The 71500-nt window shown below is 41.3% G+C and overlaps 2 pseudogenes; one reads left to right on the forward strand and one right to left on the reverse strand.

Annotated features, from left to right (window-relative positions):
- Positions 1–8597: 8597 nt before the first annotated feature.
- LOC137838730 (probable pectate lyase 16) lies at positions 8598–9542 on the forward strand (annotated as a pseudogene).
- Positions 9543–31934: 22392 nt separating this feature from the next.
- On the reverse strand, positions 31935–60270 carry LOC137838731 (putative pectate lyase 2; annotated as a pseudogene).
- Positions 60271–71500: the final 11230 nt, after the last annotated feature.

The raw sequence follows: 71500 nt of genomic DNA on the forward strand, positions 1-71500 counted from the left end.
GTTTAAATTTAAATGAAACAACGAATGCATATATATATATGATTGTATGTTAGATAAAATCCTAGTTGTAAACAGAAAAGAAACAAATTCTTTTTCACCGATGAAATTTGTGTTTCCTAGCTTAGTTTTCAAATTCTGTTCGGTGCAGTAGTTATACCTTTCAATTCTGTTCGGTTTTCATTTGTTGTTCTTCAATTCTTGTTGCTTGATTCCATTTGACAATATATGGACTTCCATATGAGCTTTGGTTCGGTGCAAAGTCTTGGTGAGTTCTTGAATTAGAACATTGATCCAATTCTAAGTAAAGTGCCAATTCATGACCAACTCAAGTTGCTCCTAAGAATGTCAAAGAATCATGTATTCTTGTTATTGCATTCACATCAAACAATTACAAAAAGTTGAAGTGAAGCAAGATAGGTCCTCCAATTCCATCAATGGAGGCCACCATTCTCATAGACCTTCCTCTAGAGGTTCTTCCAATGCTCTTGGCCATGAAGGAGAACATAGAAGAAGGAGACATCACCATCATTCTCATGGACATAGACATCACCATCATCTTCATAGAGATAGACATTACCATGAAGATGGATATCACCAAGAAGCCAAGTCTCAAATTTCTTTTGTAAAAGTACTTAGCTTTAATGGAGATAGTGATCCTAATGTGTACTTAGATTGGGAGGCTAAATGTGAACAAATTTTTAAAGCCTATGAGGTCCATGAAGACCAAAAGGTGAAAATAGCCTCTTTAGAATTCATAGATTATGCCATGAAATGGTGGCATAGCATTGTAATGGACATTATATATAACAAGAGACCTCCCGTGGTCTCTTGGAACAATTTGAAAGAATGTATGCGCCTTAGATTTGTGCCACCACACTTTAGGAAATACCTATTGTTGAAGCTCCAAAGGTTTCAACAAGGCACGCTAAGTGTGGATGTTTATTTCAAGGAATTAGAAACGCTTTTACTTAAAGTAGAAATGCATGAAAGTGAGAAAGCTATGATAGTTAGGTTTGTGAGTGGTCTAAGAAGGGATATTCAAGATGTTGTTGAACTTTAAGAGTATTCATCTTTGGGATCTTTGGTTCACCTTGGAATGAAGGTTGAATCCTAACTTGCAAAGAAAAAGGCTTTCAAAAAGTCTCCCAATAATGATGGCTACTATAACAACTCTTGGAAAAATAAAAAAGCTTTTTCAAAATTTCCTTATAAAGATTCTTCTTCCAAACCTAAGGATTCTAAGCCTTCTACTTCTAATTCTAAATCACCAACCAAATCGTCTAGTAAGAAATGTTTTAAGTGTTTGGGATATGGTCACATAGCTTTTAATTGCCCTTCTAAAAGAAATATGTTTATACATGATGGGGTAGTGGTTAGTGAGCATGATTCTGAAACCTCTAGACATTCTTCACCTTCTAGATCCCCAAGTGTGATTGAGAGCGAAAGTCCTTGTGAAGGTGACTTATTGATGATAAGGCGACTATTGGGAACAATTCCAAAACCTTTGGATACTACCCAAAGAGAAAATATTTTCCACACCCGCTGTCTTATCACCAACAAGTTATGTTCCTTGATTATTGATGGGGGTAGTTGCACTAATGTGGCTAGTACAAGAGTTGTGGAGAAGTTAGCCTTACCCACTATCTCTCATACCAAGTCCTATAAATTACAATGGCTTAGTACCAAAGGTGAAATCATGGTTAGCAAACAAGTCCTCATTAACTTTGCAATAGGAAAGTATAAGGATGAGGTTTTTATGTGATGTTGTGCCAAGGGAAGCAACTCATGTTGTTTTAGGAAGGCCTTGGCAATATGATAGACATGTTTTACATGATGGCCTATCCAATACAATGTCTTTTTCCTTCCAAGGGTGCAAGGTTACTTTAAAACCCCTCTCTCCCCAAGAGGTTCATGAGGACCAAATAAAAATGAAAACTAAAAGAGAAAATGAGAAAGCAAAGGAAAGAAATGATAAACCGAGTCAAAATACTTTATTAACTAAATCACTAATGTTGACTTGTGCTATGCCTCAAGTTGAACCTCCAAGGTATTCTTCTTCTTTGTCTTTTTCATTACCCAAAGTTCCTACTTATACACCATATTGGATAAAGAATGTTAAGGATGATTTTTTCATACCTTCTATTTTTCCAAAAAATATCATTCCTAAACAATCTTTTCCAACATGGTCTGTCTATAGGACCTTTTTTTCTTAATTCCCTACATTTAAAAATTCTAAGTCATGTTTTCCTTTCTTTTATTCAACTGTTCATTTTGATAGTAAACTGACTTTGTTATATGCAGGGATTCAAAATTCGTGGACGAATTCTCTCCAAATCGGGGAGAATGATGGAGATCAAATAGAAGAGGATTTCACTAATGGAGGAAGAGGCCATCCACCCAAGCATTTAAATTCTTCCTTCTAGTCTTCTAAAAAATAAAGAAGAAATTAAATAAAGAGATGACCAAACCTAAAAGAAGACTATAAGCATTCAAGAATGGGCTCCAATTAATTTCTCTCTTTGTAATTTCTTTTGTATAAATTTGTAAATAATATAAAATAGCTTTAGGATGGAAGACACTTCCATTGTATAGAATCTTAGGCGCAAGTTTAGGAAGGAAGGGACTAGAAGAGTGCCTTTTCACACTCCTTCTCCCTTTAGGCGCTAGCTTGTCTTAGAAGGCATTAGAAGGTGACATTTTAAACTACTTCTCTTTTGTACATTTGTAACCAGCCCTCTCTATTATAAAAGGGGTGCTTAGGTCTTTGAAATAATAGAATTGATTTTGAGAGTAAGAAACCTCTACCAAATTGGTGACTGAGTGAGAGAGGCTTATGTCTTCTTCTCTTCTAGTCTTATCTTGAGGGATTCCTTGGGCTCTCAAGTGGCGACATCTGTTAGAAAGGATGGCTTTAAACTAGAGGGGGGGTGAATAGTTTAAAGATGGTTTTCACAAACTTTTAAGCTAAGAATGAAATTCCTTTGAGAAACAATTGATAAGGAAATCAGTTTGCCAAAAAATACAAAGCAAAAACAACAACACCATAGGTGACATGCCCTTCTTGCTTAAAGGAGATACTCAGGAACTTTGATTTGTCCCCTGTCATGTGTTTCGAGCATCCACTGTCTACCACATTTGCTTGCTCTCCTCCAAGATTTCCTACAAAAAAGATTTTCAAGTACAAAGATTTGGTCCCCTTATGAATGTGGGTCCATTTGGTTTACATTCATCAATTGAACCTTTATTGCACTTAGGAATCCACTTCATAAATCCCCTAGGGACAACATATTTTCTGATTTTACAGAACCTCACAGAATGGCCTCTTTTCATGCAGTAGAAGCATGTAACAATCGGTTGTTTCGATTGTCCAATCGGTTGTTTTTCTGGCATTTTCGAAAAAGACTTTGAAAATCTATCTTGCTTGTTCTGTGGGTTAAAACCCAATCCAGCTTTTCCAAAAACACAGTTTTGAGATGCCAAGACATTCTCAAAGTTGGATTGACCTTTAGAAAGCTTATCCACAGTTTTAACAAGATAGTGGACCTTCTTTTCAAGATTTTCGCAATTTTCACAAACTAGAGTATTACACTTGCAAGAGGAGTTTTTGTAAATGATTTCAAGGTTTTCAAGATCTGTTTTTGAATTTTCTAATTCCTCTTTCAGTGATCTTACTCTGTTTTCAAGCCAGCTATTCTTTTCTTTTAACCGATTGTTCAAGAGGGCCAATCGGTTGACTTCTTCATGTGTTTCTTGAAAGGCTTGAAGCAATTGACTATAATTTTCAGAACTTGAGGAGTTAGATGAACTTACACTACTTGAGTCATCTTCCTTTCTGGCCATAAAGCAGAGGTTGAGGCTTTTCTTGTTTTGCCTTCTTTTCCTTCTTGCTTGACTTTTTGACCTTGCCTCCTTTGGTTCATTGTTTCCATGAGCAACCTTGAGTGTGTCCCACATCTCTTTAGCAGTTTTGCATTTTGATATCCTAAAAAACTCATTAGTATCTATTGCAGAAGCTAATATGTTTTCAGCAGTACAATCAAGCTTGGCCAATTTGCATTCTTCATTGGTCCATTGGAACCAAGGTTTTGCAATCAAGGAACCATTCTTTTTAAACTTTGGAATGTAAGGACAATTCTTGATTGAATCCCAAATTCCTTGATCAATAGATTCCATAAAGATTTTCATTCTGGCCTCCCAATACTTGTAATTGAATCCACAGAATAAAGGAGGTTTGTAGATTGAAGCACCTTCCTCAAAAGACAGTTTTCCAGCCATAGAAAAAGATTTTCGGATCAAACTTGAATAACTTTCAAGAACCAAGCTCTTGATGCCAATTGTTAGAAATGATGGCTTTAAACTAGAGGGGGGTGAATAGTTTAAAGATGGTTTTCACAAACTTTTAAGCTAAGAATGAAATTCCTTTGAGAAACTATTGATAAGGAAATCAGTTTGCCAAAAAATACAAAGCAAAAACAACAGCACCAGAAAAACAATCGGTTGTTTCGCAGAAACAATCGGTTGTTTATACCAGTTTGCAAATATCAAAACAGAATTTAAAAAGATTAAGGATAAAGAGAATGCACACAGATGTTTATATTGGTTCACTCTAAACCTAGAGCTACATCCAGTCTTCTCAGGAACCACTGAGGAAATCAACTAGGCAATCAAACCTAGATCACTTACAACACAACCAAGAAAGTAACCTTGAACCCTTCAAGAAACACACTTCTCTTGGCCAACACACCACACTAAGATTGCTGATCTTGATCCCCTCAAGAACACACAGCCAATCTCAGCAAACACACAGAAAAAGTTCTTACACAGATACAAGGATTACACTTGTTACAGAAGCAAATCTGAAATCAATACAAGAGAAATCCTATCTCACACTCTTTGATCAATCTCAATCTCTAAGCAATCTCAACTCTTTGAAAATCTCAAAACTTGTATTAATTGAAAAACTCAAATCTGTTTTTCTGTATATATTCAAAGATGTTGTTTGTTATCAAATCTTAACAAACTATTTAATTGGATTTAAAGATTGGTCAAAGCATTTAAAGACTGAAGCGTATGTAGTTAATTCATTAAAAGCTCAGTCAAAGATAAAACAGTTTTTCTGTTATGGTACCAAAATAAACAATCGGTTGTTTCTTCGAATCAATCGGTTTTTTTGGTTCTCAAGGTTCAAACATGTGAAAAACAGTTTTCAATCTTTTCTAAAAACATCTAAGTATAAACAATCGGTTGTTTCGACAAAACAACAGGTTTTTTTTCACTTAGTTTAAAAAAACATTTTTCTTTCAAAAAGATTGAGAGTGCTTATGCTTTGGATTCAATCAAGAGTGGATTACAACACTCAAACTACCCCAGATCCTAACTACAACAGCACAGCAACAGCAAGCACAGCAAAACCTTCAACATCCTTCAAAGGGGTTTGGATTTTTCAAAGCTTGAACACCACATGGTTCAACAACATCAACACTTATCTTGAAGCCAACCATCCTTCAAGTGGCGTGCACAATTCCAATGGCTCAAACCACATAAGTTTCCTTGTCCTTTTCATCTTCTCATTCCTTTTCCATTCCAAAACAATCTTTAAAACATGTCTTTGTTGTTTCTTGTTATTCCAATCGGTAGAACTTGTTTGTCTTTTGATTTTATTCGGTAGTTTCATTTGGTTTGCTTTTCTTGTGGTTATAATTGAGTTTCTTGTAGTTTTAATTGGTGCAATTGTGTTCTTCTTTGTTTTAATTGGTTCATATGTCCAAATATGGGTTTCTATGAGAGTTTGACTTGGTTCTTATGATTTGGTGAGTTCTTGAATGTTTAAGAACATTGATCCAATTCTTAAAAAGTGCCTAATCATATTCCAACTCTTATTGAATCCATAACATGTTCATATCATATCCCTATCATGTTCTTGGGTTCATATCACCACCTAATGCAAATATGTGACTTAGACCATCAGTGAAGTTAGTGATCTTCTAGTAGGTTTCAATAATTAATAATCCCAAATTTGTGACTTCAATTCATATATCATACATAAATATGTCACTCACATTTCCATTCCATGTAAACACACACATATGTGTGTGCAAAAAAAAAAAAAAACAAATAAAAAAAAAAAATATATATATATATATCACAATTTACTTCAATTAAAGTAATAAATGATTGAACCTCACAATCTATTAAATTTTACATATAAGCATACATATACATAACACACACCCGTGAAAATTTGAGAGACTTAAGATCGTTAGGGTACCTGACAAGTTCAACCACATAATTGGTGACGAGGAATTAAGGATAAAATAACATCTTCTTCATGATTCTTTAGAGGGAAAAGTGATAGCTTTTGTTCCTAGAAACTTGAGAGCTTTGATCATAGGAAAGTACCTTGAGGATATGAATGAATTGACTGATATCGAATGAGTGGAACAATTTAGAGAGTGCAAAATTTGTGTAGCGAAGAATGATTTTTCAAATAAAGCAAAACCAAGGATACAAAAAATTTAAAATATGTTTCTTCGATTACTTAATAATCTTAAGGTGTTTTAGTAATTTAAAGTGGAGATGAATATGGGATGAAGACTAGACGAATGTATATACCTATCATTGTCCCTGTACTCAATTTAAAAATTAAAAATTATCCATTCTCATACATGTATATGATTAATGAGAGTATTCTTTATCAACCTTGAAACGAGCTCAAACAAAACGTTTAAGTATGGATTTATTTGTTTATTATGCTATAGATGAGACGTAATATTGAGAAAAAGTAGAGGTGAGACATAGAAAAGCCAAATAACAATTGCATTGTGTGTTGATTTTGAATAAAAGAAATAATAAGATACGTTTCAACATAAAATGTGGCACAAAAGAAGTTGTTAATGTCCATGAAAATATCAATTTATGATATTCATACCCATATAATGTGATATTAAATTTAAATTACATTTTAATTAAATTTCATCCATGGAAAACAATATTATTCAAATATATTCAAATTTATATTTTGGCTTCTTTAGTTGATGCATATATTTAAGTGAGGGATTAAAATTTAGAATAACTTAAACATTTCTACTCACTTATTTCTACTTATAGCTTCTTTGGTAAGGAACCCTCCCATCTCATAGCTTGTAAAACAAGACAAACTAACTCTAATAGCATGTTTTGCTTATGTATAACCATTTCCTTATACCATACTTTATATATATAAAAAAATACTAGAAAACCATCGTTCTCTCCTTCATCTATCTATATTTTCTTCAATTTCCATAACACATATTCTTCGTTATGGCCTTCATGAACCTTGACACTTATTTTTGGCTTTTTTTTATTTTATTTTTCCTTTTAAGCCTTTGTTTCCCAAAGAAATCAAAGATAAATTGTTTGAAAATGAATGTTATTGATCGTTGTTGGGGACAAAATCCTGAATGGTGGAGACACCAATCTCAGTTAGCCATAAGTTTTGTGACTTGTGCTTGCAAGATGATAAATAACATTGGTAATGACCTTATTCATTATAAAGTTAGTCACTCTAGTGATGATCCTATAACCCAAACCAAACACCTTAAGGTATGAGTTCATCATTGTATGTGATCCGGTCGGTCATCGGTAGTCGGTGACATCAGCAACAGATAGCCACGTGGACCATTCTTAGTGGGACGCGTGGGCTAGGGAAGCAGATGTTTCATTGAGAGGGTCACCCAGGGGTGATCGGTGATTAGGGGTGGTGATCAGAGAGGATCGCGATCAGCGCCTAGATAAGCACCTGGAAGCAGAAGGCATGGCACTATGGTGTACCGATCGGTCATCTGGTGTGAGCGATGATTATCGGTCATCGGTGTATTGTCATCGGGTCTTCGTGTTACACGCAGTTAAGCTGGGGACAAAGGGTGATTCCTAGCGAGAGCGTTGCATGCGAAACCTTGCGTGACAGAGTGTCAGAGAAAGGAGAAGTTATGTGCCTTGTAGTGTCGTGCACGAGAGTGGCCTAAGATAGCTGGTAAGCCAGTCGGTGAGTGGTGCTCTCTCAACCCATAACGTGCATGGTGCAAAGCAGAGGTGATCGTTCACACTGAGGTTGCACGAGCCACCTAGTTGAAGAAACGCGCTAAGTTACTTCATGCACGGATAACTTAGGCGTGCAACAGAGGTGCGCTTGGACCCTCAGATGGTGCCACGTGTAAGGTGAGATGTGAGTCACATGTCTCCACGCGTTACCATCTGGAGAGAGGTTCGGCCAAAAGTATATAAAGGACATTCCGCGCTCATGCAGGGAAGGTAAGATTCATTCTTGCAAGTTACTCGTTACACACAGAGAGAAAGAGAATCACAGAGTGCACACGGGTCTCGCTGAGATTCTTAGTTTGTAGTTCTTTGGTGGTTTTGCAAGGCTGACTTGAGCGTCGGAGTGGAATCGGCCGCTAGAGGCGCCGTTTGGTGTGTTTTGCAGGTTGGCTTGGAGTTCTTGTGGAGTTCTTGGAGTGTTCTTGCACTTGTCGCGGTCGAGGAGGAGGAGGATAGAGTTTGACGTGGCGAATCCTTCGACGTTCGAATCCCCTGCGAGATCAGTATGCATTGCATATTTAATGATTATAGGCCATAACATAATTATCCATGGAATTCGAGTTCATCATTGAACACCTCAAGCTCCCGGGATCGTAATGGGGCCTGAAGGAAAGGTGATTCCTTTAGGCCATGTAGACAGGGATGCAATAAGATTGGTAATGACTTCAAAGATTTAGATTGACCATAATACACTTTATGATTGTCAAGATGGTTTGTTTGATGTAACAAGAGGTTCCACTGATGTGACTATCTCCAATAATTGGTTCAAAAACCAAGATAAAGTTATGCTTCTTGGACATGATGATAGGTATGTGAGAGACGAGACTATGAAGGTTACTGTGGTGTATAACCATTTTGAACCTAATTGTAATCAATGTATACCAAGGTAAATAGTTGTTAGAATAAGTAGTTAAAAATAAACAAAGTAATAAGCAATCTTATATGCTCTTACTAATAAACAAATTAATTTTCTAGGATTTGCTATGGATATGCACACGTAGCAAGCAAATTTTTATCAAGGATGGCTTCAATATGGCATTGGTAGAAGCATGGAACGTAGTCTTAAAAGTGAAGCTAACCCCTTTGTAGCACCGACAATAGGAAATAAAGAGGTAATAAATTTTAGAAATTTCATTTTGATGTATTTGATATTCAATTGATGATTAATCACTTAAGTATTTATATATATATATATTATAAAGATATTATTAACTGTTATGCTAATGATTTTTTATGTGTAGGTGACGTGGAGAAAGGGTAATGATAAAAATGAAGATAAATGGAAATTTCATTCGATAAGGGACGTTTTTGAAAATGGACCTTACTTTAATGTAACAAAAGGAGGAGATGTGAAAAAATTGAATGATAGCAAAGAACGAAATTTTAAAGTTGTTGATGCCAAATTCGTGAGATTTATAACACATTCATCTGGTGTTCTGCGATACAATAAACATTCTATATATTGATTGACTACAGAGGGACTATCTCCTTAATTATTTAGCATTCTTATGATTTTGACAATGTAGAGCATGAGCTTGCTCAGTGCCGCATGATTCATGACCAGGGTAATGTCCCTGGACCTCAACATAAACCATCTGAAAAGACAACTCCTGGTGAACGAGAACAGGGGAGGGTCGCAGTTCCAAAACAATGTAAAGAGTATCAGAAGAAAGATACACTGTCGAAGCTCGTGGAAAGCCCTATTGATAAATTGACAATTGATGCTCCTTGCGGGGCTAATGCAGGGTCACTCTTGGGTCATCTTGCTTCTGATAAAAAGATGGAGGGGAGGATGATTTTGCAGATATGCCGCCTCTCGAGGATGCCTCGGATCATGATAGGTTATCACCCTGGCAGGAGTTGTTCACTCCCACTTTGGATTTTTCAAAAGCGGGGATGGTAAGGAATTCACTTGTTGTTATGCAAGCCAAGGGCTCAGAGTCACAACTTGTAGTACACTCAGTTACGACTCCTATTGATGATCATCATGTGGAGGTCTCTGCTCCTGTGGCTGTACCATCTCCGTTGCTTCCTACCTCTACTCGAAGGGTTAAATCACCTGGGGATACTAAAGCACCAATTAAGACTCCTATCCATGGTCATCATGTGGAGGTCTCTGATATTGTGACTGTACCATCTCCATCGCGTCATACCTCCCCTCGGAAGGCTAAATCTCTTGGGGATGTTAAGCCACTACTTCCCGATAATGATAGGTTGGTCTTGCAAAATCACTTTTCCTCTCTTGATGGTTTGGAAACTACAAAGGTGGGAGGTGATCCTGATATTGGTGTGCCAATTATTCCAAATTCTTACCATATCACTGTTGAAAATTGAGTCGTCTCCAAATTTTGGGTTGATCCTAATGAGATGGAGGACCATGCCAGTGATATTAGGGAGGAAATAATTTGCACTAAGAGAAAACCAGGGAAACCACAAAAGGGGACTGGTAAATCTTAAAAAACTGTTGAGGTAGTTCTCTCTACAACAACACAATGAAGGTCTCTTCATTTTTCTGGAATGTTAGAAGATTGGGAAACCATAAAACTGTGGAGATGTTGATTAGTTTACTTAAACTACGTAAACCCCTCCTGGTTTTTCTTGCTGAACCTGTGACACCGTACACTGATGCTTTCGATGTCCTTTTCAAATCTCTTAATATGCATTTGGTGGCTACGTGTCCTATTATTAATACTAATCAGGTTTCTTGTAATGAATTCCTTGATTGGATTAATACTAATTATCTTTCTTATATGCCTTTTACTGGATCTTGTTATGCTTGGTGTAATGAAAGAAGAGGGTTGCATAGAATTCATAGAAGACTGGATAGGGCTTTATGTAATGGAGTGTGTCTGGATGAATGAGATTCTTGTACTTATCAGGTTCTTGTTAAAAATTGTTCTGATCATTCCCCTATTCTTGTTAGTTTTGCTAGTAATTCTTTAAGGAAGGTTAGCAATTTTCGTTTCTTTTCTATGTGGCTTCAGGACACTTCATGTATGAAGCTTATTCATGATTCTTGGGCTAATGAGGTTGTTGGTTGTCCTATGTTATTTTGAAACATAAGTTAACAAGATTGAAAATTGAGCTGCGAGATTGGAATAAGTAACCCTAAACCTGATTTTCCCATAATAATTAAGACAAGTATTCCATCGATTACGAAGCATCCATGTAACATTAGTCCTAACAATAAATGCCGCACAAACCAAGGCAGAATTACATTCAAGCCATACATTAGTAAGCCCCATCTTTTGAGCTTCCTCCATAGCATGTATAACTCCATAAAACTCAACAACCATAGCAAACTGAACTTCAAGACACGCAGAGAAAGCACCAATATACTCCCCCATACTCCCACAGAAAATACCTCCACAACTAGCATGACCAAGATATCCCTTAGTAGTCCCATCAGTGTTAATTTTAACCCAGGCAGGTGAAGGGACTCCCATCTAACAGGAAGAGGACGAAGAACTTTACTAGTACTGAAGCTTTAGACGAATTTCCTACTAGACAAGTTAAATCTTTAATTACCGAAATAGCCCTAGAAACATCAATCTTATCACGAAAGTCTAGCATAATTTCTCATACACCATATCATCCAAATAGAAAAGGTTATCATAACAAGCTTAATCAATTTAACCAAAGGACTAGCATCACTATTAATAAAAGAAAGAAGATCATCCTAATTAGAGAAATGAGAAGAAGTATGAAAAATCTTTCGAATCCAACTCCAAATGTGCAAAACATTAAAATGTTCAAAAAATAAATGTTGAATAGACTCCTCGTGTTCTTCACAAAGCGTACACATAGAACATATATGCAAACCTTTATTCTAAATATGTTGATCTGTAGGAAGCCGCCCATTAAAAACTTTCCAGAGTACTAGAGTTTTGTAAGGCGGAATACATGAAGACCAAATGAATTTACCCCAACCACAGGGAACTCTTGGTTCCAAGAAAAAGTCCTAACCAATTTAAGAGTGAAACGACCAGACTCATCTAGAATCCAATTAGGAATATTCTATTTCTCCCTAACCATGATATGATTAAAAAATGAGGCATGTGCTCTAAAGACAAGAGAATATTCCAATCATAACCAATCCAAAAAGAGAGACTAAATCCGGAATGCTAGCACCATCAGATAACACTGCAATATTTGTTAAAGAAGTAGTAGAACACCAAGAAGTATGGTCAAGACTAGTGTCAAAATTGCTTAATTCTAGGCCAAATAAATGAGAATCTATAAATCATTCTAAGCTTATATTTTGATTTAAGAACTTTGGCTTTCAGGAGAAAAGACCAAGGTTTGTTACTATAAGCAAAGGTCCACGCAAGCTTAAAAAGATACGCGTTATTTTCACGATGAAGGTTAATAATCTTCAAACCTCCATTCTCAAAATGAGAACAAATCTTAGCCCAACTAACTGTAGTTATGCCTTTTTCCAGAATATCACCAGTCCAAATAAAATTTGTACACCACTGCTCAACTTGCTTAAGAAGGGAAACATGCCATTTATACATATTAAATCTATAAGCTAGAAATCCAGTAATTACCGTATTAACTAACTAAATTCGACCTATCATGCTAAGAGATTTACCTTTCCAAGATGCTAGCTTTAATTTGACTTCATCAGCCAAAGGTTGAAGAAATTAACACTTTTGAGCACCAACAAAAATAGGCACTCCTAAATAAGTAAAAGGTAAACAACCATGACTACAAGAAAGAAGACGTTGAATTTTGGTGACAAATCTTGCAAAATTATCCATGGTGAAAAAACTACTCTTAGAACTATTAACATATTGACCCAAAAAATCTCCATATATTTTAAGAAAAATACTCAAATTTTTAAGAGGCTTATTATTTGCCCTACAGAAAACAAATATGTCATCAACATATAAAATATGAGAGGGAATGACATAACCTTGCGGACTAGCCATATGCAAAATCTTCTTATCATTCACAAGCTTAGAGATACCTCTACCGAGAACTTCCTCTGCAAGACAGAAGAGTAAAGGAGACAATGGATCTCCTTGTCTAACACCTCTACAACAAGGAAAAAAACCCACCAAACTACCATTTATCCTCATAAAAAGCATAGCTGAACGGAGTATTGTACTAATCAAACCAACAAACAAGGGATGAAAACCAAAGCGTGTCAAAACTTACAATAAGAACTTCCAACTCAAAGTGTCAAATTCTTTATGAATATCAACTTTGTAACCCACATTACCTCCTCTAACCTTTTTAGAAAGCATGTTAATAGCTTCAGAAGCAATACCAATACAATCCTTAATCTGTCTACCCTGCACAAACCCATATTGATTAGGAGAAATGATTCTAGCTGCCACAATTGCAAGCCTATCCGCAAGTATTTTGGAAATAATCTTAAATTTGATGTTAGCAACAACAATTGTCTTGTAATCTTTAATGGATTCAGCACCCTGAATCTAAGGAATAAGAGATACCACATTATTGTTCATCCCAGGAAGAACCCAATTTTGTTTAAAAAACTATTGAACAACTTTGCAAACATCTGTCCCAATAATTTCCCATCAAGAATGATAGAAAACATCACCAAAACCATCAGGACCAGGAGCATTATTACCATTAAGATTAGAAACAACATTCTTGATTTCCAAATAATTAGGACGTTTAATCAACATCATATTCTACTAAGAGGAAACAAATTCAGGAATATAACTGTACTGAAGGACTAAAACTGTGTTGCCCTAATTGCCTTGTGCTCACAGTGGGTGCGTCACGAAAGCAAGTAGGGGTTTGTGCTCTGTGTAAACTGTGAGAATTAGGTTAAAACTCTCCTGCTTCAAATGCTCCCAATGTCCCTTTTTATACATCTCTCATCATTAAAGCGCATTAACGCGCATTGAAAGCGTATAAAAACATTCCTTGGAATATACGAATCTTAACTTACTTAACGCGTACCTTGGCAAACTTTCCCTAAAACCTTTAATGAGCACGTGGGCATTGCCACGTGCCCCTTTGACTTGATCGTTTATTCTGTGCAGAGGGTCCCACAGCGCCGCCACCCAACTTAGGGTTATTCCATCGTGTGAGCCTCTTTTCTGCGAAGTGCTTCTGTCACGTGGGTTGACTTTTTGGGTGCCAACTCATGCACCCCAATCACTAGTTACTTGCCCTGGGGGTGTATCTACCTTTCTCTCGTACCAAGCACGTGGTTCTCCCCTGGTTGTGGCCCTCTCATGGGTCGTATCTATACCAGGGTTTCCCAGCAGTGGCGTGGGTACTTCACGAGTCAGGTTTACCCCCTACTGGTACTAGAACTTATGGCCTTGAAGCCACCTTTCTTTGTTACTGTTCTGAACTGTCGAGGCCCGATGTCTCTCTTGGGCGATGTCTCTCTTGGGCGACGTCTTGCTTGGGCGACGTCTCTCTCTTGGGCGACGTCTCTCTCTTGGGCGATGTCCCTCTCTTTGGCGATGTCCTTCTCTTGGGTGATGTCACATCTTGGCGATGACACATCTCGGCGATGACACATCTCGGCGATGACACATCTTGGCGGTGACACATCTCGGCGATAACCAATTATGTATACTGCAGAACGCCACTTCAACATACAACGACTATGTTGACTTCTTGACCACCCACCTTTCTTTTGTCCACGTCATCACACCTGAGGACCTGATCGGTACACAAGCCCCCCAGTCTTGAGCTGATAACTTGTTTTCAGCAAAAAGACTATGACCTCGCCCTTCTCTTGTCCACGTCATCACACCTGATGACCTGATCGGTACACAAGCCCCCCAGTCTTGAGCTGATAACTTGTTTCAGCAAAAAGACTAAGAAGTTCACTGTTCCATTATCTTCTTCAATACATGTAAATATGCACATGGTTTTGCCTTTATCTGTTGTGTAATCATCTGATATAAATTACTAACTCTTGCCTTAAAGAAATCAACTTAGCGCCAACTGGTGCTTAACTCTGTGAAAATCAACTTAACTGGACAAACTATTAGTTTATAGTAATAACATTTAACGCAAAATCACTTACTGTGCAGTAGGCGTAGGTCAATCCTAGTATCTGAAATCTCGCTCGCCTGATCTGCCAAGTGACATGCACACTTCTATGTCATCGCCTCAAACTCTGCTAACTTAGTTCTCGTTGTGTACTTTTTCTTTCGAGCTTCAATCACAAAGCCATGGGCTTCTTCGGATGCTATTTTCCTTTTCATCTGCCAAGGCGTCCTCTGCGGAGCGGCCTCATACCTTGAGCTATCAACTCTACTCATTCTGGGAGGAGAGCTGCCTTTAACGGATCCCCCTCTGCCTTCCCTGAGCCTTTAATCTGAAACAACTTGATCTAGGTAGTGGGGTGTCTTTTACGAACCTACCTCAGTCATCCTGTAACTCCTTCCATCCTTTGCACCATACCTGGACTCACTCTCGCAAAGAGGCCTTGTACCTGTTCTGGCCTGCACCCGCTCTAGGCGAGGAGGACTTTCAATCTCTTCTCGCCTATTTTTGCTCACGGCAAGTAGGTCTTTTTAATCTCTTTTCGCCTACGCTCGCTCACGACGAGTAGGACTTTTTAATCTCTTCTAGCCTACACTCGCTTATGGCGAGTAGGAATTTTTTAATCTCTTCTCGCCTGAACTCACTCGAGGGTGAGAAGGACTTTCTCTGGTGCTTCAACTTGCCCAGGGCCTACCTTTTCCCTGGATGCACTGAGGGCTTGCAATCTCATCTCGCCTGAACTCACTCGAGGGTGAGGAGGACTTTCTCTGGTGCCTCAACTTGACCAGGGGCTACCTTTTCCCTGGATGCACTGAGGACTTTTAATCTCATCTCGTACCGAGGCTAGATATTCATACTTGAGGAGGGGGCGTCCCGAAGGAATCCCTTAACCCCTGCTCAATGACTAGGCGCCCGGGTTTTACCTGTTATCTGGTACCGGGGCTAGCTATTCATACTTGAGGAGGAGGCGTCCCGAAGGAATCCCTTAACCCCTGCTCAAAGACTAGGCGCCCGAATTTTAACTGTTATCTGGTACTGGGGCTAGCTATTCATACTTGAGGAGGGGGCATCCCGAAGGAATCCCTTAACCCCTGCTCAAGGACTAGGCGCTCGGATTTTAACTGTTATCTGGTACCGGGGCTAGCTATTCATACTTGAGGAGGGGGCATCCCGAAGGAATCCCTTAACCCCTGCTCAAGGACTAGCCGCTCGGGTTTTAACTGTTATCTGGTACCGGGGCTAGCTATTCATACTTGAGGAGGGGGCATCCCGAAGGAATCCCTTAACCCCTGCTCAAGGACTAGGCGCCCGGGTTTTAACTATCATCTGGTACCGGGGCTAGCTATTCATACTTGAGGAGGGGGCGTCCCGAAGGAATCCCTTAACCCCTGCTCAAGGACTAGGCGACCGGATTTTAACTCATACTGGACATACCTGTCATCTTGCTCTGAACTCTCGCCTATACTCGTTCTTGGCGAGTAGGACTTCTTAATCTGTTCTCGCCTATACTCGTTCTTGGCGAGTAGGACTTCTTAATCTGTTCTCGCCTATACTCGTTCTTGGCGAGTGGGACTTTTAATCTGTTCTCGCCTACACTCGCTCGAGGCGAGGAGGACTTTTCTAATCTCTTCTCGCCTCCACTCGCTCGAGGTGAGGAGGACTTTTAATCTGTTCTCGCCTCCACTCACTTGAGGCGAGGAGGACTTTTAATCTTAACTTTCACCTCCGATTGCCGGGTGGCGATGAGGGTTTAAAACTTTATGCTTGTGCCTCCAATCGCCAGATGGCGATGAGGACTTAAAAATTTACGCTCGTGCCTCTGATCGCCAAATGGCGGTGAGGACTTAAAAACTTATGCTCGTGCCTCTGATCGCGAGGAGGCGATGAGGGCTTAAAACTTTATGCTTGTGCCTCCAATCGCCAGATGGCGATGAGGACTTAAAACTTTACGCTCGTGCCTCTGATTGCCAAATGGCGGTGAGGACTTAAAAACTTATGCTCGTGCCTCTGATCGTCAGGAGGCGATGAGGGCTTAAAACTTTATGCTCGTGCCTCTGATCGCTAGGAGGTGATGAGGGCTTAAAACTTTATGCTCGTGCCTCTAATCGCCAGGAGGCGATGAGGGCTTAAAAACTTATGCTGAATGCATGCCATAATCTTTAAACTGTTGCCTTAAATCTCATAATAGCGATAAGGTCTTTTTTCTTAAAACTTAAAACAATAAGCATGCGAACTTAAATAACTTGGAAACTTTGATAAAACTGCTTTAACTGAAACCACTTCTTAAAAAGTGCCCCCTTGAAAAACTGCTTTGACTGAAACTACTTCTTAAAGAGTGCCCCCTTGAAAAACTGCTTTCACTAAAACTACTTTAAATTATTACCTTGGTGATTTGGTCTTGTGTCTCGCCGTCTAAGGTTTTCCCCAGCTTAAACGTCTTGCCGTTGATCTTCTTCTCAAGCCACTCCTCGACTGGCTAGGCCTCTTTTCGCTGGTTAACTCCAACGGTAGACTTTAGCCCTTCTATCTCCGTATGAGAATCGTACTTCCTTGATCAAGAAACCTCTCACCTACAAAGACAAAGGGGCAAACCAAAACAATGGCGAGCGGCGACTTGAGAGTCGCTACGAACCTGTTCAAAGGCTCGACTGGACATGCTTAAATACCAAGTCTTTCCTTGCCAGAACTTTCCTAGACATGTACTTTTTTACTGCTACGCTCTATAACTAGTAACAAGAACAACTTCTCTACTGTGAGAGATCATGATTATGATAACAATATCACAACAGTTTCAAATAATAACCATTCATCTTTCATCTTCATAATAATATCATAACAAATATAATATCACAACAAATAAAATATCTCTTTATCTTTTATCTTTGGAATAATATCGCAACAGATAAAATATTCCATTATCTTTTATCTTCATAATAATATCACAACAAATATAATATCACAACAAATAAAATATTTCTTTATCTTTTATCTTTGGAATAATATCGCAACAGATAAAATATTCCATTATCTTTTATCTTCATAATAATATCCTAACAAATATAATATCACAACAAATAAAATATTTCTTTATCTTTTATCTTTGGAATAATATCGCAACAGATAAAATATTCCATTATCTTTTATCTTCATAATAATATCATAACAAATATAATATCACAACAAATAAAATATTTCTTTATCTTTTATCTTTGGAATAATATCGCAACAGATAAAATATTTCATTATCTTTTATCTTCATAATAATATCATAACAAATATAATATCACAACAAATAAAATATTTCTTTATCTTTGTTACCTTTTCTGGTCTGACCAACATCTGGGTTGAGCTCATGAGTCACCTCTTGTGACCAAACACCGAGATGACCTGGTGTTGTGAATTCTCTAGGTGGGGAGGCAGCCTCAGGCTCGTCTACATTACGCCATCCACGGCGTAACTCCTCGTTGGCACGGTGGAGCTCATCGTTTTTTTCTTGCGTGCGCTCTTGCTCCGCTTTCGACGCTGCCATTGCTTCCTGCAGCCCTTGCATCATGCCCATGAGTTGTTGCATAGTCATCTCTTCACTCCTAGCGCGTGCAGGTCTCATGGTCATGACTTTCTGGAAATCCTCTCAACTTATCTGGGTTTTGAGAACTGGAACTGAAAAACGTGTGTGGTGGGACTAATGTTTTATATCGAGCCCCACGGTGGGCGCCAAATGTTCCTGCCGGTTGACCTCGGTCGTCTTTATGCGTGGCTTGTTCTCACGAGCTAGGGCACCTTCGTTCTGCCTCGTCTATGAGTACCTAAAAAGAAGTGAACAAAGGGGCGCCCTCGCGGCCGTTTGCACTCCGACGATCAAGTCAGCTAGCGAGAAACATCAAAGGTGACGCACCCCCGTATCGGAGCACTTGAACGAATGCTTTGAGGGTGGTCGAAAACTGTACTGAAGGACTAAAACTGTGTTGCCCTAATTGCCTTGTGCTCACAGTGGGTGCGCCGCGAAAGCAAGTAGGGGTTTGTGCTCTGTGTAAACTGTGAGAATTAGGTTAAAACTCTCCTGCTTCAAATGCTCCCAAGGTCCCTTTTTATACATCTCTCATCATTAAAGCGCATTAACGCGCATTGAAAGCGTATAAAAACATTCCTTGGAATATACGAATCTTAACTTACTTAACGCGTACCTTGGCAATCTTTCCCTAAAACCTTTAATGAGCACGTTGGCATTGCCACGTGCCCCTTTGACTTGATCGTTTATTCTGTGCAGAGGGTCCCACAGCGCCGCCACCCAACTTAAGGTTATTCCATCGTGTGAGCCTCTTTTCTGCGAAGTGCTTCTGTCACGTGGGTTGACTTTTTGGGTGCCAACTCATGCACCCCAATCACTGGTTACTTGCCTTGGGGGGTGTATCTACCTTTCTCTCGTACCATGCACGTGGTTCTCCCCTGGTCGTGGCCCTCTCATGGGTCGTATCTATACCAGGGTTTCCCAGCAGTGGCGTGGGTACTTCACGAGTCAGGTTTACCCCCTACTGGTACTAGAACTTATGGCCTTGAAGCCACCTTTCTTTGTTACTGTTCTGAACTGTCGAGGCCCGATGTCTCTCTTGGGCGACGTCTTGCTTGGGCGACGTCTCTCTCTTGGGCGACGTCTCTCTCTTGGGCGATGTCCTTCTCTTGGGCGATGACACATCTTAGCGATGACACATCTCGGCGATGACACATCTTGGCAGTGACACATCTCGGCGATAACCGATTATGTATACTACAGAACGCCACTTCAACATACGGCGACTATGTTGACTTTTTGACCACCCACCTTTCTTTTGTCCACGTCATCAGACCTGATGACCTGATCGGTACACATAGCATGATGGCCTTTCTTTCCAAAACAAACATTGACAATGAAGAGCATGATCAAGCTCCTCCTTAGATGTCTTTCCATGACAGAGAAGCCCATCAGTATCAGGCAAACTAGCATTCTCTAAAGTTGTTGAATACCAATTAGGAGACCCTGCTTAAGAAGCACGACATTGTGAACATTACCAAAAGAATTTGTATTCTAAGCTCAGAGCACAATTTTCCACCTTTTTAACTTATGTTGCAAAATAAACATAGGACAACCACCAACCGTACTAGCCCAAGAATAATGAATAAGCTTCATACATGAATATCCTGAATCCACGTAGAAAAGAAACAAAAATTACTAACCTTTCTTAAACAATTACTAGCAAGACTAGTAAGAATAAGGGAGTGGACAGAACAATTTTTAACAAGAATCTGATTCATCCAGGCACACTCCATTGCATAAAGCCCTATCCAGTTTTCTATGAATTTTGTGTAACCCTCTCCTCTCATTACACCAAGTATAACAAGGTCTAGTAAAATGCAAACAAGTAATCCAATCAAGGAATTCATTACAAGAAACCTGATTAAGAGCCACCCCCTTTACATTCATTAGTCGGGAGTAAAACATTAAAATATCCCAAAATACACCAAGATCCTATGAAGAAACTAAGATTCCTCCAGAAAATTCGTTTAACCAAGTATGCTGCAAAGCTAAAACATTTATCATGCAAAAGGCAAGTTACAGAAATAAATTGATCATTGACCAAGAAATTTTGGACAAGGTTTGAAACCGACAAACACCAAAGCTTAGTAGCTTTATTAATGATTGAAGACGTAGCAACCAAATGCATATTAATAGATTTAAAAATAACATCTAAAGCATCAGTGTACGACATCATAGGTTTAGCAAGAAAAATAAGGAGAGGTGTATGCAGTTTAAGTAAAATAAACAACATCTCCATAATTTAATGGTTTGCCAGTCCTCTGACATTCCAAAAAAGAGAAGAGACCTTCATTGTGACTTTTGGATAGAGTTGCCTTAGCAGTTTTCCTAGATTTACTAGTCCCCTTAGGTGGTCTCCCTAGTTTTCTAGTAGTGCGAACAATTTTCGCCCCAATATCACTGACATTCTCCTCCATCTCACTAGAATCCGCACAAAATTTGGAGACGGCCTGATTTTCAACAGTTATATTTTCAGAATTAATATCACCTATTTGGAAACGAAATAATTGACATACCAGTAGTAGGACCACCTCCGGCATCTGTAATTTCTAAGCCATCAACAAATGAAAACTGATTTTGCAGGACCAACATATCATTATCTGGGAGTAGTGCTTTAGCATCCCCAAGTGAGTTAGCCATCCGGAGAGACATGACGTGACGGAGACGGTACATCCACAGTAGTAAAGACCTCGACATGATGATCATCAATAAGAGTCGTAACATCTTTTGCATCTACGACAAGTTGTTAATCAAAGCCCTTGTCTTGCATAACAACTTGTGAATCCCCTACCATCCTCGGTTTTAAAACTCGAACTATATTAGAAATGGGAGTGGACAATCCCTACCTGGGTGAAGAGTTATCATGATCCAAGGCATCCTCAAGAGGAGGTGATAAGTGTCAAATTTCATTAATAATTCATATTAAAATATAGGCACGTATGTGTATTAATTGATAAAATAAGTATAAAATAACCCATAATTTATGAAATTATACCTTTTTACATATTTTGCGCTTTTAATTTAAATAAGAACGATTTATTTGCAAAATTGTGTTAATTGCAGGATTTTAGGGAAGAATGGAGATAATTTGGCAAAAGGAGAATATACAAAGCTAAAAAGAGAAAGTTAGAATGCACCAACATCACCAAAGTTTCCCCAAACTAGAAAAAAACCAAGATGCCACTAGTGGATCTCGCACAAGCGAGCTCATTCTCGCTTGAGCCAGATTGCTCCAGTAACGTTGGGCCTTTTTATGTTGTACTCGCCCAAGCGAGCCCATTCGCACCCAAGAAAATTAGGTTAAATAAGAGGCTTGAGGCAGAACCCTAGACGTGCAAGATTGAGAGGAAAACACCATTGAGTGAATTGTAACCCAATTGGGAGAAACATCCTGGATCTCCTTTTCTTGATCTCCCTGCTTGTAACAGTCATCATGTGTGGCTAATTCTACCCTTTGGGATTGGGAGTAATCTATTCACACTTTTATGTATTGAGGTGATTTCTAAACATAATATTATGTTCTTGATTGATGATTGGTATTATTGTTTTTTCTGTAATGCTTGGTTTACCATGATCTGGAATCTTAAATTTGACTGGATAGTACTTCTAAGGTTCTGACCTTAATGATAATACTTAACATATTTGAATGATAGGAATAGATTTGAAATGTTAATTGCAATCAACGTCTAATCTTTATGATAAGTTGTTTTAATAAATATGCGAGGAATCAATATCTAGGAAGCATCTTAATAATTTTATATGCGAGGAATCAATATAAATGATTTTTATATGAGCATCAATATCAATCAAAGGACACAATATTCTCATGCTAATCAAAATACGAAAGAGTGAAAAAGATGAAACCCAATCCCTATTTTTCCATTTGAAGCAACAACTCTTTGACTTGTTTTCTTGTTAATCATTGTCAGCATAACAAATCCCAACAAACTTTTATTATTCTGTTTTATATTTAGTGAATCTTTTACTTAGTTATTCAACTGTTCCCGCACTTCTCGTCATCAATCATCTACCTAGGATTTCTCTTGGACCTTTGGAAGTCCAATGGAAAAACTAGATAGTTTAAAAAATCTAATTTTAACCCTAGTCTATATTAGACCCAAATACAAGCCCAAAATCCTATTCTACTAGTCCAAATACATGACCCAATTATTCTATGATACTTGACTCAATTCATGGCCCATGATATCATAATCTACTTTATACAAACTAAAACTTGGCCCAAAAAAATGGAGATGATGTGTCCTTGTTGAAGTCAGCTGAAACCTAGTCTTCTTGTAATCTTTTAACCAAAGCTCTAGTTGTTGTTCCATGTTGTGGGGGTCTTTTATGAGATATTTTGTACATTTCTTCATCCTACAACCGTCATCTTTATTATTATTATTGTTGTTAATTTCTTCTATTGTCACTATTATAATTTTATTTGAATTAGGAAAATTTTCTCAAATGTAATAAAAAGCCCTTTAATATGACTCAATTATTTTTTTAGTATACCCTGTAAGTATGCTTCCATTATGATAATGTTTTAATATTATTTCTTCATCATAGATCAAAATTGTTTGTCAGATTAATTTTTGTGTTTGGTGATATTTTTTAAATATACTTCAATTTCATTTATTTAGTTAATAACTATTTTATTTTATAGAGGTTAACATGCATGGTATTTTATAGAAATTTTTCATCCGCAAAGTTTCACATTTCACTAGTGTAGAAATGCTAAACAAGTGCGGTTATTTTACATTTACAAATGCGGCTATAGAGCCGCACTTGATCAGCACGCAATCGTAAATCAGAGAGATACAAATGTGGCTATAAAGCCGCATTTGTAAATACAATTTATAAGTGAGGCTATTTCAAATAGCCGCATTTGTATATGCTTCTGAATGAGGTGCAGGGTTTAGGGGTTTAGGGTTTACAAATGCGGCTATTACCAAAGCCGCATTTGTAAATCATGCGTTGTATTTACAAATGCGGCTTTGGTAAATAACCGCACTTGTAAATAGTGTTTTTATTTTTAGTTCAATTTGTTTTGTGCCAAACCCATATAAATTAACCTGTATATTGATCAAAATGTACCCAGCCAGACAAATACATAAATTCAGATAATCAAATATATATTGATCATAATGTACATTACAAACAGTAATCAAATTACATATAATAATCCCTACACTATTGATCAACTATCCTGGAGTTATAAAAATTTATGAAATATGTGGACCAAGAATGTCTCACATATGCTATGGCATCCGGAGTCATTGGTGCTTCATCCGTGAAGATCTACATTGCAAAATATGGTTGACATAAATTAGTTTTAAGATACATATATGTTTAAGAATTATAAAAATAATTTAACATATCATGTTACCTCTTTCCAACAAGTTTTAAGACCTAATCCTACAATGGTAATCATCCATTGCATAATGTAATAGCCAAACTCCTAGCTTGCTGGTTATTTATTACACTATAATTCAATAAAAAGTAAAAGTTAGTATATTGATAAACAATGAAAAGAGAAAGAAAAAATTACCGACCTTTATTCTTGTCCAGTTCAAATTATTTGAGCTGGATCGACCTTTTAGGATGTTATATCCACGCCATGAACTGGTTAATACAAAAAACCTCATTAGTACATGGTTAATTAGTAACATACAGAGTTAAGTTTATAGTGTACTTACGTATCAATGATATTCTTAAGATTTGTGGGTATCTTCTTGTGTAGGAAACAGAACCACACAACAGTCTTATCAACCACTGATAAGACAAGTAATTGCCAATGATGCCTATATCATCCATGAAAAGAGTTAGTAAATATTTAAAACATGAAATAGTAATAATTGACATATAATTAAACTTACTCATTAATATAAGGACATAAATAAATTTATTTTCCCTCTTTTTCCAGGGTATTAGTGATGTATGCTTGGGTCTCATATGACCTTGGTCAAACGGGATTAGTATATGTAGGATCTAAGAATCCATACACATTTTCCTTCTCCTCAGTGAGACAGACTCCATGCAAAAACCTACAAGTTATTAGTTAAAGCATAATCAATAATAATTTAACATAAAGTAAATTGATATATAAGTAAAGATACTTACATCATAAAAAATTGAATTATATTTATATTGAGCTCCTGATCCCCAGCTACAAATTCTAATAAATCTGTGTTGTACATGAACAATGGCAGTTCAGTGTTTATTCCAAAAAACGTATCATCCCACGGAACTTGAAAAGGTTCATGACCAATCTGACTAGCAACTACACCTAAGGAAGCTATAGGATCGTCAACTGGAACCTCATGCTTCTTCTTCGGACTTGCTTTCCGAAGAGGTTTCTACAAAATAAAGAACATTTTTATTAAATTATATGTAATATATAAATATAAATATAAATTAATATAATGAAATGAAATTATTGCATGAGGTTGTGGCATAAATCGAATGAGGTCTCTGGGCCAGGCAACGAATGTCTGAAATGCATCGGCCACAGTGGTTACCTCATCTGAAGGTAGTGGAACACGAGCATCAGGTACTCGTACTTTCTCAACTATTACCTTGGCCACATCAGGTGAGAGAGGAACGTTATGTAAGGTGGTGGCCTCTTCAAAGACTTTTCCAAGGGTCACCACCTGAGGAAGCTTGCCGCCCGCTACCAGTAGCTCACATTCCCTCATCTGCCCAATGATATCATCCCCTGATGATGTAGGAGCCGCACAACTCCCCTTGGTGATCTTGGGAGTGGGACTAACAAGGGGTTGAATCGGCTCAACACAAAGTTGTTGCGATAGAAACTCTTGTCGCATTCGATCATTCTCCTTTCTCATCTCTAGCCGCATCCGATCAGTCTCCTTTCTCATCTCCTCCATTAATTTTTCATGTATCTTAGTCTTCATTTCAATTTCACTCTCTTTCGAGGAGGAGGATGACTATCGTTGTGAAACTCCAAAATATAGTTTTAATCCAACCCTTTGTCCAGCTGCACGAACACGACCACAGTGCTCAGGTCGTCCAATTGCTTCAACCATGATATCGTGACGACCTTCAGCAACAAAATTACCTTGGGATTCTAAGGAATCCTGCAAGAGACAAAAATCATATCAGTTTTTAATATAATTAATGCTTTAAAATAAATGAAAATAATTAAAAATAACTTACAATTTTTTCAATGATAACCCCGGATTGCTCGGAACTTGGTGCACTCGACTTTTTAATTTGGGCCCTCTTCCATTTTACATGGCGAAAAGGTGGTGATGGAGGAGAAGTGACCCCTGTTTCCACATTCTCAGATGACTCATTTTCAAGCATCAGTGATTGCTAAAGTTTTCGATACCCCGAACGTGAAAGTACGTGCGGGGTAACATTCTTCAAAGCTATCTCTTGAGCTTTCTTCCAATGCTCCTGTCATAATTGAAATAAACAAAGTGAAGTAAATAAGATAAACTTATTAATGTTATATACATAAAAATAGTTAAGTTACTTCACTTACCATCCAAGCCTCATTTTCAAGGCTTTCTTTAAAAAGACGCCATGTCTCTTCATCAATATGTTTGTACTTTAGACATGGATTTTCGTCTTTAAGGTCGCCAAAAACGTATCTCGAATTCAGTCTTGACTTAAAGGTACGGAATTTAAGTGGGATATTGGACAAAATCTTTGATCGAAGCGGTTCCACATCAGGAATTTCAAACTTTGCATGGAAAATAACATCACCAAATTAAAATTAATCAATGAATATTAAAAAGCATTATATGATAACAATAATAATGTAAAGCTTACCAAAACATCCTCCCAGATCATGTTCCGATCGACCTCTGACACCTCATCCCATGAATTAATCAAAATGGAGAGCCTCTCACGAGAAACAACTCCAAGATAGCTCATAAACTCATCTGCCTTAGGACCAAAAGCCACTCCAGTGTTGACGTCAATGTCAACACGTGTCTTCTCACCAGCAACACGTCTCAATGCGAGACGCTTCAATCTAGTAGGTCCTCTGCTGCCTCATCCGGATCGAGGTCTGACTGGAGTCTGATCGTCATCCATGTCTCTGTTAAAAAAATTAGGTAACAAACATTAGTTAATCTGCATCGAATTAAAATCATATAAAAATAATACATAAAATTCTAAATGCTTATTTACGGGTTGCATGTTCATATGTAAATTCCTTCACTATGGTCTTTACGGGTTGCATGTACATCATCAAGTACATCGTCATCTTTATTAATTATCATTGGTGTGAATGAACGGGGTTCACCATTTTCAATATCATCTATGGCCTCCCCTGGTTTTTTCCTGTGTAAAACGACATACCAATGTTCTGACGTAGGATCTTTCACATAGAAAACATGAGATTCTCGTTGAACCATTATAAATGGCTCATCTCGATACCCTATCTTTCGAAAGTCCACTAGTGTGAATCCTGATTCATCAATTTTAACTCCACTTTTATTGTCAACCCATTTACACTTGAAAAATGGAACGGAAAACTTAGTGTAGTCAACCTCCTATATCTCTTCTATAAACCCATAGTATGCCATTGATCCAAGTACTGGATTTGTATCTTTCGAAGTCGAAAACTGCATTGACTCGGCTTCAAGAGTAACACCATAATTTTGAACTGTACTCTTTTCATCCATGGACTTCGTGTAAAATATACAATTATTCACTTCGTACGCTGTACATGAGATGACATCAAACTTCAATCCAGCAGCCAACCAGGTCAAGGTCTCTGATGTCGTTGAATCCTTGAACACCTCGTCTTTAAATCAAGGCATGAAAGTTCTATTATGTTCCATCAATACCCATTTCTCTGCTTGTCTTGGGTTATTTGCCTTCACAATGGCTTTATGAGCTTCTATGTAAGGTATAACTTCATCTGTGTTATTCAATATGTACAAATGTGCTTGCAAGACTTCTGATCGAGATTTGCTTACAATATTCACACCACGTAAACATTTACTTGTAGAACGCCTGTGGTGCCATGAATTAGCTGGAAGACCTATAGGATTTGCTTTTGAAATGTACTCTGAACAAAATTCAATATTTTCTTCAGCTATGTACCTTTCAATCATTGAAGCCTCTGGATGATAATAATTTTTCACATAACCTTTCAAAATTTTCATATACCGCTCAACAGGATACATCCATCTTAAGTAGACTGGTCCACACAATCTAACCTCTCTTACTAGATGCACCACTAGATGAACCATGATGTCAAAAAAAGATGGAGGAAAAAATATCTCCAATTCACACAAGATAACAACAATTTCATTTTGAAGTTCATCTAGTTTTGATGGATCAATGACTTTACAATAGACAGAAGAGAAGAATGAGCACAAACGGGTTATGGTATGCCTAACATTTTTTGGTAAGATCCCACGAATAGCTACCGACAACAACTGTTGCATCAAGATGTGGCAATCATGAGACTTCAACCCAATTAACTTCAAATCTTGCATTGACACTAGGCTCTTGACATTTGAGGAATGTCCTTGTGGCACTTTCACTCCCTTTAGACATTGACAAAAACTAATTTTTTCCTCTTTTGACATTGTGTAACAGGATGGGGGCAAATATGTACGCTTACCCATTTATATGGGTGCCAACTCGCCTCGTATGTTCATCTCAATAAAATCTAAACGAGCATTTAGACCATCCTTCGTCTTCCTATTAATGTTAAGAAGTGTACCAATTAAGCTATCACACACATTCTTCTCAACATGCATTACATCTATACAATGTCTAACTTCTAAACTCGACCAGTACGAAAGATCAAAGAAGATTGATTTTTTCTTCCAAATGTTTGTCACAGATGACTTCTTTTTTTATTTACCGAAGGTGTGATCTATGTTATTTACCTTTTCGTAAACCTCAACACCAGTTAATGGAGTTGGTGGACCACTAGCCTTTTGATGTCCATTAAAGGCTTTTTTCAACCTCCGGTAAGGATGATGACTTTTAAGAAACATCTGATGTCGAAGATATACTGTTTTCCTTCCATGTTTCAATTATTGAGAAGCAGTGTCTTCTTCGCATATTGGACATGCTTTATGACCCTTAACACTATAACCTGATAAGTTACCATATGCGGGAAAGTCATTGATGATGCAAAATAACATGGCATGAAGCTTGAAAGCTTCATTAGCAAATCCGTCAAATACTTCAACACCCTGGTCCCACATTAACTTCAAATCTTCAATTAGGGGACTTAGGTAAACATCATATCATTCCCTGGCTGTTTCGGACCGGATATCATCATAGAAAACATAATGTATTTCCGCTTCATGCACAATCCAAGAACTATGATTTGTACTCATATTACCAAATGGTTTCTTTCTGTCTATAGCTCAACCAAGTCGGATATTTCTTGATTCTTTACCAAACTCTGAAAACATATCATCAAATTTCTTCCACTGAATAGAATCAGCTGGATGTCGGTACATGCCATCACATTTCCTCTCATCTACATGCCATCTGAGATTCTTAGCATCGTTTGGGTTTGCAAACAAACGCTTCATCCTTGGAATGATGGGAAGATACCACATAACCTTCATTGGGAGTCCATGCTTTTCTATATCTTCAATAGTATCATCATCTTTTTGTTTCAACTTATAACTTGATAACCCACACCTCGGACAACTTTTCAACAATTCAAATTCTTTGCGGTATAATACACAATCATTAGGACATGCATGTATCTTTTAATACTCCATACCCATTGAACAAAGAATCTTTTTGGCCTCATAATTACGATTAGGTAGAGTATTTCCCTTTGGAAGCATATCCTTCAACAACTGAAGCAATTATGTGAAGCTTTTATCAGCCATCCATTTATTGCTTTCAAATTCATCAATCTTAACACCGCCGACAACCGTGTGAAGTTAGTTGATCCAGGATACAATGGAGTCTCTGCATCGCTTGACATACTTCCATATCCATGCACTTTTGTAAAAGAATCAGCTCCTACATCACGAATCATGTCCTCCAATCGATCATCTTCTACATCATCGTGTACTGCTTCATCCATGGTGGACCCCACATATTCTTCAGTTACGGAAACACGTGGTAAATTTAATAATTCACCATGCCATGTCCAAGTTGTATACGATCGAAGAAACCCATCACATAACAGGTGCTCCCTCATTAAATTAACATCCAGTATCCTTCCATTCAAACAGTTAACGCACGGACACCTGATCTTTGCTCCATCATGACCACTATTAATCGCGTTACGTTGTGCAAATTGTATAAATTCTTCTACTCCTCTTTCGTACTCATCACTTATACGAACATAATTTATCCAATTTCGATCCATTATATTCTACAATAGTCATTCAGAATCAGGGTTTTATCTAACATGTTTGCCGAGGGTCGAACACCCCCGAACTCAATACCAGCACGTATTATTGCTGAGGGTCGAACACCCCTGAACTCAATACCAGCACGTATTATTGCCGAGGGTCGAACACCCTCGGACTCAATACAACAACGATAAATCTATTCAAAACTAACAACTAACATAACATAAGTACAAATTATAATAATTACTAAATAATATAAATTATAAAATACAAATTATAATACAAAAAAAAACAAATTCATAACATTAAAAAAAATCAAAAAATTTAAAAAAACCACCAACCTTGTGTGAGAAGCCTTCGTTGGTGAAGAGTAAAGAAGGAGCGGAAGTGGTGGCAGCGACAGTGGAACCGGTGGCACTCAATGAAGCTACGAAGGAGAGAAAAAATGAACAAGAACCCACACGAAGTCAATGCAACAGTACTATGTAAGAAACCAAAGCAAAGAAGCACGGAAAAAATGGATACATTCGGTGCAGCACAAAACGAGGTCGAAGAACTTACCAAATGCCAATGAAGATGAAAAGAACACAGGGAACGTAGCAGGAACAATGCAAACGCGACCTGGAACGAAGCAGCAACAATGCATAGAAAAGGCGGTGAGGAGAAAGAAAGTGTGCAAATTGTGGCGCGTTTCAAATGTTAGGGTAAAAAAAGATTTACAAATACGGCTTTCCCTAATAGCTGCATTTGTAAATCAACATAATTTCAAAAATTTCACCGCTTTTTTTACGAATGCGTCTGAGCGCTAAACCGCACTAAATAAATAGCATTCTTTTCCTCATTTTGCACTAGTGTTTCAAGTTTTAATGGCATGTGAAGATATAATGAAAAAAAAAGGAAAAAAGTACAAAAAAAAAAAAAAAGTATGAAATGACTATATAAAAACTCATATAAAAACAAATTATATAAATTTATATTTATGTAACATCCCTAATACAAATCTATTCCTAAAGAAAACCATGAGGCATGATTTATTAGTAATATGAGGTTATGAAGTTTACCATTCAATAATAAGATGTTGAATTGGAAACTTGTTTAATTCAATCAAGAGAAAAATCTTGTTGCAAATGCTAGAATAATAATAATTGTTTCAAATTTCTTTTATATTTGTTTAAAATAAAGAGCTTAGGAAATATATATATATATATATATATATATATATATATATAAAAATAAAAGAAGCTTAACCTATTTTAAAATTCCCTCCTGTGTGAACATTACTACATATTACATGCTTGTATTTAATGATGAAAAAAAGATAAAATTAAAATATTTGTTATATGAAAATATATATATATATATATATATATGTGGTTTCAATTACACTTGAACATGAATTCAAAATTTGAGTTATATGTGTGTGACAACTTATTACAATGATAGTGCATTGTAATGTCACATATGGCATATTGCAAGATTATGTTATCAACTATCTTGAATGTATATGTTATGGAAATATTTCTGAGTTTTTAAATTTTTTAATTTTAAATGGATAGTATTTTCTCTCCCTAAAATACTGTAAAAATAAAAAAAAATAAAAAATACATCTAAATCACTAAATTTTTTTATAAAAATTGAAGTTTGGAAAATGGATAATTTATAAAATAGTCCAATAATTTTTTATCAACGAAGAATAAATAAATTAAAAGGAATAACTTGCATGTCAAGTACAAGGCCAAACATAGGCACTTACTTTATCGTAATACAAATAAAACGAAATCTAAGGAGTGTTCTTATGTTATACTAATATAGTATATTTACAAGTTTTAGAATTTTAATGAAAAATACAATTTAATTTTTATAAATTAAAGAAAATTAAATTCTCCTAATTTACATGGTCTAAATTATAAGAATGTTAAATAATTCAGGAGATGGTCCCTCTTATTAGTTAATCAATATATATAATTTTTATTGTATCACAAGACACCAGATGAACGTGTCAACAATCTCACGAATTTAGCATCGACAACTATAAAATTTTGTTCTTTGTTATAATTTGGTTTCTGCACACCCCCTCCTTTTGTTACATTAAAAGAAGCTCCATTTTCAAAAATGTCCCTTATCGAATGAAAATTCCTTCTATCTTCACTTTTATCATTACCTTTTCTCCATGTTACCTACGTAATAAATCATTAGCATAACAGTCAAAAATATCTTTATAATAGTATATAAGTATGCATAAAAAAATTATTAAGTGAATGGTTTTCACTTGCATATCATATACTTCGAATGAAATTTCAAAAATTTATTACCTCCTTATTTCCTATTGTCGGTACTACAAAGAGGTTAGCTTCACTTTTGAGACTAGGTTTCATGCTTCCACCAATGGCATATTGAAGCCATCCTTGATAAAAATTGTTGGCTACATGTGCGTATCCATGGCGAATCCTAGAAGATTATTTTTTTATTAGTAAGAGCATATAACATTGCTTACTACTTTGTGTATTTTTAACTACTTAGTATAAAAACTATTTACCTTGGCATAAGTTGATTGCAATTAGGTCCAAAATGGTTGTACACAACTGTAACTTTCATATCTGGGCTCTCACATATCCATCATCATGACCAAGAAGCATAACTTTATCTTGATTTTTGAACCAATTATTAGAGATAGTCACATCAGTGGAATCTCGTGTTACATCAAGCAAACCATCTTGACAATCATACAATGTATTATGGTCAATCCAAATCTTTCAAGCAGTGACCAATCTTATTACATCCCTGTCTGCATGCCCTAAAGGAATTACCTTTCCTCTAGGCCCCATTACGATCCCAGGAGCTTGAGGTTTGCAATGAAGAACTCAAATGCCATGGATAATTATGTTGGTGGCCTATAATAAAAAAAAAATCAATGCATATTGATCCTGCCTGTTGACCGGAACGCTGGAGAATGCCTCGTCAAAGGATCGACGTGCGCACCGCTTCTCACCTCCGTTCCTTTCCGGGATCTACTTCAAGAACCTGCAAAGAAACAGTACGGCGCCGCTGCGGCCGATCGCACTCCGACGCTCAAGTCAGTGACGGTATCACCAAATACTAAGAACAAGAACCGTGCAAATCCTCTCTCACAATCAGCTCTATCACTCGCAAGCGTAAAGTGGATGAACTGAACGTGCGTACCTCAGAAAGTTTGTTAAGAACTCTTATATACCTGGTGGCTTTCTCTCTCCTGGCAGTTACAGACTTGGACACGTGGCTCGCACCCAACTGTACACGTGCCATCATCTGGGAGCTCCCTGACTTGGCGCTGCTTCTATTCTCATTTTGACTAAGTTACTTATGCATGGTACTGCCCAGTGCATAGCTAACTTTGGGAGTGCGATCTCTACTAGAACTGGCGAGTTTAGGGCCTTCATACACCTTCCCTGTGGTCTCGCCGGCCGCTTTCACAATCTGCTTCTCCTTCATCTTCGGCGTTGTGCTTTCTCTGGCGATCTCCAATGACTAGGTCGCCTGAATCTACATCGGGCGACTTCATCTTCAACCTGGCGATCGCCTATTCTGGTAATCTGGAAATCGGAACACGCCAACTTAACAACTGGCGACTACACGTGCCCCCCGACTTCCTTCCCTTCTGCCAACCTGGCGCCTTGTCAACACGCCTATACCGTAGCAGGATGCCACGTCATCACACCCGACCACCAGGGCGGTACACAAGCCCCCCAGTCTTAAGCGAAGACTTGTCTAGCGAAAAGACTGAAAGAGCCTTCGTTAACGCCGATCCACGTGGCACTGACGCGGAATTCCAAGCGGTTGTACCTTCTGCTGCTCTGACGCCCCACCAAACCCCTCACTCATCGTCTGATGCGTGGCTTCATCAACGGCTCTCTTCATTTGCCGTTTGCGCTTCCTAAAACCATTTCAAAAACCCTTAAACCCATTTCGCTCCACTGTTCCATCACTTTCTTCGTGCTTGCAAACACTCTAACTTCCTTCTGCGAAAACTCTCAACGCTCTTCAACGCTCTAGATCACCATCTTCCTCCATCGTCTTCCTGATCATCGAAAGGTAACTACTTTCCTTCATCTGCTGGTTTTCCTTGCATTTTCACTGATTTGCATCATCCTGTAACTGCTTGGTGCATACGCTGTGGGCTGTTTTTCCATTTATTCTTCTGCGTAACTTAGGGCTTCGTCAATCGTCGCAACGAACCTACATTCGTTCGTCTTTCACCTTCCTCCTATGATCGAGTCAGCCTTTGTAACCCCCTGATCATTTTTCCTTTCTTCTTCCTTTGCAGCTGCTATCATGACTCGTACCAAGATTACCCCGAACCCCCCTCCTTCAGCACGAAACCTTCCTTCACAAGCACACGACCCAACACAAGTTCGTGGCGCTTCGTCTTCGCAGGCTGTGAGGCCTGCGTCTTCCCAACCTGTCCTGGCCCAGGCGACTCCACCTAACGCTGGAGGAGCCCCCGTCCCTCTGCCAGACTTCAAAACTTTATACCCCTGGGCTAACTCAACCCTTCTGAAGGAGACCTCGTCGGTAAACACTGCGGGAGCAGTTTTGCGGCTGACTAAGGGGGACGAGATCCACCAATCGTTTCACAAGGAGCACGACGAGAAGATGATGGTGCTACCTTGCCCCGCCGATCTGCCCGTGTGTGCTGATGACAAAGTAAGCGCCGACGGGCCCTTCTGCTTTGTCTATACGACTTTCTTCAAGAAGGTCAAGCTCAGGTTCCCTCTCACCCGATTCGAGAGGGAACTTCTGACCGAGCTCAACATTGCTGCCGCCCAGCTTCACCCCAACAGCTGGGCGTTTGTTCGAGCCTTTCAAATAACATGCGACCACCTGGGGTTGCCCGCGTCGGTGGACGTGTTTTTGTTCCTTTTCGAAGCCAAGCACCCAGGAGACCGCCTGTGGGTCAGCTTGAATGCGATTGCTGGGAGATCCATCTTTACCATCTTCCAGCAATCGTACAAAGACTGGAAGGGGAAATTCGTCCAAGTACGTGCAAACGACAAGGACACCTCCCTTCTTGATGGCTTCCCCTTGTACTGGGTGGACAAGGGGAAAAAGGAGTCAAAGAGCTGCTTCAGGAGGCCCATAAGTCCTGATAGCATGGGAGCATTGGACAGAGACCTCTGTCTTTTCTGGAAGAGGGTGGCGGACGCCAATATAACATTCCTGACCACCACCTTGATCTCCTTCGAATTCTTTGAGGATCAGCTAGAATTCCAAATAGGTTAGGACATCCGAACTATTGCTTTGATACTGCTTCTGTTTAACTGTTCTGGGCGTCTTGTGCGATATGCACAAGACTTTGGTTTTACCTTTCCTGCACATACCATCTGCTCTGCTGCTTATTACCTTATACACTTATCTTTTTCTTCTTTGAGCTTACCCATGCATTTTCGTTTCATGCAGACAACATGTTGGGCAGAGGCATGCTCGCCGAATTGAAGGCGCTCGCCCGAAACCACGGGTTGGCGACCGATTCCCAAACGGTGCCCAACTCGGTGGTCGAGAAGGCCATCGTTCATGGGCGATCACCGCCCAAGGAACCCACCCAGCGCAAGAAACTGGTCCTTAAGAGACCTAAGCGAAAAGCCCCTCAAATCGTCCATGAGGAGGAAGAAGAGGATGACGAGGTCACAGAGGATGGCCTCGTTACGAAAAGGAAGAGGGTGGCACCTTCTTCTCCACCTGCTCCACCCCCTCTTCCAACCTCAACACCACCATCGACGCCTGCTCCTCCTCCATCATCGCCAACGCCGCAGGCTCCTCCCTCTCCAGTCCAAGCGGTTCCACTGGCCACTGCGCCACCTGCAGCTGAGGCCCAAGAGCCAAACTTCCTGGAGGACCCCCCAAGCGCCTCTACGCCATACATGTCAGCTGGAGGGGGCCCCCCTTCAAACGCTTCAGCTGCAGAAAATGCTCCAATCGGGGATGAGGTGGCTCATACCTCTCCAATCCTGATTACCGAATCCCCGATTGCGTCGCCACGCCAGGAACCAACCGCTGAAGATATTGCTAAGGAAGGTGGCGGTGAGAACCCTCAACAAGCCCCCCTGGCGCCTCTCCAAGCAGCAAACCTTTCCCTTGAAGTCACAAGGATGTGGGAGCCTCTAACTGCCAAGTTGAAAACCATAGCAGAGGATATCCCCGCGATCATAACGAGGGCTGTGGAGAGCTCCACCAGGAGGCTTCAAGACGATCTCTTCAACCTCAAGACTGAAAATAGCACTATGAAGGTCGAGGTGGAGAAATTGTCATTCAGCCTGACGCTCGCAGAAATCGAACACTCCCGAGTGGAGGATGCCATGAATACCGAGCTTAGGCTGGCGCGCAAGGAAGCTGCTGACCTTCGCCACAAAGTTCACCAGCTTGCCCAAGAGAAGATCGAGCTGGAAAGCAAAATTGTGCCTCTTCGCGCCAAGGCGGTCGACCTGGAGGCTCTCATGAAAGCTGACGCCGCCAAGGTGCAAAAATTGGAGCAGAGGTCGATCGACCGCGAGAAACTACTTGGGCAAGTAGAAAAGGCGAGGGACGACGCCATGGCTGATCTCGCCGAGGCAAACAAGGAGAAAGGAAAAATGGTTGCTGAGTTGGCCCAAGCTCAATCGGAATCCAAGAAGGTTACTGAAGACCTTCTCCATGCTCAAGAGACCAACAAACAACTCAGAAAACAGGTTGAAGAGCTGGAGCAGCAGAACAAAGAGCTCAAGAAGCAGGTTGAAGAACTTCAAGGGCAAATTGAAGAACTTAAGCTAAACTCTGCTCAGATTCTGGCTGCTGGATTCGAAGCCGCTCGGGAACAATTCGCATGCCTATTCCCCGATCTCGACCTCAGCATGGTGTCGCTGAACAACGAAGTAGTAGATGGAAAGGTCGTTCCTGCTGAAGACTAATCAACTCCACCTCATCTGCTACTTTATGATTTCCCTTGTATATACCTTGTAATAAACTCGTGCATATGTGCTTTTAACAGATACTTAACTCAATGACAAAGTCTGAATATTCTTTCTCCTGACTTCTTTAAGCGCTTTAACCTTCTTTGCATGTTTAACTTTGTCGGATTTAACTTAGTGATTTTGCAAACGCGACTTTTGACTCAACTGCTTCGAGCCACTTCAAACTTAAGCAATAATCACTTTAAACAACTTGTACTCTTAAGGCACTAACGTTATCATAAGAATACCTTCCAAGCAACGAACTGTCACTCAATTATTGGCTCAAAACACCGTCCCACTCGACCTGCTTTATCAAACAGGTATTTTAACCTTCTCGTCGCCGTTTAAACTCTTCCCGATCGCCAAGAACTCTTGGTAACATCAGCTTTTCCTAGCCTCATGCTTTGGCAATCGTTTCTTTATCTGGGGTAGAAGCGCCCTTTGGGATCTTTCTTTGCCCCCCTGAACTTCAGAGCAAAAGACCGGCTGACTAGGCGTTCTCTCCGAACCTACCTTAGCCGCCTTCCAACTTCTTCCACCCTCTGCGCGATACCTGAACTCGTTCGAGACGAGAAGGATTTTATCTTGCCTATGCTCGCATGTAAGCGAGAAGGTCTTTAACTCGCCTGAACTCGCTCATCGGCGAGAAGGTCTTTATCTGGTGCCTCAACTTGCCCAGGGTGTACATCTCCTCCCCCCTGGATGCACTGAGGACCTTTCTCTTTCTCGCCTGCGCTCGCTCGACGGCGAGGAGGTCTTTAACTGGCCTTAACTCGCTCGACGGCGAGAAGGACTTTATCTGGTGCCTCAACTTGCCCAGGGTGTACATCTCCTCCCCCCTGGATGCACTGAGGACCTTTCTCTTTCTCGCCTGCGCTCGCTCGACGGCGAGGAGGTCTTTAACTGGCCTTAACTCGCTCGACGGCGAGAAGGACTTTATCTGGTGCCTCAACTTGCCCAGGGTGTACATCTCCTCCCCCCTGGATGCACTGAGGACCTTTCTCTTTCTCGCCTGCGCTCGCTCGACGGCGAGGAGGTCTTTAACTGGCCTTAACTCGCTCGACGGCGAGAAGGACTTTATCTGGTGCCTCAACTTGCCCAGGGTGTACATCTCCTCCCCCTGGATGCACTGAGGACCTTTCTCTTTCTCGCCTGCGCTCGCTCGACGGCGAGGAGGTCTTTAACTGGCCTTAACTCGCTCGACGGCGAGAAGGACTTTATCTGGTGCCTCAACTTGCCCAGGGTGTACATCTCCTCCCCCCTGGATGCACTGAGGACTTTTTCTCTTTCTTGCCTGCACTCGCTCAACGGCGAGGAGGTCTTTATCTTGCCTCTACATGCCCCAGGGGTTACATCTTCTCGCCCCCAGAAACACGGAGGACTTTTACTCTTTCTCGCCTGCACTCGCTCAACGGCGAGGAGGTCTTTACTTGCCTCAAAACGCGCGAGGGCGTTGAGGTCTTTCATCTGGTGCCTCCGATCGCCGAAAGACGATGAGGACTTTAAAAACTTAACCGGTGCCTCCAATCGCCGAAAGACGATGAGGACTTTAAAACTTAACTGGTGCCTCCAATCGCCGAAAAACGATGAGGGCTTAAAAACTTTAACTGGAAAACATGCGACACATCTTTTCTTGCCTTAAATCACTTACAAGCGACAAGGTCTTTCTTCAAAACTTTTGGAAAACAGCAAACATGCAACCAGAAAACGCCTTATACTTCGAAAACTCTTCTTTTATTGGGTGGCCTCATTAAAAACCCTCCTTAGGGAAAAAAGAGTGCCCCCTTTCAAACTGTTTCATCAGAGACACTGTATTATGACTTTGTGTTTGTCTTTACTTACAAAGCTCTTAACTATAGTACAACTTCAGGTGTGTGGCATTCCAGGTGCGAGGAATCGCCCCTCCTTCCAGCGTCTCTAAGCGGTAGGCTCCGTTCCCGAGCGCCTCGGTTATTCTGAACGGTCCAGTCCACTTGGGTGACAGCTTATTCTCCATCTCGTACTGGTGGGCCTTCCTCATCACCAAATCGCCTTCTCCAAACTGCCTTGGCATCACCTTTGAGTTGTATCTTCGTTCGATCCTCCTCTTCACCGCCTCAGCCTTCAGCCTCGCCTCTTCCCTGACCTCATCCAGTAGATCCAGGTTCAGCCTTCTCTCTTCATTCGAGTCTTCCTCTACGAAGTTCTGGAATCTCGGCGAGCTCTCCTGGATCTCCACCGGAATCATGGCGTCACACCCATAGACCAAGCTAAACGGGGTCTCATGGGTTCCTGACTGCTCGGTGGTGTGGTACGCCCAGACTATACGGGGCACCTCCTCAGCCCAACTTCCCTTGGCTTTCTCAAGCCTTCTCTTCAAACCTCTCAACAACACCCGATTAGCTGACTCCGCCTGACCATTTGTCTGAGGGTGCTCGACGGATGCAAACACTTGTTGAATTCCAACCCCTTCACAAAGCTTCTTCAACAGGTGGCTTGCAAACTGCGTCCCATTATCTGACACCAGGCGTTTAGGCACTCCAAACCGGCACACGATGTTCTTTCATACAAAACCTTCGATCTTGTGTGCGGTGATCTGGGCCACTGGTTCTGCTTCAATCCACTTGGTGAAATACTCAATCGCCACCACCAAGTACTTCATCTGCCTGATCGCCAGCGGGAAAGGTCCCAGGATGTCGATTCCCCAAGTATGAAACGGCCAAGGGCTATAGATCGACTTCAACTCCTCGGGAGGTGCTTTATGCCAATCGGCGTGTTGCTGGCATTGTTTACAACATTGGGCATATTTCTTGCAATCTTCTCTCATGGATGGCCAGTAGTAGCCTGCACGGAGAGTCCTCGCGGCCAGAGCTCGACCCCCGACGTGGCTTTCGCATATACCTTCGTGGAGCTCTGCCATGATTCTCGTGCACTTCTCGCCGTGTATACATTCCAGGAGTGGGTGAGTGAACCCAAACCTGTACAGATCGCCATCAATCAATGTGTACTTGCTGGAATTTTTCTTTACCTTCCTAGCCTCTGCCGGATCCAGCGGGAGGAGGCCATCTGCCAGGCACCGCTTGTACTGTGTTATCCAAGTGTCTGGCTCATGGGCGGCGCAGACCTGCATCACGTCCACCTTCTCTCCTCGACATGCTCTAATTCTCGGCGATCTCAGAGTTTCTTGCGTCAAAGACTTATGGCTTCTCGCTGCTCTCTCCGTCGACTTGCTTATCTGAAGGACCAGGTGATCTGCTACAAATGCCCTTGGCGTCTTCAGAGTTTCTTGGATCACCGTCCTCTGCCTACCCCCCTTGCCTGAGCTGGCGAGCTTAGCAAGCAAGTCAGCTCGGGCATTCTGCTCTCTGGGCACATGTACTACTTCAAAGGAGGCAAAGGAACTCTTCAATTCCTGCACATACGCCAAGTAAGCCGCCATTTGTGGATCTTTAGCCTGGAACTCGCTTGTTACTTGCCCCGTGACTAGCAGCGAGTCACTCTTTGCCATCAACACCCTAGCTCCCATTTCCTTGGCCAGCAAAATCCCGGCGATCAGCGCCTCATACTCTGCTTGATTGTTGCTGGCTTTGAAGGCGAACCTCAAAGATTGTTCAATCAGCACGCCGTTGGGCCCTTCCAATATGACTCCAGCACCGCTACCCTGCTAGTTCGACGATCCATCCACCGAGAGTACCCAACGGAAATCGTCTCCTTCAACCCGCGTCGCCTCTGATGAGAGTTCAACCACGAAATCTGCGAAGATTTGCCCCTTGATCGGGCCTCGAGGCTCGTACTTAATATCAAACTCTGACAACTCTACCGCCCACTTCACCATCCTTCCCGCAACGTCGGGTTTCTTCAAGACCTTCTGGATGGGCAGGTCAATCATCACCAGTATTGTGAAACTGTGGAAGTAGTGGCGCAACCTCCTCGCCGAAAACACCACAGCCAGCGCAGCCTTCTCCAGGGCCTGATATCTCGTTTCTGAGCCCTGCAACACCTTGCTCACAAAATAAATAGGCTTCTGAGCCTGATCTTGATCCTGGGCGAGCACCGCACTCACCGCCCTCTCAGTTACAGCAAAATACAACCTAAGAGGGGTCCCCACCAGCGGTTTGCACAGGACCGGCGGGCTCGCCAGATAATCCTTCAGTTTGACGAAAGCTTCCTCGCACTCTTTCGTCCAAACGAACTTGTTATTGCGCCGCAGACATTGAAAACAGGGGTGCCCCTTTTCTCCGCTAGCTGACACGAAGCGAGATAGGGCTGCCATCCGACCTGTTAGCTGCTGGACTTCTTTCACTGTAGCCGGGCTCCTCATCGCCAAGATGGCGGCACACTTGTCTGGGTTGGCTTCTATTCCTCTTTCAGTCAAGAGGAAACCCAAAAACTTTCCAGCCTCCACGCCGAAAATGCATTTCTCCGGATTGAGTTTTAACTTGAACTTGGCGATCGTCGTGAACAATTCTTCCAAGTCTGCAACGTGCTTGCTTTTCTCCTGCGAGGTCACGACCATGTCATCGACGTAGGCTTGCACGTTCCTTCCCAGCATTGGTGCAAGTACTCGATCCATCAGCCTTTGGTACGTGGCCCCCGCGTTCTTCAGCCCAAACGGCATCACCTTATAGCAATAGCACGATCTCTCCGTCATGAAGGCTGTTTTCTCTTCATCCATGGGATGCATCTTGATCTGATTATATCCCGAGAAGGCATCCAGGAAACTCAGCAGCTTGCACCCTGCAGCACTATCAACCAGGGCATCAATGCTTGGCAAAGGATACGAATCCTTTGGGCAAGCTTTGTTCAGGTCGGTGAAGTCGACGCACATGCGCCATTTCCCGTTACTTTTCTTCACCAGCACGACATTTGCCAACCATTCAGGGTACTGGACTTCCCTGATGTGGCCTGCAGCGAGGAGTTTCTGTGTTTCGTCTCTAATCGCCTGCCTCCTCTCCTCGTTGAACTTTCTTCTTCTCTGTCGCACCGGTCTCACCATGTTGTCCATCGCCAGATGATGGCACAAGAAGTCGGGATCAATCCCGGGCATGTCCGAAGCGGACCATGCAAACGTGTCCAGATGCCGCTCAATCACCTTGGCGATCTGGTCCTGGAGATCGACCTCCAGAGATCTTCCCAGCTTGAAGATTTTTCCCCCGATCTCCTTTTCGAGCCACTGCTCGACAGGTTTAGGCCTGGATTCCCTGTTCCCTTGCTTCCTCGGGGCGATTTCGCGCCTCTTCCTCCTCCAGGCCAAAATTCCTCTCCCCCAGCTCAGCGTCTACCATCTCTACATCCCTTCCGGCAGCCTCCTCTGATACCGGCGGTCTGGACTTCACACCGGGAGGTGGGGTGGTTGTTACATAACTCACTGATCTTTTGTTTTTCAGGCTATTCTCATAGCACCATTTCGCTTCTTTCTGATCAGACTTAATCGTGATCACCACCCCTTCCATGGATGGCAACTTTACCTTCATGTGCCGAGTCGATGGAATGGCGCCTATCCTGTTAAGCGTGGGCCTTCCCAACAGGATGTTATATGCTGAAGGAGCGTTTACTATGAGGTACTTGATTTTCTCCGTCCTCGACCCAGCCTCATCTGTAAACGTGGTTCTCAGCTCAATGTACCCCCTGACCTCCACCTGGTCGCCAGCGAACCCATATAAGCACCCTCCATAGGGCCTTAGCTGGTCAAGGGGCAATTCCAGCTGCGTGAAAGTCGGCCAGAACATCACGTCTGCCCAGCTTCCTTGGTCCACCAGAACCCTGTGGACCTTCCTTCCCGCTGTAACCAATGAAATAACTATGGGATCGTTGTCATGAGGCACAACGTCCCGAAGATCCTGCTTTGTGAACGTAATGTCCACTTCCGGCGAGTGATCTTCAAACATGTCCACTGTCATCACCGATCGCGCGTACTTTTTCCTCTGTGATGCGGTGCATCCACCACTTGAGAAACCCCCTGCAATGGTGTGGATCTCCCCGTGGATAGGCATCTCGTGTTGCTGGGCTTCTCCACCTACTGGCTGGGAGCTCGACGCTCCCCCGGTTCTCCTGTCCAGCAGATAGTCATTTAGGAACCCGCTCTTAACCAGATCGTCGAGCTGGTATCCTAAAGACAAACACGAGTCTAAAGGGTGGCCGTAACATTGGTGGAACTCACACCAGGCGTCCGGCTTCGACCCCAGCACCTTGTCGCCCACCTTCTCAGGCGCTTTCAACCTAGCAGATATGTTACGGATGGCGATCAGATCCGCTAGTCCCATGACAAATTTGTGCTTAGGCGGGCGATTGTATTCCCGGCGTGCTGGTTGCTGGCGCCCCTGGCTCCTTCCCTTGTTCCTCCTATCGTAAGGATGGCGAGTCCTCTGGTCCTTCCTGGCCGCCGCTGCTGTCTCTAGCACCCTCTGCGGTTGGATCCTGGTCTGGGCGCGTGGCCTGGCGGGAGCCACGCTTCCTCTTTTCTCGGCGACTTCATTCTCGTCAGCGATATGGGCCACCGCAAGTCGCCTGACTTCAGCAAACATCGCAGGGTGAGCCCTGATCAAGGCCTCGCAGAATGGTCCTGGCTGCACGCCTTTCTTGAAGGCATAGACCAGCATTTCTTCATCTTTAGCCGGCGATCTGACCATCTGCGCTCCAAAGCGATTAAGGTATTCTCTGAGGGACTCTCCCTGGTACTGCCTTATATCGAACAGATCATAAGACACCCTGGGCGGCGCCTTATTCACGATATACTGCTCGACAAAGATCTTCGAGAACTGTTGGAAATTGGTTACGTGGCCGTTGGGCAGGCTCACGAACCACTCTAACGCCGTTCCCTGGAGCGTACTCACAAACATCTTGCAGTAGACGGCGTCCGACCCTCCTGACAGCATCATCTGCGTATGGAACGTGGTGAGATGAGCCTCAGGATCCTCCACGCCGGTAAAAACAGCCTTAACCGGAACCACGCTCGCGTGAATGGGCGTGTCCGTGATCGCCTGAATAAAAGGCATGGGAAAAACACGAGGTGGCGACGATGGCGCAACCTCTTCCGCGGCGGAACGCCCTTGCTGCTCCTGAAGAGCTTGACGCAGCTCCTCAGTCATCTTGCTGAGCTCCTCGTTTCTGGCGCGAGAGGCGACCAGGTCCTCATGCATCCTCGCCTGCTCTACGCGCGAGGCTTCCACAGTTGCCTGCAACACACGCATCATCTCCGCCATCTGCGCCATGGTCATGGCAGCGGCACCTTCAACAGCGGCAGGAGCCACGGGCGCAACCGGACTTGAGCGATTGCTTCTCATTTTTCTCATGAACTTCGGCAAATCACAGGAATACAGCAAACAACACTTCAACCACGATCGAATCAGCGATCAATCGGAGAAAACTCAAGAAACTGCGCAAGAACTCAAGAACACCGCAAACCTTCGAAGAAAACTACATCGGGCGACTTCATCTTCAACCTGGCGATCGCCTATTCTGGTAATCTGGAAATCGGAACACGCCAACTTAACAACTGGCGACTACACGTGCCCCCCGACTTCCTTCCCTTCTGCCAACCTGGCGCCTTGTCAACACGCCTATACCGTAGCAGGATGCCACGTCATCACACCCGACCACCAGGGCGGTACACATACAAATTAGAAACTTTTGAAACCTCTACCGCCCTGGAAGTCGGAAGTGATGACGTGGCACCAAGCCACAGAGTAGGCGTGTGGGTAAGGCGCCAGAGTGGCGGTGGGGAAGGAAGTCGGGTGGTTCGTGTAATCGCCAGTTATTTGGCGTGCTCCGATCTTCAGTATGCCAGGCGATCGCCCAGATGTAGACTCAGGCGATCTAGTGATTGGAGATCGCCAGAGCAAGCACATCGCCAGAGATGAACGTGGTGCAGATTATGAAGGCGGCCGGCGAGACCACAGGGAAGGTGTATGAAGGCACCCTAACTCGCCAGTTCCAGTAGAGATCGCACTCCCAGGTTAGCTATGTACTGGGCAGCACCATGCATAAATAACTTAGCCAAAAAGAGAGTCAGAAGCAGCGCCCAAGTCAAGGAGGCTCCAGATGATGGCACGTGTACAGTTGGATGCGAGCCACGTGTCCAAGTCTGTAACTGCCAGGAGAGAGAAGGTAACCAGGTATATAAGAGTTCTCAACGAACTTTCTGAGGTACGCACGTTCAGAATACATTCTTTACGCTTGCGAGTTATAGAGCTTACTGTGAGAGAGGATTTGCACGGTTCTTGTTCTCTTAGTATTTGGTGATTCGGTCACTGACTTGGGCGTTGGAGTGTGATCGGCCGCAGCGGCGCCGCTCTGTTTCTTTGCAGGTTCTTGAGGTGAATCTCGAAGAGGAACGGAGGTGTGAAGCGATGCACACGTCGATCCTTTGACGAGGCAGTTTCCAGCGTTCTGATGAACAGGCAGGATCATCAGGCGCCCACCGTGGGGCCGTGTAAAACTTGCTCCCATCCACAGCGTGAGTTCTTGGAGGTTTTCGAAGTTTTCTGCGTGGTTGTGTGCTGGTGCAACCATCGTTCGCTGTTTGCTTGAGATTCGTTCGGTGAATTTGCGTTTTACACTGTTCGTTTGGGTTTTTGATCGGTGGAGTGAGGTTTTTTCTGCTGTTTTCGCGCGATTTGTTCGGTGGAGTTGAGTTCTTTCGCTCGTTTGGTTGTCCGTGGGAAGAGCAGTGGTTTCTGGTGGACTTGCAAGTTTCTTTGAAGGTTTGCGGTGTTCTTGAGTTTTCTCGTGGAGTTTCGCACAGTTTTTCCGATTGATCGCTGACTCAATCGTAGCTAAAGTAAGTGTTGTTCGCTGCATTCTGTGATTCGCTGAGTTTCATGAGAAAAATGAGAAGCAATCGCTCAAGTCAAGTTGCGCCCGTCGCTGCTGAAGGCGCCGCTGCCATGACCATGGCGCAGATGGCAGAGATGATGCGTTCGTTGCAGGCAACTGTGGAAGCCTCACGCATAGAGCAGGCGAGAATGCATGAGGACCTGGTCGCCTCTCGCGCCAGGAATGAGGAGCTCAGCAAGGTGACTGAGGAGCTGCGTCAAGCTCTTCAGGAGCAGCAAGGGCGTTCTTCTACTGAAGAGGTGGCACCGTCATCGCCACCTCGCGTTTTCCCTATGCCTTTTGTTCAGGTGATTACTGACACACCTATTCCTACGAGCGTGGTCCCTGTCAAGGCTGTCTTTACCGGCGTGGAGGATCCAGAGGCTCATCTAACCACGTTCCATACACAGATGATGTTGTCGGGAGGGTCAGACGCCGTGTATTGCAAGATGTTTGTGAGCACGCTCCAGGGAACAGCGTTGGAGTGGTTTGTGAGCCTACCTAACGGTCACATAACCAATTTTCAGCAGTTCTCGAAGGTTTTCGTCGAGCAATACATCGTGAACAAGGCACCGCCCAGGGTGTCTTATGATTTGTTTGATATAAGGCAGTACCAGGGAGAGTCCCTCAGAGACTACCTGAATCGCTTTGGAGCGCAGATGGTCAGATCGCCGGCTAAAGATGAAGAAATGCTGGTCTATGCATTCAAGAAGGGCGTGCTGCCAGGACCATTCTACGAGGCCTTGATCAGGGCTCACCCTGCAACGTTTGCTGAGGTCAGGCGACTTGCGGTGGCTCACATCGCCGACGAGAGTGAGGTCGCCGAGAAGAGAGGGAGCGTGGCTCCCGCTAGGCCACGCGCCCAGACCAGGATCCAGCCGCAAAGGGTACTGGAGACAGCGGCGGCGGCCAGGAAGGACCAGAGGGCTCGCCATCCTTATGATAGGAGGAACAAGGGGAGGGGCCAGGGACGCCAGCAGCCAGCACGCCGGGAATACAATCGCCCGCCTAAGCACAAGTTTGTTATGGGATTGGCGGACCTGATCGCCATTCCCAATATATCTGCTAGGTTGAAAGCGCCTGAGAAGGTGGGCGACAAGGTGCTGGGACCAAAGCCAGACGCCTGGTGTGAGTTTCACCAGGGCTTTGGCCACACTTTGGACTTGTGTTTGTCCTTAGCGTATCAGCTCGATGATCTGGTTAAGAGCGGGTTCCTAAATGACTATCTGCTGGATAGGAGGACGGGGGGAGCGTCGAGTTCCCAGCCAGCAGGTGGAGAAGCCCAGCAACACGAGATGCCTATCCACGGGGAAATCCACACCATTGCAGGAGGCTTCTCAGGTGGTGGATGCACCGCATCGCAGAGGAAGAAGTACGCGCGGTCGGTGATGACAGTGGATATGTTTGAAGATCACTCGCCGGAGGTAGACATTACGTTCACCAAGCAGGATCTTCGGGACGTTGTGCCCCATGACAACGATCCCATAGTCATTTCGTTGGTTACGGCGGGAAGGAAGGTCCACAGAGTTCTGGTGGAGCAGGGAAGTTCGGCAGACGTGATGTTCTGGCCGACTTTCACGCAGCTGGAGTTGCCCCTTGACCAGCTAAGGCCCTATGGAGGGTGCCTGTATGGGTTCGCTGGTGACCAGGTGGAGGTCAGGGGGTATATTGAGTTGAGAACCACGTTTACAGATGAGGCTGGTTCGAGGATGGAGAAAATCAAGTACCTCATCGTAAACGCTCATTCAGCATACAACATCCTGTTGGGAAGGCCCACGCTTAACAGGATAAGCGCCATTCCGTCGACTCGGCACATGAAAGTGAAGTTGCCGTCTATGGAGGGGGTGGTGATCACGATCAAGTCAGATCAGAAAGAAGCGAAAAAGTGCTATGAGAATAGCCTGAAAAACAAGAGATCAGTGAGTTATGTAACAACCACCCCACCTCCCGGTGTGAAGCCCAGATCGACGGTAGCGGAAGAGACCGTCGGAAGGGACGTGGAGATGGTGGACGCTGAGCTAGTGGAGGGAAACGCTGGTCTGGAGGAGGAAGAGGCGCGGAATCGCCCTGAGGAAGCGAGAGAGCAGGGAATCGCCAGGGCGGTGATCGCCCGAGAATCCAGGCCAAAACCTGTTGAGCAGTGGCTCGAGAAAGAGATCGAGGGAAAGATCTTCAAGCTAGGAAGATATCTGGAGGTCGAGCTCCAGGACCAGATCGCCAAGGTGATTGAGCGGCATCTGGACGCGTTTGCACGGTCCGCCTCGGACATGCCCGGGATTGATCCCGACTTCTTGTGCCATCATCTGGCGATGGACAACTTGGTGAGACCAGTGCGACAAAGAAGAAGAAAGTTCAACGAGGAGAGGAGGCAGGCGATTAGAGATGAAACACAGAAGCTCCTTCCTGCAGGCCACATCAAGGAAGTCCAGTACCCTGAATGGCTGGCGAATGTCGTGCTGGTGAAGAAGAGTAACGGGAAATGGCGCATGTGCGTCGATTTCACCGACCTGAACAAAGCTTGCCCAAAGGATTCGTATCCTTTACCAAGTATAGACGCCCTGGTTGACAGTGCTGCAGGGTGTAAGTTGCTGAGTTTCCTGGATGCCTTCTCGGGGTATAATCAGATCAAGATGCATCCCATGGATGAAGAGAAGACAGCCTTCATGACGGAGAGGTTGTGCTATTGCTACAAGGTGATGCCGTTTGGGCTGAAGAACGCGGGGGCCACGTACCAGAGGCTGATAGATCGAGTACTGGCACCAATGCTGGGAAGGAACGTGCAAGCGTACGTCGATGACATGGTCGTGACCTCGCCGGAAAAGAGCAAGCACGTTGCCGACTTGGAGGAATTGTTCACGACGATCGCCAAGTTCAGATTGAAGCTGAATCCAGAGAAATGTATTTTCGGCGTGGAAGCTGGGAAGTTTTTGGGTTTCCTCTTGACTGAAAGAGGCATAGAGGCCAACCCTGATAAGTGTGCCGCCATCTTGGCGATGAGGAGCCCAGCTACGTGAAGGAGGTTCAACAGCTAACAGGTCGGATGGCAGCCCTGTCCCGCTTCGTGTCCGCTAGCGGAGAGAAGGGCCATCCCTATTTTCAGTGCCTGAGGCGCAACAATAAGTTTGTTTGGACGAAAGAGTGCGAGGAAGCTTTCGTCAAGCTGAAGGAGTATCTGGCGAGCCCTCTCAGGTTGTATTTTGCTGTAACTGAGAGAGCGGTGAGTGCGGTGCTCGCCTAGGATCAATGTCAGGCTCAGAAGCCTATTTATTTTGTGAGCAAGGTGTTGCAGGGCCCCGAAACGAGATATCAGGCCCTGGAGAAGGCTGCGCTGGCTTTGGTATTTTCGGCGAGGAGGTTGCGCCACTACTTCCATAGCTTCACAATACTGGTGATGACTGACCTGCCCATCCAGAAGGTCTTGAAGAAGCCTGACGTTGCAGTAGAATTGTAAGAGTTTGATATCAAATATGAGCCCCGAGGCCCGATTAAGGGGCAAATCTTTGCAGATTTCGTGGTCGAGCTCTCATCTGAGGCAACGCGAGTTGAAGGGGACAATTTCCATTGGGTACTTTCGGTGGATGGATCGTCGAACCAGCAGGGCAGCGGTGCTGGAGTCATATTGGAAGGACAAAACGGCGTGCTGATCGAACAATCTCTGAGGTTTGCCTTCAAAGCCAGTAACAATCAAGCAGAATATGAGGCGCTGATCGCCGGGATTTTGCTGGCTAGAGAGATGGGAGCCAGGGTGCTGATGGCGAAGAGTGACTCGCTGCTAGTCACAGGGCAAGTAACAGGCGAGTTCCAGGCTAAAGATCCGCAAATGGCGGCCTATCTGGAATATGTGCAGGAGTTGAAAAGTTCCTTTGCCTCCTTTGAAGTAGTGCATGTGCCCAGAGAGCAGAATGCCCGAGCTGACTTGCTAGCTAAGCTCGCCAGTTCAGGCAAGGGGTGTAGGCAGAGGACGGTGATTCAAGAAACTCTAAAGACGCCGAGAGCATTTGTGGCAGATCACCTGGTCCTTCAGATAAGCAAGTCGACGGAGAAAGCAGCGAGAAGCCATAAGTCCCTGACGCAAGAAACTCTGAGATCGCCGAGAATTAGAGCATGTCGGGGAGAGAAGGTGAACGTGATGCAGGTCTGCGCTACCCATGAGCCAGACACTTGGATAACACAGTACAAGCGTTGCCTGACAGATGGCCTTCTCCCGCTGGATCCGACTGAGGCTAGGAAGGTAAAGAAGAATTCTAGCAAGTACACCCTGATTGATGGCGATCTGTACAGGTTTGGGTTCACTCACCCGCTCTTGGAATGTATACATGGCGAGAAGTGCACAAGAATCATGGCGGAGCTCCACGAAGGTATATGCGGAAGCCACGTCGGGGGTCGAGCTCTGGCCGCGAGGACTCTCCGTGCAGGATACTACTGGCCATCGATGAGAGAAGATTGCAAGAAGTATGCCCAATGTTGCAAACAATGCCAACAGCACGCCGATTGGCATAAGGCGCCTCCCGGGAGTTGAAGTCGATCTATAGCCCTTGGCCGTTTCATACCTGGGGAATCGACATCCTGGGACCTTTCCCGCTGGCGATCAGTCAGATGAAGTACTTGGTGGTGGCGATTGAATATTTCACCAAGTGGATCGAAGCAGAACTAGTGGCCCAGATCACCGCACACAAGATCGAAGGTTTCGTGTGGAAGAACATCGTGTGCCGGTTTGGAGTGCCTAAACGCCTGGTGTCGGACAATGGGACTCAGTTTGCAAGCCACCTGTTGAAGAAGCTTTGCGAAGGGGTGGGAATTCAACAAGTGTTTGCATCCGTCGAGCACCCTCAGACAAATGGCCAGGTGGAGTCAGCTAATCGGGTGTTGTTGAGAGGTTTGAAGAGAAGGCTAGAAAAAGCCAAGGGAAGCTGGGCTGAGGAGGTGCCCTGTATAGTCTGGGCATACCATACCACCGAGCAGTCAGGAACCCATGAGACCCCGTTCAGCTTAGTCTATGGGTGTGGTGCGATGATTCCAGTAGAGATTCAGGAGAGCTCGCCGAGATTCCAGAACTTTGTAGAGGAAGACTCGAATGAAGAGAGAAGGTTGAACCTGGATCTACTGGATGAGGTTAGAGAGGAAGCGAGATTGAAGGCTGAGGCGGTGAAGAGGAGGATTGAACGAAGATATAACTCGAAGGTGATGCCAAGGCAGTTTAGAGAAGGCGACCTGGTGATGAGGAAGGCCCACCAGTACGAGATGGAGAATAAACTATCGCCCAAGTGGACTGGACCGTTCAGAATAACCGAGGCGCTCGGGAACGGCGCCTACCGCTTAGAGACGCTGGAAGGAGGGGCGATTCCTCGCACTTGGAACGCCACGCACTTGAAGTTGTATTACAGTTGAGAACTTTGTAAGTAAAGACAAACACAAAAGTTATATTACAATGTCTCTGATAAAACAGTTTGAAGGGGGCACTCTTTTTTCCCTAAGGAGGGTTTTTAATGAGGCCACCCAATAAAGAAGAGTTTTCGAAGTACAAGGCGTTTTCAGATTGCATGCTTGCTGTTTTCCAAAAAGTTTTGAAGAAAGACCTTGTCACTCATACGTGTTTAAGGCAAATAAAGATATATTGTATGCTTCTTAAAAAAGTTGTAAGTCCTCATCGTCTTTCGGCGATTGGAGGCATCAGTTAAAGTTTTTAAGTCCTCATCGTTTCTCGGCGATTGGAGGCGCCAGTTAAAGTTTTAAGTCCTCATCGTTTTTCGGCGGTTGGAGGCATCAGTTAAAGTTTTTAAGTCCTCATCGTTTTTCGGCGATTGGAGGCATCAGTTAAAGTTTTTTAAGTCCTCATCGTTTTTCGGCGATCGGAGGCACCAGTGAAAAGACCTCAACGCCCGCGCGCGTTCCGAGGCAGGTAAAAGACCTCCTCGCCGTCGAGCGAGTGTAGGCGAGAAAGAGTGAAAGTCCTCAGTGTTTCTGGGGGCGAGAAGATGTAACCCCTGGGGCAATGTAGAGGCAAGTGAAAGTCCTCAGTGTTTCTGGGGGCGAGAAGATGTAACCCCTGGGGCAATGTAGAGGCAAGTAAAAGTCCTCTGTGTTTCTGGAGGCGAGAAGATGTAACCCCTGGGGCAATGTAGAGGCACGATTCAAAGTCCTTCTCGCCTATGAGCGAGTTCAGGCGAGTAAAAGACCTTCTCGCCTATGAGCGAGTTCAAGCAAGATAAAATCCTTCTCGTCTCGAACGAGTTCAGGTACGGTGTAGAGGGTGGAAGAAGTTCTGAGGGTGGCTAAGGTAGGTTCGAAGAGAACGCCTAGCCACCCGGTCTCTTGCTCTGAAGCACAAGGGGGTAGAGAAGGATCCGAAAGGCGCCTCTACCCCCAGATCAAAGAACAATGGCCAAGGCGTGAAGCCAGAAAGAAGCTGATCGCCAAGAGTTTCTGGCAACCAGGAAAAGTTCAAACAGTGGCGAAAAAGTTAAAAGACCCGTTTTGATGGAGCAGATCGGGTGAAGCAGTGTTTAAGCCAGTAGCTGAGTCAAAGTTTGTTGCTTGAGGAATATTTTTCGATAAGGTTAATTGCCTTAAGTTTACGAATTGTTAAAGTGATTGTTGCTTAGGGCTGAAGTGATTCGAAGCAGTTAAGTCAAAGGTCGTGCCTACAGTTTTCCTAAGTCATTTCTTTGGAATTAAACAAACAAGGAAAGTTGAAGCAATTAAAGAAGTTATAAGAGGAAGAACGTAGACCTTTGTCATTAACAGTTAATATCAGTTCAAAACATATATACGAAAAGGCATAAAGTCTGTTGCAAGCTGTATACAAGGGAAAGTATAAAAGCAATGGATGGATTAAATTGATCAGTCTTCGGCGGGCACCACTTTTCCATCCACCACTTCATTATTCAGTGACACCATGCTGAGATCCAGGTCGGGGAACAAGCAGGCAAATTGTTCCCATGCAGCTTCGAATCCAGCAGCCAGAATTTGAGCAGAGTTCAGCTTGAGTTCTTCAATCTGCTTCTGAAGTTCCTCAATCCGCTTCTTGAGATCTTCAGTTTGCTCTTTCAGCTCCTTATTCTGTTGCTCCAGCTCTTCAACCTGCTTCTTGAGTTGTTCATTGGTCTCTTGAGCCTGGAGAAGGTCTTCAGCAACCTTCTTGGATTCCGCTTGCACTTGGGCCAATTCAGCAGCTACCTTTCCCTTCTCTTCGTTGGCCTCGGCGAGATCAGCTATGGCGTCGTCCCTTGCCTTTTCCACCTGCCCAAGGAGGGTCTCTCGCTCGGCTGACCTTTTCTCCAATTTCTGCACCTTGACGGCGTCGGCCTTTATGAGAGCCTCCAGGTCAGCCACCCTGACGCGGTAAGGCACAATCTTGCTCTCTAGTTCGATCTTTTCTTGAGCAAGTTGTTGCACTTTGTGGCGGAGATCAGTGGCCTCTTTGCGCGCCAACCTGAGCTCGGTGCTCATTGCGTCCTCCACTCGGGAGTGTTCAATCTCCACGAGCGTCAAGTTGAAGGACAACTTCTCCACCTCAACCTTCATGGTGTTGTTCTCTGTCTTGAGGTTGAAGAGGTCGTCCTGGAGCTTCCTGGTGGAGCTCTGCACCACCCTAGTTATGATGGCGGGAATGTCTTCCGCTATCGTCTTCAGCTTAGCGGACAAAGGCTCCCACATCCTCGTGACCTCGAGAGGGAGGTTTGCTGCTTGGAGAGGCGCTGATGGGGCCTGTTGTTGGTTTCCGTCGCCACCCTCTTTAGTTGGTTCTTCAGTGGGTGCTTCTGCTCGTAGTGGCGACGTCGGGGACTCGGTGATTAGAATCGGAGAGGTGTGGGCAACCTCATCCCCGATTGGAGCGGCATTTGCAGCTGAGGCGTTAGAGGTAGGACCCCCTCCAGCTGATACATATGGCGTGGAGGCGCTTGGGGGGTCCTCCAAGAAATTGTCTTCGGCGGCCTCGACCGCGGGCGGCGCAGTTGCCAACGGAATGGCTTGGACTGGGGAGGCGGGAGCTGGTGGAGATGGCACTGTTGGAGGTGGGGCAGGCGTGGATGGTGGCGTTGAGATTGGAAGAGGGGGTGGGGCAGGTGCTGAAGAAGGTCCCACCCTCTTCCTCTTTGTAACGAGGCCATCTTCGGTGACCTCGTCATCTTCTTCTTCCTCCTCGTGGATGACTTGAGGAGCTTTCCTCTTAGGCCTTTTAAGAACAAGTTTCTTACGTTGGGCGGCGGGCTGGACGTCGGAGGGAGCTGGGCCCTTAGGTGGCGATCGACCCTGGGCTACGGCGATCTCCACCACCGAATTCGGCACTGTTTGAGAGCCCGTCGCCAGCCCGTGGGTGCGGGCGAGCGCCCTCAATTCAGCAAGCATACCCTTGCCCAACATGTTATCTGCATGGAACGAAAATGCATGGGTTAACTCAAGGAGAAAATAAGTGCATAAGGCAGTATGCAGCAAAGCAGATGATCGGTGCGGGAAAAATAAAACCAAAGTCTTGCGCGTAACGCACAAAACGCCCAGAAACAGTTAAATAGAAGCAGTATTAAAACAACAGTTTAAATGTTCTAACCTATTCGAATTTCGAGTTGGTCCTCGTAGAATTCGAAGCAGATCAGGGTGGTGGTAAGGAAAGTGATGTTGGCATCCGCGACCCTTTTCCAGAAAAGGCAGAGATCTCGGTCCAACGCTCCCATGCTGTCAGGACTTCTGGGTCTCCTGAAGCAGCTCTTGGACTCTTTCTTCCCTTTGTCCACCCAGTACAAGGGGAAGCCGTCGAGTAGGGAGGCGTCCTTGTCGTTAGGGCGCACTTGGACGAATTTCCCTTTCCAATCTTTATAGGATTGCTGGAAGATAGCAAAGATTGACCTCCCAGCAATCCCATTCAAGCTAACCCACAGGCGGTCTCCTGGGTGCTTGGCTTCGAAGAGAAACAAAAATACGTCCACGGATGCGGGCAGCCCCAGGTGGTCGCACATCACTTGGAATGCTCGCACGAACGCCCAGCTGTTGGGGTGAAGCTGGGCGGCGGCAATGTTGAGCTCGGTGAGGAGCTCCCTTTCGAAACGGGTGAAGGGGAACTTCAGTTTCACCTTCTTGAATAGTGTTGTGTAGACGAAGCAGAAGGGCCCGTCAGCACTCACCTTGTCATCAGCACAAACGGGCAGATCGGGGGGGCAAGGTAGCACTATCATTTTCTCATCGTGTTCCTTATGAAATGTTTGGTTAGGCTCATCCCCCTTTGTCAGCCGCAAAACTGCTCCAGCAGTGTTCACGGAAGATGTCTCCCTCAAAAGGGTCGAGTTGGCCCAGGGATACAGGGTTTTGAAGTCTGGCAAGGGAACGGGGGCTCCTCCGGCGATAGGTGGAGTCGCCTGGGCCAGGTTAGGGCGGGAAGACGCAGGCCTCTCAGCCTGGGAAGATGAAGCGCCACGAACTCGTGGTGGGTCGTGTGCTTGTGAAGGGGGGTTTCGTGATGAAGGAGGAGGATTCGGGGTGATCTTTGAGCGAGTCATTCTCGAAGCTGCAAAGGAAGAAGAAAAGGAGAAACGATCAGGGTTCGCAAAGGCTGACTCGATCATGGAAGGAAGGTGAAAAACGAACGAACGTAGGTTCGTTGCGATGATTGACGAAGCCCTAAGTTACGTAGAAGGAGAAATGGAAAAACAACCCACAACGTATGCACCAGGCAGTTACAGGATGATGCGAATCGGTTAAAATGCAAGAAAAACCAGCGGAAGAAGGAAAGTAGGTACCTTTTGATGATCAGGAAGACGATGAAGGATGATGGTGATTCAGAATGTTGAAGAGCGCTGAGAGAGTTTTTGCAGGAGAAGGTGAGAGCGTTTGAAGATACGAAGAAAGGTGATGGAACAGTGGAGTGAAAATAGGTTTAAGGGTTTTTTCGAAATGGGTTTGGGAAGCGCAAACGGTAACTGAAGGTAACCGTTGATGAAGCCACGTGTCGAGCGATGAGCGAGGGGTTTGGTAGAGCGTCAGAGAAGCAGAAGGTACAACCGCTTGGAATTCTGCGTCAGTGCCACGTAGACCGGTGTTGACGTGACTCTTCTAGTCTTTTCGCTGGACGAGTCTTCGCTTAAGACTGGGGGGCTTGTGTACCGCCCTGGAAGTCGGAAGTGATGACGTGGCACCAAGCCACAGAGTAGGCGTGTGGGTAAGGCGCCAGAGTGGCGGTGGGGAAGGAAGTCGGGTGGTTCGTGTAATCGCCAGTTATTTGGCGTGCTCCGATCTTCAGTATGCCAGGCGATCGCCCAGATGTAGACTCAGGGGATCTAGTGATTGGAGATCGCCAGAGCAAGCACATCGCCAGAGATGAAGGTGGTGCAGATTATGAAGGCGGCCGGCGAGACCACAGGGAAGGTGTATGAAGGCACCCTAACTCGCCAGTTCCAGTAGAGATCGCACTCCCAGGTTAGCTATGTACTGGGCAGCACCATGCATAAATAACTTAGCCAAAAAGAGAGTCAGAAGCAACGCCCAAGTCAAGGAGGCTCCAGATGATGGCACGTGTACAGTTGGATGCGAGCCACGTGTCCAAGTCTGTAACTGCCAGGAGAGAGAAAGTAACCAGGTTTATAAGAGTTCTCAACGAACTTTCTGAGGTACGCACGTTCAGAATACATTCTTTACGCTTGCGAGTTATAGAGCTTACTGTGAGAGAGGATTTGCACGGTTCTTGTTCTCTTAGTATTTGGTGATTCGGTCACTGACTTGGGCGTTGGAGTGCGATCGGCCGCTCTGTTTCTTTGCAGGTTCTTGAGGTGGATCTCGAAGAGGAACGGAGGTGTGAAGCGATGCACACGTCGATCCTTTGACGAGGCAGTTTCCAGCGTTCTGATCAACAGGCAGGATCAAAACCAATTTTTTAATGTTTAATTATTAAGAACACAAGTTTAACTAGTAGAAAGTAGAGTGATTACTTTAAAGATCATTAAGCATGCATTATCAACGATGTGGATGTTAACACCTCGACCATCGATGGTGGTAAAACTACTAATAAGAAGGGGTTTCTGTAGTTTAATGTGCATGTCCTTTTGAAATGTGATCCACACTTTACCTTGAATAATAGAAGTTCCATACCTCAAGCACTACAAAAAAACTTGTATATAGTGGCAGTTATAATATAACAGTTATTAAAAACCGTCAGAATTAGCGGTATAATACGACAGTTTCGTAAGTGTCATAATTTTCTTTCGAAATGTGACATATAAAACCACCATTATTTTCATTCGAAATAAAATTTCTCCTGCCTTTCATCCCTCCATAACTAATGTTTTTTTTTCGTATTTCCCTTTTCAATCTTTGAAAATTTTTACCTTACCCTCAGTGTCACCTTGCCCTCTGAACCATTCTCACCGCCTGCCTTCTCACCGCGTTCTTCCAGGTTTTGGGCTTTGCGAGTTGTCATCGGAAGTAATGGAAGATGCCAAGAAACCTCTGAAGTCTGACAACCTGTCGTGTAAGGTGGTTGATTTGGCTGCGGGAGAGGCACGCAATCTCATTCTTACTGGTGAGTAAACCAATTCCATTTTTTATGAAAGGAAATTGAAATCTCAAATTTCATTTTTTGGTGTGAAGTGTTGAGTTTAGGGTTGAATTATTTGTTCCAATTTGCGTGTGCAATGTAACCAAACCCATAATTGGGAGTGAGAACTTTCCCCAAACCATCGATTCAGATTTAGATTCTGTTCCAATCAAGCATTTTCCGCATAGAAACAAGGTTCCGAATGAGCCTCTAAAACCCTCTGTTATGCAGATGCAACGCATAGTCAGCGCTGGAAGCTTCAGAGACACCGAACCCCTTCTTCTACCGTAGGTTCCTCTCTTCTCTCAATCTTAGCCAAATAGTGTTTGACTTGCTCTTGAAAACGTGATTGATTTTGATAAACAGAGGTTCCGACATGTGAAAGGTGATGGACTTGTTCCTGGGGCAAGCCATAGAAGGGAGAGTGCAGAAGAAGATGAGGGAGACGGGAGAGTGGGTTGTCGCTAATGCCGAGGCCAAAATCACTTCTTCCAGTACCTTCTCCTTTCACCAACTCCAATCTAATTTCTAATTTAACGCTAATAATCTTAACGTCATTTTTCTCTTCTTCTGTTGCAGGAAAAGAATCTGTCAGTTTATGGTTCAATGGATGCTTCCAATTTGGATAACATTGTTCTTAATAGCTTATGGAGCCATCAAATTACCATTCACCAACGTCTTTCTTGACGATCTCTTCCTGTGATATATCATTTGGGTAATTGAAGTTTAATATTTAATATTTCAAATCCTTTGGCTTTTTGGTTAATGTTTAAACAAATGTCTTGTTTCAATAATTTAATGATAGCAATAAGTTAAACTCTTGGAATCAATTGATCATTTCTTTGATTCAATGATGCATTCTTTTCGTTTCTTCTGCACTAGATTTTGGTATGGCAGGTGAGTTCAAATAAGAATTACGTGATGGATTCATGGAAGCTTGTTTACATCTTGTAAACCGTGATTTTGATGCATTGGCTAAGGACTTTGTCACTCTTGGGTATTTATATTTATTTATGTTCTCTTGCAGTTATTAGAGTGACTATTGTTATTGAAATAAGATATCACTGCATGTAAATTTTATAGGCTTCTTCCAGCAACTGCAGACAAAGAAGCTGTTACAAAGGCTTTGGTAGGTTTTTACTTTATTGTGTTTAGTTGAATTTTAAACAGTTGTGGTTATGTTGCAGGTAGTGTTCCTCATTTTTAGAGATTATAATTGTTAATTTTGTCGCTTCTTGATAGGGGTCTTCCAAACTGTTGTTGCCAAAGGAGTTAGTAATATCATCTTTGGAGATCTTGTAGAAAACTTAGGAACCACCATGTAAGCTCTTTGCTAATGGTTGATGCATTAGATATACAATTGTTGAACCTACAATATATTGGAAATTTCTTTTTTGTATGGTAAGAAAAAAATGGATTTCCTTGTGATATCACTGTACACATGTTCTATTACTATAATTGTGAAGGTGGATAATGTTTCAAACTTATGTTTTATTATTATTTTTGTTAGACTGATTTTAGCATTTTTTTTACCGTAAAAATAATCTTTATGTAACTTAGTTTCGGGTGTTTCTTCTTCCATTCCCAATAATCTTTTGTAGGTCCAGGGTATAATGCAAATTATTGCAATGCTAATGCTGATATGCTGGAAATCCTTACCTTGGAATTTATGGCATGAACCCAATAAGTTTTTTTGCCTCTCAAATGTGTTTTAAGTCTCAAATTTGTTTCAGCTTTACTTTTGGGTGGACTATCATTGTTTCCCTTGTATTTACAGTGCTACATTTCTAGCAATCATGGTGCATAACTTTTTCATATTTGATATAGTTCATCCATCTGTATAATTCCTTGCATATCTGCCTATATAATTCCCTGCACCAATATAATTCCCTGCATATCTGTCTTTATTATAGTATTGTTTTCATTTATTTTTTAAAAATTGAAAATTAACTTTAAATATATTTTTATTTATTCTAGGCACCAGACGTTGGAAGTGATGTTCCATCACCAAACCAAAATATTATAGGATCAAGTGGAGGCAGCCAAGCAAATTAGGACTTGTAACATGTTCAAATATGAAACAATTGATATTTTGACAATTTAATGTTATCATTTTGATTTACTTGTAGTCTTGATCACTTTGACATTATCAACTTTTTTCTCTCAATGAATGAATGAAGTAATTTTTTTATTATGGATATGTTTCAATTATTCAATTATTAATATTTATCAAGTTTAATTATATCATGAAATTAATTTGTGTTATGATTTAATTATATTATGAAGTTTTAATTATATTATGAAATTAAATTGTGTTATGAAATTTATTTATAATATAAAGTTTAATTATAACATAAAATTAAATAATATTATGAAATTAAATTATAAAACAGAATTGAATAAATTATTAGAACTATTAAAAATAAAATTAAATATTTAATACTCGTATTATGACAGTTATAATGGTTATTATAAATGTTAATTATGAAAATGTGGTGGTTAAATATTATAATTGTATAAAACAGATTATAAAAAAGTGGTGGTTAAATTTTATTTATTCAGAATTAAAATTACGTCAGTTAAAAACGCCACTACTTACGTATATTATGGCGCGAGAATCTTCTTCAATGAATGTAAATTGCGACAGTTATAACTGACACTACTTACATATAAAAACCGCCACTACTTACACTATGTTTAAAGTGGCGGGTGTTGAGGCGGGTAGTGTAAAACTACCACATTAAACTTTGTGGCGGCCAGTTCTATGGCGGTTTTCCAAACCGCCACAAGCGTATATTGTGGTGGTTATAAACGTCAGTTTATACGAAAATAACCGCCACAATATACATTTTTTTTTGTAGTGAAGGTGTTGGGTTTGGGATTTATAGGATCATCACTAGAGTCAGTAACTTTATAAAGAATAAGGTCATTACCAATGTTGTTTATCATCTTGCTAGCATAACCCACAGAACATGTGGCTAACTGAGATCGGTGTCTCCTCCACTCAGGATTTTGTCTCCAACATCGATCAACATTCATTTTCAAACCATTTATCTTTGATTTCTTTGCAAAAATAGGGCTTGAAAGGAAAAAGAAAATAAAAAAAAGAGTCAAAAATAGTTGTTGAGGTTCAAGTCCATAATGAAGAATAGTTGTTCTTATGGAAATTGAAGAGAAGATAGATAGATGAAAGAGAGAACGATGATTTTCTAATATATTTTTTCATATAAATTATGGTAGAAGGAAATGATTATATATAAGCAAAACATGCTATTAGAAGTTGTTCTACAAGCTATGAGAGGGGATGGTTCCTTAACAAAAAAGCTATAAATAGAAATAAGTGAGTAGAAATGTTTAAATAGTTCTAAATTTTAACCTCTCGCCTAAATGTATGCATTGAGTACAAAAGCTAAATTATAAATTTCAATATATTTTAATATTATAACTTTCCATGAATGAAATTTAATTTAAAACTTATTAAACAATAATTTAAAATTAATATCACGTTCTATTGGTATGAATATCATTAATATCATCAATGGATATTGTCATGGGCATTAACTACTTATTTAGTGCCAAATAAAATACACTTTTGTTGCACAACTTTTGTTTCATGTTTTGTTTGAGCTCATTTCAATTTGATAAAGAATATTGATATTAATTAGATATATGTATGAGTATGGCTAATTATATATATATATATATATATATATATAATTAATTAAGTCTTCATACCCATATTCATCTTCATTTTAAATTATCAAAACACACTTAGATTATTAAGTAATCGAATAAATGTTGAAGATGAGAAGTTTTGATGTATCAAATCCTCATGGAACCTGAAGCTGTGTTACTTTTTAGGTTTAGGTTTAGTTAAGAGGGTTTAGAATCTTTGTAAGATCAGTCTTGATTCTCACACAAAGCTTGTTTTCAATTAGTTTTAAAGAACTAAGTGTTTTTCCATACAAAGGGAAAAACAACCGATTAAAGTTTCGAAACAATCGGTTGTTTGTCACTTAGCTGGCAAAAGAGTTTTGAAACCATTCAACCGGTTAAATCGCAGTTTCAACCAATTAAATGTGAGTTTTCATAACAGCTTTTTGAAAACCTGTTTTAACTGTTTTAGATGTTTGAATTTGCCTTCAACAGTAGTTTTTCAAGGTTATAAATATAGCCTTCTTTCAAATGTTTAGAAGATTGATGATTGATGAAACAGAAACTTTTTACACTCTGATTTGAGATTGAAAAGAGAGATTACCAACTGTTTGTGAAAAGGTTTTTTCCAAGTTTAGCAAGATTGCTTTTGGGCTTTGCCGTGATTCAACAACTGATCAATAGGGTTTCTGGTGTATTGTAATTCCAGGCGCTTTCTACCCTTTATTAGCTTTCTTGTAATTGTTCAAGTGACACTCTGTTAAACTGTTTGTAAAATCCTGTGAAGTCAGTGTAATTCTGGCTTGAGGTGTTTGCTATGTGCAAAGAGGGTGAATGGGTCTTGTGGTTTCAAGATCACCTCTTTGTGGATGTGTGGTTTGTAATCTGTGATTGATTGCATAGTGAAATACTCAGTGGTTTGACTGAGGACTAGATGTAGCTTAGGGATTGAGTGAACTAGTATAACCTTGTGTGCAAATCTCTCTATCTTTCTTCTCCATAACTGTTTGATATTTTCGCTGTCATAAAGAACCGGTTAAATCATGTTTTTAACCGATTAAAATTCTGATATATGTTTCTGTTTGACTATTTGATTGGCTTTCTGAATTGCTTATCTGCGTTGATTGTTAAAGAATCATTCTAAAGAAAGGTTATTGCGAAAATCTTTTGAAAAAGAATTCACCCCCCTCTTGTTTTAACCATCAATCCTAACAATTGGCATCAAGAGCAAGGTTCTTGAAAGTTACTCAAGTTTTTGTTTACTGAAAATTTCATTTTGATGGCTGATAAAATGCCTTTTGGGGAAGGTGCTTCTATAAACAGGCCACCACTGTTTTGTGGGGTTAACTACCAGTTTTGGAAAGTAAGAATGAAAATCTTTATACACTCATTGATAAGGGTATTAGGGAATCAATTGAAAATGGTCCCTTTGTGCCCTAAGTTAAAAGAGATGATGTTCTAGTTGATAAACCTTCATCTGAATGGACTGAGGCAGAAAGTAAGAAAGTTAAATTTGATTGGATAGCCAAGAACATTATAACATCAGCTCTAAGCTGTGATGAGTTTTTCAGGGTTTCACAATGCAGCACTGCCAAAGAAATGTGGGATATCTTGGAGGTCACACATGAAGGCACAACTGATGTGAAGAGAGCTAGGAAGCATGCTCTGATTCAAGAGTATGAACTCTTCAAAATGCGAAAGGGAGAATCCATCTATGATGTGCAGAAGAGGTTTTCTCACATTGTGAATCATCTTATGAGTCTTGGTAAGAAGTTTGATGAAGAGGAACTCAACATCAAGGTATTGAAATGTCTTGATAGATCATGGCAGCCAAAGGTTACTGCCATCTCTGAATCAAAGGATCTCACCTCAATGACTGTAGCATCTCTTTTTGGTAAACTAAGAGAGCATGAAATTGAGATTCAAAGGCTTGCTGTCCAAGAAAGTGAAGACAAGCATAACAAGGGGATAACACTTAAAGCTAGCAAACAATAACCAAATTCCAGTGAAAGTGAAGAGAACATAAGTTTGTTATCAAGAAAATTCAGCAAATTCTTGAGGAAGAGACAAGCTTCTAAAAGGTATGATTTAAAGAAACCTAGTGAATTCAATTCTAATAAGTATATTTGCTATGGCTGTGGTGAACAGGGTCATATCAAGGTTGAATGTCCAAACAATGAAGTCAAGGAAAAGGGAGAATTCAAAAAGGAGAAAAAGGGAAAAGCTAAGAAAGCATACATAGCATGGGATGATAATGATTTCTCATCCTCAAGCTCTTCAAATGATGAGGAAGCTAATCTTTGCCTTCTAGCATCAGTAACAAGTAGCATGGATTCTACTTCATCAAATAAAGGTACCACCTATTGATCAATTGCTTAATGCTTTTTATGGAAAGCCTACCGATTGGCACTTTCTCTCAACCGATTGAAAGGATTAAATAACTGGTTGGAAAATAGAGTTAAGACTCTAGAGGAAGAGCTAAGCAAAACAAAAGAAGATCTTGAAAATTTGGATTTAATTTACAAAAATTCTTCTTGCAGTTGTGAGATAAAAGTTTGTGAAAACTGTGAACTTCTTGAAAAGAAGATTTCTACCTTTTGAAAACTTTGGACAAGCTTACAACTGGAAAGTCCAATTTTGAAGATATTTTAGCTTCACAGAAATGTGTTTTTGGAAAAGCAGGTTTGGGATTTTACCCTCAAAGCAAAGAAAAGAAAATTACAAAAGCTTCTTCAAATTTTCCAGAAAAAACAATCAATTAAAATATAGTTTCAACCGGTTGTTACATGCTTCTATTGCATGAAGAAAGGTCATTCTGTCAGGTATTGCAGATTTTGTAAGTATCTTATACCTAAGGGCATCTATAAGTGGATTCCTAGATGTATTGCCAATTCAAAAGATAAATCTAACACTGAAGATCCCAAATTTTTCAAGAGATCAAATCTTGAGATTTGACAAAGTTCTGTTTTGCAGATTTCTGATTTCTCTTGAAAGGTTCATCAAGGATTGAATATTCTGTACATGCCAACGTATCAAAGTCTAGTGCTGGTGTCTTGAACCTTCTGTAATAAGAAAAACTAAAATCTAAGAATAAAATTTCTCATTCTTTGTTAAGAACTATTGATGCTTAAGAAAATTCAATTCAATATGTTTCTCTATGTTTGAATATGTAATTTCTAAGTGTTCCTTTTATTCTTTACACATTTAATAGGTTGCAAATATGTTAAAACATAATGATTGTATGCAACATGTGTTTTTGAAATTTTTTCTTCAGAACAGAAATTTAACCGATTGTTTCCTCGAAACAACCGACTATTTTGTATCTGATAAACTCTGGGCAAATCTGTTTTTGAATTCAAATTTCTGGTTTGTGATTCTGTTGAACCTAGTGACGTGTATGGTCAATATTATATTAATTGGATGTTTGAATATAGTTTAATTCTGTTGCATCTGCTTTTAATAGATCAAATCCCAGTATCTTGAAAATCAAAACTGTCTTTAAATGCTTGGTCAAATATCACAGGTGAATTTGTACCTTTCTGATTTGACTGACTATGTCAGCTTTATTGTTCAGATTTGATTCGTTTTTCAGTTTGAAAACATATCTATTTGTGCCATCTTTGACCATGTAGCTCAACTATATAAGACAATGCAATTTGGTGTTATCTCTCACACATACAAACTGTTTTTTTTTTCTATCTTTTCTATCTTGAGTTTTCTCTGCAGTAAGTTGAAGTCTTTGTTCAGATTTAAACAATGGCTGACACTCCTCCTTCTGCACAAAGGATGAAATCAAGGGCTGTTAAAAGCTCTGGAAAGCTTGAAGGATGGTTTGCAGGGGATACAAGTCTCATGAACAAGTATTTACTTGAGACAAGTAGAAAGAATGTGAATACACCAAAAGTTGTTTCCTTCACATGGACGAAACAACTGAAGGTGGATTCTGTGAGGAGCATTCTCAAAGAATAGAAGTTAAAGAGGTTCCTAGAGCTTACAAGGAACATCTATCCTGATCTTGTAAAGGTATTCTACACTAACCTTCATTTTGATGGTGACTCACTTGTTTCACATGTCAAGGGTGTAGATATGGTCATCACAAGTGAGGTATGGTCTGCTTTGACTGGGCTGAAATCTTCTGGACTAAGAATCAATAGGGGAAACCTTGGAATTGTGTAAGAATTCAACAAAATCCAGTTCTATTAGAGTTGTCTTAAGAATTCCCAACTCCAAAGTGAGGAACTTTTTGTTGAACCAAGTGGTGTTCAATGTTTTGAAGAATCCAAATCCTTTGAAGGATGTTGAAGCCTCTGCTTTGCTTGATGCTGCTGTGCTGGTTTAAAGCTTTGTTCTGGGGTAGTTTAATGTTGTAATCCATCCTTAGATTAAATCTCAAAAGCAATTAACATCTCAATCTTTAACAAAGCAAAATGTTTTTCAAACTAAGTTGAAACAACCGATTGTTTTGTCGAAACAACCGATTGTTTACACTTAGATGTTTTGAGAAAGTTTGAAAACTGTTTTTGAATGGTGAAATTTGTTAAGTAACAAAACAACCGATTGATTCGAGGAAACAATCGATTGTTTGTTTTGAAACCATAACAGAAAAACTGTTTTCTTTGACTGAGCTTTAAATGTTTTAACTGAATACGCTCCAGTCATTAAATGCTTTGACCAATCTATTTTAAATGCAATTAAGAGTTTGTTAAGATTTGATAACAAACTATATCTTTGTATAAATTCAGAAAAACTGTTTTTAGAGAATAGTTTTTTGAAGAGAACATATTTGAAGTTTTGAGAACTAAGAGTTTTTCAAAGAGTTTTGAGATTGCTTAAGAGCTGAAACATTGATCAAGGTTTTGGAATAGGATTCTACTTGTATTGATTTCAGATTTTCATCTGTAACAAGTGTAATCTTTGTAAACTGCTGAAACAATTCGTTTGTGTGTTGTACTGAGATTGGCTGTGTGTTCTTGAGGTGTTCAAGATCAGCAATCTTAGTGTTGGCCAAGGAGAGTGTGTTTCTTGAGGTTTTCAAGGTCATTCTCTTGGTTGTTGTGTAAGTAATCAAGGTGTGGTTGCTTAGTGGATTTCCTCAGGGTTTCTGAGAAGACTGGATGTAGCTCTGGGTTGGAGTGAACCAGTATAAACAACTCTGTACAATCTTTCTATCCTTAGCTCTTAAATTCAGTTTGTTTGTTGTTTGCTAGTATAAACAACCGATTGTTTCGAAGAAACAACCGATTGTTTTTCTAGTATTACAGTTTTGCTTGCTGTTTTGGCTAACTGAATTGTTGAATCAATTGGTTTCAGAAAAAAATTCATTCTAGCTGAGAAAAGTTTGCGAAAACCCTTTAAACAATTCACCCCCCCTCTAGTTTAAAGCCATCTTTTTTAACACTTTTCTGCAGGAGGACTAAAGCTTGATGAAAGGCTTGTGGCTTTCATTGTCTCATGGATTCTCACACCTAGGGGGAGCAACCATTCAACTCTATCTGAAGAAGATCTTTTCTTGATCTACTGTATCATGAACAAAGTAAAGATCAACTGGATTCACACAATCAAAGAGCACATGCAAAAAGCTATGAGGTTATGTGACTTTCATTATCCTTATGCAATTTTGATTTCTAAGTTTCTGCATTATTTTGAAGTGGATGTAGAAGGTGAGCTAGCAGAAGTAATCAAGCCTTCCAGTGAGATTAATAGTGGATCTATGAGTAAGATGGGATTTACCAAGATTGGTGGAAGATGGGTAAGCAAGAATGGTGATCAAGATGGCCCAAGTGGAACAAATGAAGGTGATGAACCTGAGGAGGCAGCAATGCAAGATGATCCAGCTGCTGAAACTCAAGAGGATGATCACAATGACATCAACATGGGAGAAAGGATGCCTACCATGTCACCTTTTGAAAGGCTAATGATCAATAGAATGGACATTTTTGCTGATAATCAAAGGAACCTTTATGAAATGTGCGAGTCAAAGTTTAACAACATGGATACACGTTTCTCAACCTTGGATGAACAGATTAAGGAAGTCCAAAGACAGATTCTGGAACTGTAATTTCAAAGGGATGATAGCCCTTCTTTTTAGCTTAACAACTTTTAAATTTCTTTTTCTTAATGTTGTTTTTAATCCTACCTTTTTGTCAATTTGATGAGACAAATAGGGGGAGAAGTATTGTAGGAATATGCAATGTTCTTATTTGTCTTTTAATTTTTTTTGAACATTGCTTTTATTGACTGCTTAACTGCTTTAAATTTGGAGTTTTAAAACTGCTGTTATTTCTAGTTTACAAAATTTTAACCGGTTATCTCTGCGAAATAACCGATTGTTCTTATACATCTCTGTCTGTTTGAAAACTGATGTATAATGTATATCTGTTTTTCATTAAATTATCTTGTGGTTGTTCAGTGAATGCAGGACTCAACAGATTCTAAAAAAAGAACTTTCCAAAAAGCATTCCAAGGATTTGTCTCCATCAAATAGGGGGAGATTGTTGAAGATGGGAAGCTTTGATGTATCAAATCCTCATGGAACCTGAAGTTGTGTTTCTTTTAGGTTTAGGTTTAGTTAAAAGGGTTTAGAATCTTTGTAAGATCAGTCTTGATTCTCACACAAAGCTTGTTTTCAATCAGCTTTAAAGAACTAAGTGTTTTTCCATGCAAAGGGAAAAACAACCGATTAAAGTTTCGTGACAATCGGTTATTTGTCACATAGCTGGTAAAGGAGTTTTGAAACTATTTCTTGAATCAGTTGTATAACTGCTGAAACCATTCTACCGGTTAAATCGCAGTTTCAACTGATTAAATGTGAGTTTTCATAACAACTTTTTGAAAACTTGTTTTAACTGTTTTAGCTGTTTGAATTTGCCTTCAACGGTAGTTTTTCAAAGGTTATAAATATAGCCTTCTTTCAAATGTTTAGAAGACTAATGATTGATGAAATAGAAACTTTTTACACTCTGATTTGAGATTGAAAAGAGAGATTACCAACTGTTTGTGAAAAGGTTTTTTCCAAGTTTAGCCAGATTGCTTTTGGGCTGTGCTGTGATTCAACAACTGATCAATAGGGTTTCTGGTGTATTGTAATTCCAGGTGCTTTCTACCCTTTATTTGTTTTCTTGTAATTGTTCAACTGACAATCTGTAAAATTGTTTGTAAAATCCTGTGAAGTCAGTGTGATTCTGGCTTGAGGTGTTTGCTGTGTGCAAAGAGGGTGAGTGGGTCTTGTGGTTTCAAGATCACCTCTTTGTGGATATATGGTTTGTAATCTGTGATTGATTGCATAGTGAAATACTCAGTGGTTTGACTAAGGACTGGATGTAGCTCAGGGATTGAGTGAACCAGTATAACCTTGTTTGTAAATCTCTCTATCTCTCTTCTCCATAACTGTTTGTATTTCCGCTGTCATAAACAACCGGTTAAATCGTGTTTTTAACCAATTAAAATTATGATATCTGTTTCTGTTTGACTATTTGATTGGCTTTCTGAATTGCGTATTTAGGTTGATTGTTAAAGAAAGGTTATTGCGAAAATCTTTTGAAAACAATGCACCCCCCCCCCTCTTGTTTTAGCCACCAATCCTAACAATAAACACTTATTTTGTATCTTAATTTTGTTTTATTTGAAAATTTATTCTTTTGTTACACAATTTTTTCATTCTCTCAATTGTTCTTTCATTCAATTCATTCATATCCTCACTTTATTTTCCCTCTAATCACAACATTGATTACATTTTTTTATTGTTCAAACAATCTATTACATTTTAGGAAATTCAAAACCTTAATTTTATAAAATTAAATTATTTCTAGGTAACAAATTTTATCACTGAGACAAATGAGACAAATGTTAACCTTTTAATTCTTGGAATACAACTCTAGAAAGTGTACATTTGATGTTCTTTCCATAAAGAAAATAAACTTTCCTCCTATGGTACATAAGAAATTGTTGGACGACCTAGTCTTTGTATCTCATTTTCAACATTTCCTTCCATCTTGACTTTAAAGCTTGTTGAGATCAATAGGTTGTACATGAGGGCATACTCAGTCTGATTAGATTTCGTGGGTCGTTTTGATGGAGATCAAATAGAAGAGGATTTCATTAATGGAGGAAGAGGCCATCCACCCAAGCATTTAAAATTCTTCCTTTTAGTCTTCTAAAAAATAAAGAAGAAATTAAATAAAGAGAGGACCAAGCCTAAAAGAAGACTACAAGCATTCAAGAATGGGCTCTAATTAATATCTCTCTTTGTAATTTCTTTTGCATAAATTTGTAAATAATATAGATTTGCTTTAGGATATGCTAAAGAGGGAAACCTAAAAGACACCTCCATTATATAGCATCTTAGGTGCAAGTTTAGGAAGGAAGGGATTAGAAGAGTTCCTTTTCACACTCCTTCTCCCTTTAGGCGTTAGCTTGTCTTAGAAGGCATTAGAAGGTGACTTTTCAAACTCCTTCTCTTCCGTACATTTGTGACCAACCCTCTCTATTATAAAAGGGGTGCTTGGGTCCTTGAAATAAAAAGTTAGAATTGATTTTGAGAGTAAGAAACCTCTACCAAATTGGTGAGTGAGTGAGAGAGACTTGTGTCTTATTCTCTTCTAGTCTTATCTTGAGGGATTCCTTGGGCTCTCAAGTGGCGGCAACAACACTTATCTTGAAGCCAACCATCCTTCAAGTGGCGTGCACAATTCCAAGGGCTCCAACCACATAAGTTTCCTTGTCCTTTTCATCTTCTCATTCCTTTTCCATTCCAAAACAATCTCTAAAACATGTCTTTGTTGTTTCTTGTTATTCCAATCGGTAGAACTTGTTTGTCTTGTGATTTTATTCGGTAGTTTCATTTGGTTTGTTGTTCTTGTGGTTATAATTGAGTTTCTTGTAGTTTTAATCGGTGCAATTGTGTTCTTCTATGTTTTAATTGCTTCATATGTCAAAAAATGGGTTTCTATGAGAGTTTGGCTTGGTTCTTATGATTTGGTGAGTTCTTGAATGATTAAGAACATTGATCAAATTCTTAAAAAGTACCTAATCATATTCCAACTCTTATTGAATCCATATCATGTTCATATCATATTCCTATCATGTTCTTGGGTTCATATCACGTTTGCTCCTCAATATGCATGTGTGAGGTATAGTTAGTGCCTGGTTCTTTAAGAATTTCTATAGATGTTAGTAGGCGAGTTTAGGGTAAACATGTCACCATGAGTGTAGAAATTGGAGGTAAGGAGGTTGTATCTATCATGTGGAAGGTCTAAAAGGTAGAATATCATTTGTGTTTTCTTTAGATAGATGTTGTGGAAGGTTTTACATTCTATGGTAGATGGCAATCCTGTAGGGTTAAAAATGAATTCACGGTTATTTTTTTTTGTGTTTACTACCAGAAAACAATGTTTTAGAGTAGGAAAAAAAACACAAAGGTTAAAAAACCGACACTAAAGTGCCTTTTGCATCGAACAAAAAATCCACATCAAAAGGATGGAAGCAATAAACTTACGTCCTCTTAACAGACACCAAATAAACAAATAATATTTAATAATAAAAAATTTAACTTGAGTCTAATGAACAGTACTAAAAAATAAAAATAAAATTGTGTAAGTATAATCCATGCTAAAGTTGGGAAATAAGTTAGTGAGTTCCATCTACGCGGAAAAAAGAAATGAATTAGTTAGTGGTTTCATCCACGAGAATAAGACCAGAAAAAAATAAAGTTTTACCTTATTTTTAACCTTTTAGATTTTATTTCTATAAAGGCTTGTTAAAATGAAAGTGAGAAGACATTAATTTACTAGTGAACCTATGCTTTTAAATATTAAATCTAAAAAAAATAATTAATAACTATCTATGAGTTGCTATTAACTCAGGGGAAATCACCTGAGATAAATTAAGCTTACTCATAATGGGATGCAACAATTCCTTGAAACAAAACTATTCCCTTTGAGGGATCAATGTTAGCATTAATCCATTTAGCCCAAATTGTTAATACAATCTTGTAAGCTTCTATGGGATCCACATCCTTCTTTATTTCATTGCTTGAAATTGAACCCTGTTTAAACATAACATGAATGCTCTATTAGCCATTTAACATGTTTAAGTAATAACATCCTGCATCCAAAATATGCAAAAGATATAGTTCAAAAACTTCATTATGTTTCAGAGTCTCTTGAGTGGGTCCACCAATGTTATTGAAAATCAATAATCTTCTTTCCACATGTACCCATATTTTTCTTTCTACATGTACCCATATTTAATGAGTCTAGATTCACAATCTCTTTCCTTATATTAGAATTATAGGATTTAAACAAGAGGGGGTGTATTGTTTATGAAAGATTTTCGCAAACTTTGAAGGTAAAGTGAAAGACAATGGAGAATTAATCAATTAGAAAATTGTTTAGCTAATTAGAAAACTGTTTTTAATATGATTGCAGAAAATCAACATGTTGTTTTTACGAAACAATCGGTTGTTTTTATCAGCAGTTGATCCTGCCGGCAACTCGAACGTGGAGGAATCGCTTCGTAGCACTCTCTATGCCCCGCCTACGCGACTGCGTCTCCTGCTCAATCACCCTCAGAACCTTCTATTGGATCTCCGAACGTGACCTGCAAAACACACAGACGG

The sequence above is a fragment of the Phaseolus vulgaris genome, chromosome 4 (assembly GCF_000499845.2).
Source record: "Phaseolus vulgaris cultivar G19833 chromosome 4, P. vulgaris v2.0, whole genome shotgun sequence".
Classification (NCBI taxonomy): domain Eukaryota; kingdom Viridiplantae; phylum Streptophyta; class Magnoliopsida; order Fabales; family Fabaceae; genus Phaseolus; species Phaseolus vulgaris.